The sequence below is a fragment of the Cajanus cajan genome, chromosome 4 (genome assembly GCF_000230855.2).
Source record: "Cajanus cajan strain Asha chromosome 4, NIPB_CcT2T_4, whole genome shotgun sequence".
In the NCBI taxonomy this organism is placed as follows: Eukaryota; Viridiplantae; Streptophyta; class Magnoliopsida; order Fabales; family Fabaceae; genus Cajanus; species Cajanus cajan.
In genome coordinates this window covers 698,957-771,045 of record NC_138520.1, presented here as the reverse complement: position 1 = coordinate 771,045, position 72,089 = coordinate 698,957, and the positions used below count along the sequence as shown (strand labels likewise).

At 30.1% G+C, this 72,089-nt stretch overlaps 6 protein-coding genes across 6 annotated transcripts; 2 read left to right on the top strand and 4 right to left on the bottom strand.

Annotated features, from left to right (window-relative positions):
- Window positions 1–3,847: 3,847 nt before the first annotated feature.
- LOC109817208 (Major facilitator superfamily protein) lies at window positions 3,848–7,093 on the bottom strand. Its single transcript, XM_020382424.3, has 3 exons — window positions 6,631–7,093; window positions 5,764–6,539; window positions 3,848–4,556 (listed from the first exon to the last, which is right to left on the bottom strand). Exons 1-3 carry the CDS (start codon window positions 6,937–6,939, stop codon window positions 4,079–4,081), a joined length of 1,563 nt encoding a protein of 520 aa, XP_020238013.1. The 5' UTR covers window positions 6,940–7,093; the 3' UTR covers window positions 3,848–4,078.
- Window positions 7,094–10,543: 3,450 nt separating this feature from the next.
- LOC109817193 (protein EXORDIUM-like 2) lies at window positions 10,544–11,614 on the bottom strand. Its single transcript, XM_020382407.3, has one exon. The coding sequence runs from the start codon at window positions 11,555–11,557 to the stop codon at window positions 10,697–10,699; it is 861 nt and encodes a 286-aa protein (XP_020237996.1). The 5' UTR covers window positions 11,558–11,614; the 3' UTR covers window positions 10,544–10,696.
- An 11,338-nt stretch (window positions 11,615–22,952) lies between these two features.
- LOC109796297 (protein FAR1-RELATED SEQUENCE 5) lies at window positions 22,953–27,841 on the bottom strand. Its single transcript, XM_083073228.1, has 2 exons — window positions 25,738–27,841; window positions 22,953–23,083 (listed from the first exon to the last, which is right to left on the bottom strand). The coding sequence occupies exons 1-2, from the start codon at window positions 27,839–27,841 to the stop codon at window positions 22,953–22,955; spliced, it is 2,235 nt and encodes a 744-aa protein (XP_082929354.1).
- Window positions 27,842–35,041: 7,200 nt separating this feature from the next.
- LOC109817187 (peptidyl-prolyl cis-trans isomerase CYP21-1) lies at window positions 35,042–39,661 on the top strand. The gene is made up of 8 exons (XM_083073862.1): window positions 35,042–35,160; window positions 35,291–35,493; window positions 37,864–37,942; window positions 38,080–38,127; window positions 38,416–38,439; window positions 38,522–38,704; window positions 38,799–38,874; window positions 39,227–39,661. The coding sequence occupies exons 2-8, from the start codon at window positions 35,395–35,397 to the stop codon at window positions 39,387–39,389; spliced, it is 672 nt and encodes a 223-aa protein (XP_082929988.1). The 5' UTR covers window positions 35,042–35,160; window positions 35,291–35,394; the 3' UTR covers window positions 39,390–39,661.
- Window positions 39,662–40,816: 1,155 nt separating this feature from the next.
- Window positions 40,817–41,759, top strand: LOC109817202 (actin-depolymerizing factor 5). The gene is made up of 3 exons (XM_020382420.3): window positions 40,817–40,960; window positions 41,050–41,309; window positions 41,381–41,759. Exons 1-3 carry the CDS (start codon window positions 40,940–40,942, stop codon window positions 41,529–41,531), a joined length of 432 nt encoding a protein of 143 aa, XP_020238009.1. The 5' UTR covers window positions 40,817–40,939; the 3' UTR covers window positions 41,532–41,759.
- A 24,275-nt stretch (window positions 41,760–66,034) lies between these two features.
- On the bottom strand, window positions 66,035–67,181 carry LOC109817191 (myb-related protein 308). The gene is made up of 2 exons (XM_020382406.3): window positions 66,748–67,181; window positions 66,035–66,638 (listed from the first exon to the last, which is right to left on the bottom strand). The coding sequence occupies exons 1-2, from the start codon at window positions 67,008–67,010 to the stop codon at window positions 66,182–66,184; spliced, it is 720 nt and encodes a 239-aa protein (XP_020237995.1). The 5' UTR covers window positions 67,011–67,181; the 3' UTR covers window positions 66,035–66,181.
- Window positions 67,182–72,089: the final 4,908 nt, after the last annotated feature.

Here is a 72,089-nt window from a genome sequence, read left to right as displayed (position 1 = left end):
ATGTTTTTAATCTTTCGAGCCCCGCGCTCACTTTTATGTTTCGGGTCCCCGCGCCCATGTTTTGAGCCCCCACGCTCATTCTTTTATGATTCGAGCCCCCGTGCTCACTCTTTCATGTTTCAGGTCCCCGCGCCCATGTTTTTAATCTTTCGAGCCCCTGCGCTCACTTTTACATTTCGGGTTACTACACCCATCACATTTTACAATATGAGTTCCAACACTCATCACATTTCACATTTTTGGGTTATGAATACTTATTCACGATTAGTGTCTTCATGCACATGATATTTATGTCAGGGATCTTCTGCATTTGGATTTTGCATCCAATGTTTCCATTAGGTTCACGTCAATTGTTTTTTATCTTTGTGTTTCATATAAACTCCTTTCTTGACTTCTGTGGTAATTATCTTCCTCTTCATGCTAAAGTTTAAAGTACACGCTCTAAAAATTTTATCTTATAAATAAATAAAGGATTAAGTGGATGCGACATCGTCTTAATCATAGTAAGGGAGACACCAGTTGTGACAATTTGATGTCTTAAAAGTCTTTTCTAAATCAAACCTACTCTTGGGACAAAATTGGAGTTTATGTCTTTACTTACACTTTAATACGATAATATGAAAATTGTATTTTCATATTTTCTATTAAATTTAAGTAAAGAGGTACTCACTCTTTTAATGTTTCACGCCTCTATGCTCACTCATCGTTCTTTTGAGTCCCCGTGCTCACTCTATCAATCTTTCGAGCCCCCGTGCTCACTCTCTTATGTTTCGAGCCCCCGTACTCATTCTTTTATGTTTCAAGCCTCTATGTTCACTCTATCAATCTTTTGAGCCCCCGTGCTCACTCTTTTAATGTTTCGAGTCCTCGTGCTCACTCTTTTAATTTTTAAACCTCTATCCATCTTTCGAGCCCCGTGCTCACTCTTTTAATTTTCAAGCCTCTATGCTCACTCTATCAATGCTTCGAGCCCCCGTGCTCACTCTTTTAATGTTTCGAGCCCCACACTCATGTTTTTTAATGTTTCGAGCCCATGTGCTCATATCTCTAAACTTTAGACGAAATTGGTATTTTCTTTACTTATATTTTACTACGATAATATGCAACAAGAGTTGTTTATATTATCTAGTAAAATTAAGTAAAGAGGGGCAACTGTAGTAACCCAATTTCGTCCGGGAAATATTAATTTTTTTCTTAAAAAATAGCAAAATAGGTATATACAAAAAAGAATAAAAAAAGACAAAATTTCAAGCCCGGAACGGGCCGTTCCAAAACCAGAACGGGCCGTTCCAACTTTCCAAAAGGTACTAAGATTGCAAGCCCGGAACGGGACGTTCCCAATCTGGAACGGGCTGTTCCAGCTTTCCTAAAAGCCCTAAAATTTCTAGCCCGGAACGGGCCCTTCTGGATTCAGAACGGGCCGTTCCAACCTTCCAAAAAAGGCTAAATTTCTAGCCCGGAACGGGCCGTTCCAAAACTGGAACGGGCCGTTCCAACCTTCCAAAATACCTCTAATTTTTGGCCCAGAACGGGCCGTTCCCACAACTGGAACGGGCTGTTCCAATTTTTAAAAAAGACCTATAGTTTTTAGACCAGAACGGCCGTTTTGGAACCACCAAAATACCTAATTTTTTTAGCCCGGAACGGGCCGTTCCCAAAATGGAACGGTTGTTCCGAAAGTGGCCGTTGTGAGTAAAATTGCCACTCCGGAACGGGCCGTTCCGGATTCATAACGGGCCGTTCCGGTCCCTACAGAAAGTCTATAAATAGCGCCCTTCCCCTTCCCAACACACACATATCTCCACCCTTACCTTCCCAAAGGACACCCACACACACCCTTCCCACACACATCTCCACCTTGGACCAGAGGGAACCCAGAGAAAGAGACCCACTTCTGTAGCGAAGAATTGTGAGTATATTAAATTCATTTCTTTTTATTTATTTATTTATTTTTTTATATTAGTAATATCTGCTATTAGTTCTTATTTATATTCAAAATGCGATTAAATATCAAAATATAGTGTTACAATATTTAATGTAAATATCTGAAATTATTGTATCAAAAATTTTATTGGAGGAATGGTTAATTAGATGTGACATCTTTTTAACCTTTGAATTTAAAGTACAAGTTGTGACAGCTTATCTTTAAGTTTTTCCTCCAAAAACAAAAATGTTCAACCAAGAAATTTTTTTAGATCATAACATCTCTAGCAATAATTATAATTAAAATTTTATTGAATTGACTTTGGTGTACACCTTAGTCAATTTTATATTTTTAAGTGAATGAGCTGAGACAGTTCAAGAATCCTATATTTAACAAAAATAAAATTTAATTAAAAATATGAACACACAAATATTTTCTACCATAGAACTACGTGACTCTGATTCTTCATTACACATGAAGATACGTAGGAGCAAGAACTAAATCTTGTCGAGCCAAAAAATAAAAAAATATATTATCCTCCTTTTTATATAAGGATAATAATTTTAACCTTTTTTTTAATGCATAATTTAAATTAGTTAAATAAAATATATTTGATAATTTTAGTGAGATAAATATTTTATAAATTATAAATAATTAGTTTAATTAATTAAAGGTAATCGTCTTAGGACAAACGTTGTGAGGTGCTAATACCTTCCTCAGACGTAATCGATTCCCGAACTCAAAAATTTGATTTTTGTAGACTATTTTCTATTTTATGATTTTTCTAATGTTTTTCCATAAAAAATAACATTGGTGGCGACTCCCTCTTTTTCATTTTATTTTTTGCCGTCCCATCGCGACCGAGGTTGCTACAATTTTAATTTTAAATAATCAACCATTTAACAGAAGGTGTGGCGGGGTTTATCGTAAAATTTATTATGTCACATCTCAGCATGAGAGGAAGGCATGGGTGGGGCAATAGCTTGATGTTACATAAAGCCCAGAAAATTCTTTTGATATTGACATGGTGAAAGTCGTGATTTTTTTATTTCTTGTTCGAGGAATTGTATGCGTATATGGATGGATGATACATGCTTCTGAACGCAAAATCCAAGATTATGAAATGAAAATACTAATTGTTCTGGAGACGTTTAAAAAGAATTGTATTTTTTCTGATAAAAAATATTATTTGTTGACTAAGACCAAAACAATGAATGTATTAATTATTTCTCAACCCATCACGAACGATCAGAGTTTCCCCAGATTTTTATTCAAGTATACCATCATTTTACTCTTACTCTCTCAAAATATATAACGTTATAACATTAGTTTCTTAAATTATTATTTTTAAAATAACTTTCTAAAAATGCAATCTATTGATCACGTGACTTAAAAATTTAAAAAAAAAACTTAAATTAAATGATAATATTAACAAAATTTAAGAATTAAAATATTAATAAATAGTTAAATTAGAAACTTAAATGAAACAACTAAAAATATCGATTTTTTTTTACAGAAATTTATAATTTTAGGGACGGCATGCTATAATATCATGGAGCAAATGGCAATTTACTCTTTTAGCCACTCGTTTGGCAAGATAATGACACCCTGCTTTTCTGATACTACTACTTGGCTTCAAACCGCATAATTGATTTGTTTTTTAGCTTCTTTTGGAATTTGTCTGAATTGTCTCCACTTAAACAAAGCACCAGAAGTTTTTTTTTTTTATTTCTTTGCCTAAATTCGGCTTTAGATTTCTTTTCTGAAATGATGTAATTTAGTAAAGACCATAGGAAATTCATTGCTTCCAAGTAGATATTCTCACATCAATTTACCTTTCCTTGAGAAAAATAAGTAAAAAGCAGGCATGAAATGTGTAAAGTCTGTGCAACACTTTTGACACCTAAATAGCAGAAGATCAGATTAACACGGAACAAAATTGCAAAACATTTCCAAATTGTTGCAATTAGAATCGTGCATGCTTGAAAACTGAAAACATGCCCTTTTACAACTATTGCTACAACAGAGACCGTAGGCTGATTATGCTTTAGAGCACTCAAAATGGATGTACAAATAAACTAACCCGCCTTTATTACTAAAAAGAGAAAAAGGTTAATCACCAGTGAAATAGGTTCTTACAGTGGCCCTTTTGAATCATCGACTACTTGAGGTCACAGACTTTTTCTTGGAGTTTTTGCCCAAAGATATCTTAGTGTAAACCTTCTTAGTTCTGATTGACAATAGAATGTCTAAGAAGAAGCCAAGAATGCAAGCTGCAGTCATGATTATGAAGGTTAGTCTGTAACAATGAGCTCCAACACAAGTGTTGCCTCCTCCAGCGGTGGTAGTTGCCTCCATATCATAGAGAATGCCAGCAAGCAGACCAGAAAAAAGGAAAGAACCAAGGGGAAGGTTAAGGATGAGAATGTTGTAAATGAGACCATAGTATTTGAGGCCAAATAACTCTGAGGCTGTTGGCACAGTGATGGCGAGCCGCACTCCGTAGCATATGCCAACTATAATGGACCCTATGTAAAGGGAACCTGGCATAGCCATGGCCAGAAGTATGTATCCCACCGCCATCAGTATTTGAGAGGCTGCATTCCAAAGAGGTCTAGGAGTTGCAGCTTTCCTGAAACCAAGCCAAATTGGAAAACACAACATGCTAGTCAAAATTTAGAACCAACCATGTCGCACACAAATTTTATTTCATAAATCAAGCTTGGTCAAAGGAACATTTAATTCTAATGTACGGTATTTTCATAAATCATTGAGCAACTACACCTATTCTATTCCCTTGCACTTGTATTTGAGTTTATCTAATAACATGCTATTTGCTACCAAGTCCTCCTTGCAAGAATTGCAAGGACCAATATGTGTCTATTTTTTTAAAACTTATACATCTATACAGTTAAATTTGATAATAATGAATGAAAGAAACATCTTCTTACCAATTAGAATTTTCGATCTAATAATGAATGAAATGAGTTCTTGTTTATAAATTATGATTGATATTTTCATGTCACGTACAATTTTTAATCAAAATCTGATATCAATTATATTGGCAATAAGAACCAACTATGCAAATACACCTCAATCTACCTTCACCAAAAGTAACATCCCAATAATAATAAAAAATTATTATGGTACCGTTTTAAATTAAAATGTTGTGATATAATCAATTTTTAAAATCAATAAAAATGACTTAAAATATATTTTTTCACTTTCACTTTTTTTTCTTCTCTAAACCAAGTACTGTGTTATTGAAAAACAAATAATTTAAATAATTAACTTACTCTTTTTTCTCACTAAATACTATTCTGAATATTTTAAATCATTTTGTAAAAATTAAAATAATTTTAAATTTTAATCCTTAATAAAAAATATCCTTAAGAATTTTAAGAAAATAATAAATGTAATCAAATCATTCTAAAATATCAAATGTTTACATATTTTTTCAAAAAAAATCAAAACAATTTCAAGATCCTTTAAATTTTTAAGGATGTTATAGAATTTCTCAAAAATGGGAATGGAAGAAAAATATCCACAAAAAAAAAAAAATGAAGGCAAATTCCAAGAAATTTCTCCTAGCCCTGGGAGCGAGATCACAATTAGACTAATAGAGAAAGAAAGTCAAGTCCACATCCATGACATTAGATGAGAGATGCAAAGCATGACTTCTCAAATCTCAAGTGGCCCTAAAGGAGGTAGAATAAAGGTAGTTTTCTAGAGACTTGAATTGATCAGGATCATCAATCTAGGTTCCAAGATATTTAAATAAATTTGTTATTCCTTTCACACGTGAGAAGGTGAAGGAAGGGGTTATTAGAGAATCTTACTTGATGAAGTGCTCCGAAACCGAACCCGAGATGATCCGACCGAAAAAGCCCCAAATACTGGTCAAGGACACAAAGAGGGAGACATCCGAATAACCCAACGCCAACCCAATCTGGCCCATATTGTTCATAACCGCCAAACCCGTTCCCACCCCACAAAGAAACGACACAAACAATATCCAAAAATCCACGGTTTTCAGAGCCTCCCATATCGTGTGCTCCTCCCCCACCACCACCGCTGACACGTTCAATCTCTCCCCCTTCACGTTTTCGCCAAGCAACGCTTCCTCCACATCCACACCCGCTTTCAACCCTCGCGATTTCAAGTAAGAGTGGACCGGAATTCCCAACGGCGCCGCCAACAGAACAACCAAAACCACGGCGAACGCCCCAGACGCCAGAGCGCTGGGGTTGGGCAGGAACCCGAAAGCCAAGAGGTAAAGGGCGACGACCACGGCGACTGCGTTGAAAACCCCGAAGTAGGATGAGTCTTGGTCGTCCTGGTGAGCGGCGGCGGGAGGAATCTCGCGGAGGAAAAAGATTCCGGAGAGGCAAACGGCGAATGGAAGGAGAGCGAGCATGAGTAGAAAGGAGGCAGGGTCGTCGGCGAAGAGAGCAGAACAGAGGTCGGTGAATATGGCGGTGCTCAAGCCGACATAGCCTTTGAGAATGCCGGAAACGGGGCCTCGGTTGCGGCGGAAGTTGCGGATGCAGGTGACTAGAACCGCCGTGTTCATCCAAGTTGTGCTGTTGCCCCCCATGCAGAGAAATAGACACATCTGCATTTGGGGAAGTAAAGTAAAAGGAAATGTTGTTGTTAATTAATAGTAGGTAATTAGTAAGTAGCAGCATCAGTAGTAGTACTAGTACCTGCCAGTAGGGGAGGGGTTGGATTCTGTGGCTCACCACCAGCCACTGGACCCCGTACCCGATGAGGCCTTCCATGGAGCCGATCAGGAGAATGGCCCATGTTGGAAATTTGTCAGAGGCCAGCCCAGCCACAAGCCCAAAGGCCTTCCCCACGTCTTTGGCCACCGACAGATTGTTCAGTTCGATTTGTGTTAGCTGCATCAGGGATTTCAGGGCGTCCGAGTAATTCGAGAATGTGTAATTGTTCCCCGAGATTGCTTGAATCCACACCGCCGCCACCAATCCCACCCATTTGCTACCGCTCACCATTTTTCTTTTTCTTTTTCTTTTTTATTTCAACCGCCCACCGTTCCCTACTTATACGCTACAGATCTGATTCTACTTGAAAGGGACGCTCCACGCCATACTTTGCTCTTTATATTTTCTCTCTCTAATTTTCCTATCTCTCTCCATTAACTTTAAAACATAGGATTACATCTCTTCTCCATCATATAAGCTACCCCAACATTTTTATTTATTAATTTCTATATAATTTTATTTATATAAGCCCAACATGCCAGTAGGGGAGTACACATTAGCTAAGAGAGTTCCTTATAAAAAGATTTTAAAAAAAATTAATTTAATTATAAAATAAATAATTTAAATTAGATTTATAAAATAAAAAATAAGATAAAATTGTAGAAATTAAAATTATAAAATTTCAAGATGTTATAAAATATTTATAAAAAAAAAAGAATTAATAAATAGTAGAAATAAAAAATTATTAAAATTATAATATAAAAATTTAAAATTTAAGAAAAAAGATAAAAATATACTTAAAAGTAATTCAAATTAAAATATAGAAATTTAAATATTTTAAATGAAAAGATAAAAGTATATTTAAAAAATTATTAAAATTAAACTATATAAATATATAATATTAATACAAAAAAATTAGAATATATAATAAAAATAAATAAATAAATAATTAAAAAATTTAAAAATAAAATATCATAAATATTATTTAAATAAATTATTAAAAATATAAAATACAAAATAAAATTATAATTATAATTACAAGTATACACCGGTACTCTCTCAAATAATGTGACTATCATAGAATTTATCTTTTTATAATTATTTATTTGACAAAATAAATAAATATAGAGAGATTATACAATTAATATAAAAGATATTTTATGTTACAAAAATATATAATAATTTTATCAAATTTAATTAAAATATTAATTATAGTTTCTATACAAATCTTAAACATCAAAATAAAATCTGTCAATATCTTAAACAGGAAAAAATAAACAAAAGAAAGAAAATACATCTGGTTATAAGAAATTAACTTTATATATTAAACACATTCAATTCAACGTGGCAATACTTAAAAAAATATATATATACTTTAAGAAATAAAATTTCTGATCTTTTTGCGTTAGTGTTTTTTTGAAAATATTTCAAAGAAAAAGCTCTTAAATTTTTTTCTAATCTCATATTTAATTTAATTTTTATTTATTATAATTATTTATGAATTAAATTTTAATATTTATAAAATAAATATCAATAAAAAAAATTTCAATATAAATTATTTATCATAAATATAAAATATAATTTATATATTTAAAAATATTTATTTATATAAATTTTAAATATAATTTATATATTTCAACATAATATTTATTTGTATATATGATTTTTATAAATTTTATTTATCTATAATATATATAAAGATGATAATTTAATCTAATATATATTATATATAATTTTATCTTTAAATTTTTACATGATAAAAATAATATTGAAAATGACTACTCTTATAAAAACAAAATTCAAACTCAAAATTTTGAAGTTTAAACATCAAATACATCATCCATTCATTTAATAAATATTAATAATTTTTAAATATTTTTATTAAATAAAATATAAAAAAATATATATATCTTAATTTCATTAATATATATAACAAACATTACACATATTAAAATATTAGCGTCTCACTCTCGCAGTGACTTTGTTTAAGGTTTTTATAGATAATTTCAAAAATTATTATTTTTAATATAATTTTATTAAAATAATCTTATTTTTATTTTGTCAATGTATAAAAGAATAAATTAAATATAATTGATATTATTTAAAATATTTCATATTAAATCTGTAATTAATTTGTAAGAAATAAAATATTAAGGACAAAAGGAATTATCATATATGAAATATATATAGTAATCTTGGTTGCAAGTTGTGGCAAGTGGCAACATTGCGAAAGAAAAAAGCAAGTTGTGGCATCAATGACGTCAACCAAAGATCAAATGACTATATATTTGTCTTAAGCGAAGTATTGTGTTAATTTTAAATAATAAGAATTTTGATTATTTGCACTTTAACTTTTTTATTTTATCACCTTGTGCAAGTAACTAGCCCACGTGTCATGTATTCAACAGTAAAATTTGATATTTTAATAAATTTATTATAAAATAATTATTTAATAAATTAATATTTTAATTATTCGAAATGATTTCGGATATTGATTATTCTGTGTAGCAGGATCAGAGCCTGGCTGGTGGTTGATTGTGCGTATATTCAATAGTATTCACTATTCAGCAGCCCGTCCACAGATAAGCAGTGTGCTGACACTTTTGAAGTGATAAGATAAGATAAGATGCCATGCATATACATTCACCATCATCCTAAGTCGCTTCGTTCGTTTCAACTTATATTTTTTATTTTAAACCACTCCTTCAATATTTTCTTTTTATACTTAGTTTAAATTTATTATTTATAAATCGAAATTATTATTTAATAAATTTTACTCATAATTTTAAGCTTTCTATATATTTAAATTATTAAAAAGCGTTAAATCTTGGAGTTCGAATCCTGTCTTGTGTATGCAGCCGCGTTAAATCTTGGGGCCAGTTATCCCACCCTTTGAGGTGCTTCCAACGTAGCGAGGAGATTAGTCACTGCTGTTGGCGGTGGATACTCCAGGGACGAATAAAAAAAAAATTTATTAAAAAGCGTGTTGCTTCAACAGTTGAAGTTATTCACTAAATCAATCGTATATATTTTGATAGTTTTAATGTGAAACATTACAGAATAATTTTTTATTTGGTTCAGGATCATTTATATTTTCTACCAAAGGTAATTCTATTTAAATTATAAGATCATTATATAAAAGATAAATTAACTTTATTGAGTACATATTTAATACAATTACATTCATAAGAACTGATTAATTTTAGATATAAAATCACGATTAAAAATATATTTTATTTTTATAAAGATTCATTTATAAAAAAGATTTATACTATTTTATAAAAAAAATTGAGATAAGTTATATCTCATTCAAGTTGATCTATGTATTCATTTGGACGATTGGTTATATATATATATTATTTAATGCTTTGTTAAACAAAATCAATATCATATATAAAATATTTAAAAAATATAAATAAATATCAACCGTAAGACTACCAAATTATAAACATTTAATTTATTTAAAACTTAATGTTTATAATCATTAATGTGATATTTAAATATTTAACAAATAGATTATTGAAATTGAATTATAAAAACAGTTGTTGAAAATTTTGGATTTTCCATGGATATTTTATTTTTTTGTGTTATAAATAATTTGAGTAAAAATATTGCAAAATTGTCCTGTCTTATTCATTTGGTTAAAATATATTATGATATAAGTGTAATTATATTTATTAATTTGGATAAAAAAATATTAAAAGAAAAGGTATCTGATTATGGGTATTAATTAGTGTGAACTAGAGTAGAGTACCCTGGTAAAGTTCTATTGACTGTCGGCTTCTTCCGATGGCAACTATCATTCCAGCTGCGTTACGGGTGCAACCGGTTTTAGACCAGCCGTTCAACGAATCAATTCAAATGACTTTTACAATAGTTATTATTAAAATCAATGAATTTATCATCCTATATATTATTGAATGTTAATATATTAATATATTTTTATTAAATATGTAATAAGAATACAAAAATGGTGAGATTTGATTATATATAAAAAAAAAAAAAAAAAAGAAAGGATGGGTTTGAATAAAGGAAATAGAATTAACAATTACAAGGGAGTCCAGCAGGTAGAAGTCTTAGGGTTCCAAATAGGAGGGAGCAAGAACTTGATACCGTCGTCCCCAACAGCGTTATAGGATCCACCATTTTGGGAATCGACGAGTAGTTTCCCAGAGGAGAAAATGTCAGGGCAGGTGCTGGTGGCTTCCAACAAGTGGTCTCCATGTCCAGTGGCGTAGAAGGCATCGCCGAATGGGTTAGTGACCGCTCCGGCCAAACCACCAGCCAACAACTTGACCATGGAATCGGCTCCGACGTTCCCGCTTGGTGGCAGCAGCGTCTTTCCCACCTTCCCATGGCTGGCCAAGAAGGGCCATGCACATTCAGGGCACTCCTCCTCCGGGTCCCCCACCGCTACGTAATACTGAGCATCGATAAGACCATGCTGAGCGCATGATCCGGCGCACATGTCCTGCACGGTTACTCCCTTGGAGGCAATGATGACCGCCAAGGTGTGTGGATTGCCGCCGGTTGCCTTGGGGAGGAGGGGCTTGATGAAGTCCTTGATCAGGACTTTTCCGTACGAGTAATTTTCATCCGACACTTGGTTCACCACTTTCACCGCTAGCTTCGTTGCTCCCTTTTGATAGCTAGCCACAATGTTCCACCATGATGAGACGTGCGGTTCTTTCCCCCCCGCCGAATCTGGGCCGTTCAGAGACCTGAAGAAGGACAAAATGGCTTTCCTTTGGGCCCTTGGAATTGGGCCGTACCATAAGATGCCCACGTTCAGGTTCCCCGTCAGGAGCCTTCCCCCGTGGTTGGTTAAGGCTGTTACACTATCCGAATGGGCAACCGGAAGGAGTAGCAGCAAGGACAAGGAGACTAGACTTCTTCCACAACAACTCATCTTCTCTTTCTTTCTTTCTTCTTCTTATTACTATTCCCTCTTCCCTCTTCCCATGCCTCCTATTTATAAGTCCCCCGCATTTCTTTTCCTTTTCTATCAATAGTCGCTTCAAAATAGAGGGAAGAGAGTGAAGACAGGGCCCAACAATCGAAACACAACATGCGCTAAACGTTTTTCCCCTCACACACCTTACTATTATTATTCCTTCACTACTCTATTTTTCATATCTTCATTTCTACCACATTCTCTAATCGCTTTTTTATTATATCAAAATAATTACATTTTCTTACAACATTTTATCTTATATTCCCAATGATATCCGTTAACAAAGTATAAACACTACACATATTTATAAATATTAAAATATTAATTTTATAAATAATTGTAAATATTTATGAATATTTGTGATCTTTTAAAAAATTAAAATAATGTTAATTAAAATTAATTATATTGAAATATTAATAATAAATAATTAACTTTAATTTTTAATTTTTGAATTTGTAGTTAATATCAATTTTGTTGAAATATTAAAAATAAAAATAAAAAGCAAACTCAATAACTTATATATATATATATATATATATATATATTAAACATAAACCGCTAATTTACGAAATTAGTTTTAAGGACTTTTTTTAACAATAAAATTTATAGAAGTCTTTTTTAATTTCTTATCTAATTTGATTTTTATTTCTTATAATTATTTAAGTATTAAATATTAATATTTAAAATAAATTATTAATAAATAAATATAATTTTGTATTATAATATAAATTATTTATCATAAATCTAAAATATAATTTATATGTATAAATATATCTATAAATTATTATAAAATTTAATTATATATAATAAACATACTTGTGCATTGCATAAATTAAAGTAATAGTATATATTAAACATGAATTATTATCTTGTGTGAGGAACTTTTTTCAGTGAGAAAAATTATAAAAATATTTTTAACTTCTTATATAATTCAATTTTTTTTATTATAATTACTAGTACTTTAGCATGTGTAATATACAAACATATGTATTATATATAATTAAAATTTATGATAAATTATATATATAAATAAATATTATATTTTTGGATTTAATAGTCTTTTTTGCAAATGTATTGGGAAAAACTCAAGTCCCACATCGACTAGAGATTAGGCAATTAAATACTATATAAGTGGAAAGCAACCCTCACCATACAAGCCGGTTTTGTAGGGTTGAGTTAGGCTTAATCCACTATTCTAATATGGTATCAGAGTTATCCTAGATTCTTAAAAATGGGCCACCCACCATTCATTGATACATGCACCATGGGCATGAGGGGGTGTATTTCAAGTCCCGTCAATTAGAAAAGGGCCACCTACCATTCATTGATACATGCACCATGGACATGAGGGGGTGTATTTCAAGTCCCGCCAATCCTAGATCATTGAAAAAGGGCCACCTACCATTTATCCACGTACCAAGCCTAATAGTGCTGGACGTGAGGGGGGTGTATTGGGAAAAACTCAAGTCCCACATCGACTAGAGATTAGGCAATTAAATACTATATAAGTGGAAAGCAACCATCACCATACAAGCCGGTTTTGTAGGGTTGAGTTAGGCTTAATCCACTATTCTAAGAAAATGGCTTAAATTCATTCTTCATTCAACTATGCTATCTTTTGGATAGAAGGGTGCATTAAGGAGACTCTCTTTCTCCTCTAGTATTTCTTGTTGAAGACATGCTCAGTTGTGGGATATCTTTATTAGTTGATTAGGAGTTGTGGCCACCTATGCTAAGAAAATGGCTTAAATTCATTCTTCATTCAACTATGCTATCTTTTGGATAGAAGGGTGCATTAAGGAGACTCTCTTTCTCCTCTAGTATTTCTTGTTGAAGACATGCTCAGTTGTGGGATATCTTTATTAGTTGATTAGGAGTTGTGGCCACCTATGGGAAGTTCATGGGGATTTTATCACTACAATAAAATAAATTTTTAGTGATATTTAATATGATTTTTTGTGATAATAAAAATTATTCCAAAATTTTTTACCAGTATTTTTACATTAGTCATTATATCTCGTGTTGTTAAAACATTTACCGATAATTATTCTGCATGCTAGTAAAGACTCTTACAATGATAAAAAAAAGTGTATAAGTTTTTTGTGGCATTTAATATTTTTTGCTATTGCCACTAAAAGTTTAAGAAATGATTCATAATTCTCTTTAATTATCTTATCTCTAGTCGATGTGAAACTTGTAAAATAAGGGTTGTTATCTACTTATATATTCTTTAATTTCCTTACTTTTTTAATTGTTTTATTTCCTAATTGATTATTTTATCTATAGTCGATGTGTAACTTTAATATTTTCCTTCATAATACTCTTTAATTATCTTATCTCTAGTCGATGTAGGACTTGTAAGGTGAGAGTTATTTTCTACTAACATACTCTTTAATTATTTTATTAATAGTCGATGTGAGACTAGAATTTTTTTTATATTTTTTTAATTGTCTTATCTCCTAAGAAATGTGGGACTTACAAGGTGAGAGTTGTTCTCTACTTACATACTCTTTAATTATTTTATCTATAATCGATGTAAGACTTAAGTTTTTTTTAATAAATAATTATTATTAATAATAAATTTTGGTATGATATAAATATATTTTTAGTGACTATTATATATTAGTTATTAATATTTTTTATTAAATAATAAAATAAAGATAATTAATTTATTATTATTAAATAATTATCAATAATAATAAATTTTGTTGTAGTAACATATGCTAACTCGTACTTTTTATGCCGACCTGTACTTTTTATGTCGATGTGTTAGGTCTACTCGAAAATCCTAAGAATCGAACCGGTGTTACTCGAGAGAATATTAAAATGAACACCTGTTGGGAACGTACAAGGGGTCTGTTTGAGTGTTTTTCGAGTCACGATCGAAAAGTTGAAGTCATACATATTGATCAACATCTGCCAACAATAGCTAATTCGAATTCAAAGACAATTATTGGTTGAGAAGTTAATATACACGAGGAGCGGTTGTGAGAAGTTACACTTTAGAAGCCACATAATGAGCATAGTGGGCAACGGTTATCTCATAGTGGTCTACGTGCAGAAGCTCCGAGTGAGTTAACCGCCATTGATTCACTCTATAAATTCCAGAAACCTGCATTGTCACAAGGTCAGAAAACTCATACTTGAACCAAATTCTGAAGCATTCTCTGCCTGCACACATGGCTTCCATGCGAGGAATTATCTTTGGGTATGACTACTTCTCGGCCACTTTTATTTTCTCTTTTTAGGAGTAGAATTATTACCTTAGTTCCCTCAGTTATTTCTTTTAATCACTTAGTTACATCACTTTGATATTGTAATTCTGGAACATTATGTAAGTTGAACAATGATTTGTATTGCAAATATTTCAATTATCCATTATGTTCATCTAAGCATTTATATGTATGGATCCCATTGCTTGTTAATTATTGAAGAATCTTTGGAAACAAGTAATTACTAAAGTCTCTTACTACTCTGTGTCTCGTTCTATATACCTAAATTGAAACATTTTCGTGCTAGTCTAAATAAAAAAGAATCTGCAAATTCCACCGTAAACAAATTGGCACGCCTAGTGGGACAGTTTGAATTAAACATAATTGGACTAGTTTTGGGTATGTGTGTTGCATGAGACTTAGGAGTGGAAGAACAATGTCTACATCTAATAGAGAAACAGGCACGGACAATAATAATCACGTAGATGTAGAGCAAGCAAATTCCAATCCCGAGAATGTGACTAACGTGACCAGGGGGGCAACGTCTTCATCCCCTGTGTTACTCGAAAACACAGCTAGGCAAACAAATGTTACTCAAGAACTAGCGAATGTCACTAGGGAATATCCCTGGGGTATGCCACAGAATTGGCGGAATACCCAACCTGTGCATGTCGAAATGTCAATACCGTTAATAGGACCTAATCCACAAATGCATGTGTCCCCACAGGGATATAATCCTGGGCCGAATGGCATGAGTTTTGTTATGCATGACCCATATCAACATGTAGTAACAAGTCAGGATGGTTCTCTGATTCGACCAGGTAGTTATGTACCTACGGGTATTAGTAACCAAGCCATGATGGCTCTTCGACAGCAAATGGACCATAGTAATCATGACATGTGGTTAATTTGTTGTCAACTCAAATGCATAATATTATGACTCCTCTGTTCGAACTGATAAATAAAATAGGAGATAAATTAGGTGATGGGACACCTTCGAGAGCCATGAGCGCGAATGAGATGGAAAATCCTGGGGGGAATGAGAATTTTCATCAGAACGTAGTTCGACCTAATAGAAATCCACAGGATAACTTAGATCAAATGGTAGAAAGAATACTGAATAGACATGGATTCGATGTGGGTCGAAATGAAGGTCCCTACTTTGTGTCAGCCTTCCCAGATTATATAACTCAGGTAGAACTACCCCGAGGAGTAAAAGTACCAAAGTTTTCGAAATTTGCGGGAGAATTAACCGAGTCTACAGTCGAACATATAGCTAGATATGTAGTCGAATGTGGGGATTTAGCGAACAATGAATATTTAAAAATGAAATATTTTCCAAGTTCATTGACTAAGCATGCTTTTACATGGTTCACGACCTTACCCCCTAATTCGATACACACTTAGGTTCAATTGGAAGGTAGTTTTCATGAACACTTTTTCAGAGAAGAGACGAAAGTGAGTATAGTCGATTTAATGAACATTAAGAGAGAAAGCCATGAAACTTTAGATGATTATTTAAATAGGTTCAGGCAGTTAAAATCTCGATGTTATACTAATATACCTGAACATGAATTAGTTAAGATTGCAGCAACAGGGTTAGATTTCTCGATACGCAAAAAATTAGTAAATGAACAGTTGAGAGATATGGCCCAGTTAGCCGTAAAGGTAAGAAGAATCGAACAAATCAAGCTAGAAAAAGAAAGATTAAGAAAATTTGATAAATTTGTTCGAAAAGAAAAAGTGGCTTATTTAGAAAATTCTGAATTCAGCGATGATTCTAACTATGAGATTTCGACTGAAGATTTTGAGGTCAACTTAGCAGAATTGCATCCTGGTCCTACGTATCGGTGTCAAATGTTAAAACCGGGAGATAGTGTAGAAGGGAATTCGACTAAGAGATATAGTTTTGACGTGAGTAAGGCAGAAAAGATATTTGATATCTTACTGAAAGATAAACAAATTATACTCCCAGAAAATCATAAAATTCCACCATTCGAGCAAAGAAAAGGAAAGAAACTTTGCAAATATCATAATATGTATGGACATTGGACTAATAATTGTGTGCGTTTCAGGAATTTCACCGAGAGGGCGATTACTGATGGTCGCCTTGCTTTTGAAGAGAAATACATGAAGGTGGATGTTGATCCATTTGCTGCTCATACTGGTTATGTAGAACCAGTTTCCATGCCCATTAACATGGTGGATGTTGTTGTCGAAGACGATGAGAACATCGAACCCATTTCTGATGAGAAGCTCGAGGAATTAATGGAGGATTTTGCTAAGGAACAGGAACCTATCTACCCAAAAGAAGGGGATGGTCTGGTTGAGTTCTTATCGAAGAAGAAAGAAGCTGATAAAGAGGTTATGTTGTGTCCTCGATGCAGTGCTGTTTTCGATAGGGCTGCGGCTAAAGCTTTTGAGGAGTCAGAAATGATGAAAAGCTACAAAGCTGAAAAGCTGCATGAGAAAGCTAGACCCAATGCTCGGTCGAATGCTGGGTTGACCATGAGGCAAGTTCATATGCCTCAATATAATGCCCTAGTAGGGAGAATGGAGATGTATAACTCGTCAAGATTCGGCAATACTTTTGTGCCGAATGCGAATGTACCCATAGGAAAATGGAATGCATCACCAAGGCCTGCAATGGGTCGAAGGAAGCAGGTAATAACTGGCGTCGGGAACCCAGTACATGGAAATTCTGGAAAATTCTCGAACTTGACTATAGGGCCTGTTAGAGTTTCGACTGGGGGATATGGACGTGGCTTTCGACAGCCTTTCAATAATTTAACCAAAACCCAGTGGAGGAGACAGCAAAGGATGCGAAAAGCTACCTTTGAAGGTTTGGGAGGAAATCGTTTTTCGATTCCGGTTCCTCAGAAAGGGGAATCATCTCGGAAGTTCATTGAAGACGATGAAGACATGATAACAGACTGCTTCGAGAGTGGCTTCGAGGACTCCCTGGAGGATATTTGTTGGGTAGTCTCCATTTTACCCTCCGAGTATGCTGGGGCCATGGAGTCTGTGAATGAACAAGAGGACATCCATAGGGAAGACTTCTTCGATGACCCCAACTATGAGTCCAAAATCATATGGGTCAATCAAATCTCGAGGGTCATCCCCAAGTTCAATTCTGCTGTGTTCGACTCTCCCACGGAGCAAATGAAAGGACACCTTAAACCCCTATTGTTGACGTTGATGATCGAGGGGCAAGAGGTGAATAAGGTTTTGGTTGATGGAGGCGCAGCTGTGAACATCCTGCCCAAGACAATGCTAAAGAGGTTTGGGAAATCTTTGACTGATTTAAAGCCTCACAATATAATGATCTCTGACTACACAGGAAAGTCCTCACACCCTGAAGGCATGATTTTGCTCGATGTGCAAATTGGGAGTGTAAAAAGGACTACTATGTTTATAGTGACGCCATCTAAGGCAAATTTTAATGTTCTGCTAGGTCGAGAGTGGATTCATGGGGTAGGTGTTGTTCCTTCCACGGTGCACCAGAAGATTTTCTTCTAGAATGATGACGAAGGGTTGGAGGTTCTCGAGGCCGACCAGAAGACATATGAAGTTGGCATGTATTTTGCTGATCAACAATTGACAGCATTTGCCAAGACCAAACCGTTCGATGCTTACAATTCTGGGGTGATGGATGAAGAAGAAGGGGTCAAGAAAACTTTCTGCTGGGACATGAAGAGAGGATTTGTGATTCGAGCCGAAAAGGAATCGGCTCCACTTGAGGAATGAAGGATGAAAATCCTTACTCGAGCTTTTTAGCTCGAATATCGGCTTACGTGGCCGATCGAACGGCCAACATGGCCGAAGAAGTTCAAAGTAAAGGAACATACTTGGAAGAAATGGATGGAAAAAGTACGGCCACTTTTGCCGAAGAAAAACAAAAAATAGAAAATCAAAGAGACCAAGGACTCTCGAGTAAAAAAGAAAAACAAAAAACAGAAAATCAAAGAGACCAAGGGGTCTCAGACAAAAAAGAAAATCAAAGAGACCAAGGGGTCTCAGACAAAAAAGAAAATCAAAAAGAAAAAACAGACTCAGAGGTCGAAAAGACAAAAGAGTGCAAAGAGCAAGAGCTAGAACTCAAGTTGGATTGTATCTTCGATGATTCACCACTGGGGTTTGAAAGAGCAACAAAGGAAGAATATAAATTGGAATCCCAAGATCCACTCGAGGAAATCAACTTGGGAACAGTCGAGAACAGAAGAGTGACTTATGTTAGCAAGTTCTTGCAAGGGAAGTTAAAGGAGGAAATAATTCGAGTTTTGCATGAATACAAAGATTTCTTTGCATGGGATTATGATGAAATGCCAGGATTAGATCGAGAGTTGGTAGAGCATAGGCTACCCATGATCCCAGGAAAGAAACCTGTGAAGCAAAGTCCTCGAAGATTTGCTCCTGAAGTAGTTGAAAAAATCAAAGGAGAAATCGAGAGATTATTGAAAGCGAAGTTCATCAGAACTTCAAGATATCCCGAGTGGATCTCGAATATAGTGCCAGTTATGAAGAAAAACGGGAAACTCAGAGTATGTATTGATTTTCGAGATCTTAACATGGCAACTCCCAAAGATGAGTATCTTATGCCCATAACTGAAACTATGATAGACGCCGCTGCAGGTAATGAAATTATGACTTTACTCGATGGTTATTCTGGATATAACCAAATTTATATTGCAGCTAATGATGTATCGAAAACTGCTTTTCGATGTCCAGGTGCTCTAGGCGTCTATGAATGGGTGATGATGCCGTTTGGATTAAAAAACGCAGGTGCGACTTATCAAAGGGCAATGAATTTGATATTCCATGATTTAATTGGTAAGTTTGTACAAGTATATATCGATGATATAATTATTGGGTCAAAGCAAAAAGAGGACCACCTACACCATTTAAAATTATCTTTTGAGAGAATGAGAAAACATGGTTTGAAAATGAATCCTCTAAAATGTGCTTTCGGTGTTACAGCAGGAGAATTTCTGGGGTTTGTCATACACCAGAAAGGAATTGAAGTTAATCGAAATAAGACGAAAGCTATCATGGAGACTAAACCTCCATCGAACAAGAAGGAACTTCAATCTCTTTTAGGTAAAGTAAATTTTTTTAGAAGATTTATCTCGAATTTGTCTGGTAAAACTAAAGTGTTCTCTCCTTTGTTACGTTTAAAAAAGGAGCAAGAATTTCGATGGAATGAAGAGCACCAGAAAGCGTTCGAGGAAACTAAAGTTTACCTGGCTCATCCTCCAGTGCTTGCACCACTCTCTAAAGGGAAGCAACTGAAGTTGTATATTTCAGCTAGTGATTCGACTATTGCGGGTATGCTGGCGCAAGATGATGATAATGACATCAAAAGAGCAATTTCTTATTTAAGTCGAATGTTAGTAGGAGCAGAAACTAGATATACCCCTTTAGAGAAATTATGTTTAAGTCTTTATGTTGCTTGTACTAAGTTGAAGTACTATATTAGGACTCATGATGTTGTAATACTTTGTCGAAGTAATGTGATAAAATATATGTTGTGTAAACCTGTGTTACATTCTCGAGTCGGCAAATGGGCACTCACGTTAACTGAATACTCATTAACTTTCGAGCCGCTAAAAGCAACTAAAGGACAAATAATTGAAGATTTTCTTGCAGATCATTCGAATGAAACTGAAGAAGTTAATTACCTAACCACCAAGCCTTGGCAATTATATTTCGATGGCTCGAAACACGAGTTAGGCGCTGGAATAGGGATTTTAATCGTATCCTCAGAAGGGTTCCCGACGAAATTATCCTGTAAAATGAACAAGAGGTACTCGAACAATGAAACTGAGTATCAAGCATTAATAACGAGACTCGAAATGCTCGTAGAATTGGGTGCTCGAAATGTATTAATTCGGGGAGATTCACAATTAGTCATCAAACAATTAACACAAGAGTATAAATGTTTAAATGAAAAGTTAATTGAATTTAAAACTCGAGTTGTACAATTGCTTAATATTTTTGATGAAGTTGAATTACAACATATTCCTCGAGGCTCAAATGCCATTGCAAATAAGTTAGCCCAAACAGCCTCAAGGTATAAAGTAAGTAAAGAATGTTTGGAGCGTCTATTACATATAGAAAGCGGGTTGACAGATCATCGAGAAATTCTGAATATTGGTTCTTCGAGTCAACGAGACTGGAAAAGCGAACTGATTGAATACTTGCAAAATCCCAATATAAAGGTTGAAAGAAAGATCAAACTCCAAGCTCTCAATTATGTATTGCTGAACAATGAATTATATAAAAGAGGTTTCGATGGAATCCTATTCAGGTGCCTTGGAAGTCATGAAATTATAGCTATGGCAGAGATACATGAAGGCATTTGTGGAGCACATCAGGCTGGAAAGAAGATGGAATGGGTTTTATCGAGAAAAGGTTTGTATTAGCCAACTATGATTAAGGATTGTATCGAATTCGCAAAAAGTTGTGAAGAGTGTCAAAAACATGGACCAATACAAAAGGTACCAGCAAGTGAGTTACATTCGATCATCAAACCTTGGCCATTTCGAGGTTGGGCAATGGATTTAATCGGACAAATACACCCACCTTCCTCGAAAAATCACAAATATATTTTGGTTGCTATAGATTACTTTACAAAATGGGTTGAAGCCATTCCTTTAAAAGAAGTCGAGCAAAAAGACATAATTGATTTCGTCGAAGATCACATTATTACAAGGTTTGGGATTCCTCAAACAATTACCACTGACCAAGGTACCGTCTTTACAGGTCGAAAATTTGCTCAATATGCCCAATCGAGAGGGATTAAGTTAACAACCTCAACACCATATTATGCACAAGTAAATGGTCAAGTGGAAGCTGCTAATAAAGTAGTGATTGGCTTAGTCAAGAAACATATCTCGAACAGGCCCCGAAACTGGCATGAGACTCTTGTTCAAATACTATGGGCTTACAGAAATTCTCCGAAAGACGCTACAAAAACTACCCCGTATAAGCTGGTGTATGGGCATGAGGCTATTCTTCCTATAGATATTAATTTGCAATCAATTCATATACAGAAACAAAACGAGTTACCTACAGAGGATTATTGGAATTTAATGTATGATGAATTGGCTTCTTTAGAGGAAGAAAGATTAATTGCATTAGAAAACCTTGTTCAACAAAAGGAAAGAGTCGAGAAATCATACAATAAGAGAGTCAAAGCACGTAGTTTTCGAGTTGGTGACTTGGTGTTAAAAGTGATTCTTCCCATGGATCAAAAATCTCGACACTTTGGAAAGTGGTCTCCTAATTGGGAAGGTCCCTTTATAATCGAGCAAATATATTCGAAAAACGCATACGTGATTAAAGAAATCGATTCAAATGTGAACAAAGTTATAAATGGAAAATATTTGAAACACTTTCATGAGAGAGCAGAATGTTAAATAGTTGTTCATTACAAGTCAAAGAGAAATTCAAGAAAAATCAAGAATCAAGCAATGGAGGGACAGAAAAACACTAACTTGGGCAAGAAGGAAGCAAAAGAGTAAAATGGTGAAAATAGTTTCACTCTAGGGTAAAAAACAAATTTTTAACGCATCATTGGGCCTGGAGTGGAATGGGCTTCTAAATTAATTCAAATTTTAATTGAAAGTTTAAAAGCAGCCGCCAAAATATTTTGAGAACAGTAAAAACGGAAACACACGCCGTATTTTCCATCATTGTTGTATCAAACGGTCATATGGGTTAATTGCAAATCAAAAAGTACAGATCAGAATAGGGTTTCATCGAAAGATGTAGACTCCGACTAAGTAATTGGAGTAAAGCTTGATAGGAATTCGAATCTCTCTGGCCAGCATGCACATCAAGATCGAATTCCTAGGGGGGCATTTGTTAGGTCTACTCGAAAGTCCTAAGAATCGAACCGGTGTTACTCGAGAGAATATTAAAATGAACACCTATTGGGAACGTACAAGGGGTCTGTTTGAGTGTTTTTCGAGTCACGATTGAAAAGTTGAAGTCATACATATTGATCAACATCTGCCAACAATAGCTAATTCGAATTCGAAGACAATTATTGGTTGAGAAGTTAATATACACGAGGAGCGGTTGTGAGAAGTTACACTTTAGAAGCCACATAATGAGCATAGTGGGCAGCGATTATCTCATAGTGGTCTACGTGCAGAAGCATCCGAGTGAGTTAATCGCCATTGATTCACTCTATAAATTCCAGAAACCTGCATTGTCACAAGGTCGGAAAACTCATACTTGAACCAAATTCTGAAGCATTCTCTACCTGCACACATGGCTTCCATGCGAGGAATTATCTTTGGGTATGACTACTTCTCGGCCACTTTTATTTTCTCTTTTTAGGAGTAGAATTATTACCTTAGTTCCCTCAGTTATTTCTTTTAATCACTTAGTTACATCACTTTGATATTGTAATTCTGGAACATTATGTAAGTTGAACAATGATTTGTATTGCAAATATTTCAATTATCCATTTTGTTCATCTAAGCATTTATATGTATGGATCCCATTGCTTGTTAATTATTGAAGAATCTTTAGAAACAAGTAATTACTAAAGTCTCTTACTACTCTGTGTCTCGTTCTATATACCTAAATTGAAACATTTTCGTGCTAGTCTAAATAAAAAGAATCTGCAAATTCCATCGTAAACACGATGATATCTCAATATTTTGTAGGGGATCTACAACAAATTTAAAGAACCTAATAATGTCACTTATTGGACAATAGGGTGAAGCTTCATGTTAACTTATATTAGTCCAAAGAAATGCAAAATTTACTATGGTTCATTGTCTTCAGCTAAAGTTGCTCGGATATACGGGCCATTTTGGGTTTTTTTTTTACATTCACTTGTTTAGGAGTCCTCATATTCGGATCAAAATCTTCTGTCTCCAATCCCTGTCTCCAATTCCTGTCCCTCCAATCACAAAATGTCATCTCAACCACATTATTACTTTTAATTTTAATTTTAATTTTTAAAAAGTGGAACCCATCATCCGTTACAGAACCTCCGTTACAGTTTTTTTTATTCTCCTAACTTTTTCTTCACAGAATGTGTTACGTTTTTTTTTTAACTTTTTCCATAACCGATTTGTTTGTTTGTTTTTTTTTTAATATTTTTCTCCTATTCATAAAACCAACGTAGAAAAACCCTGCACCTTCCCCGCTCGCATTTTCACTTCGTGCCGTTTGCAATTTTGGTATTGTTTCAGTTTATTCAACATTGATAGACTAAAAAATATACCGTACATAATAAAAATCTAAATTATCAAATTCATATATACTTAAGTTATAGTTATTTAATTTAATATATACTTAAGTTATAGTTATTTAATTTAACTCTAGTATTAAACAGATAAATTCAGGAAATTTAAAATTGTTTATCATAAAATATAAGAAATTTACAAAATTAGAATTAAAAAACATGTAATTGAGTAATGAAAAAAAAATTTTAAACTTTTTCTATAACCGATTCCCTTATGCTTATTTGTTTGTTTTTTCTTTTATATTTTGATTCTCCTAACTTTTTACTTAACTGATTGTATTAAGTTTTTTTCTTATATTTTGATTTTCCTAACTTTTTTTCCTAATTTATTGTATCTACCAGGTCAAAACTATTATTTTGTCAAATAATTATATAATTTTTTTCAGATATATTTTATTTCTAAGAAAATATCTATTTTTATTTTGTAATTTTAGGAATACGATTCACATAAATATTATAAATAGGAAAATTATTTTTAGATATATTTTTTTAAAAAAATATTATATTTAAATATTTTTAAATTAAAAATAATTTACATAAAATAAATAAAAATAAAAGGCCTAAGAGAATATGTAATAGATATTGTTCATCGGCATATTTTCAATAAATAAAAAATAATTTTCCTATTTATAATAATTTTTTCCCTAGCATTCTTTTTTTATATTGATATTCTAATAACTTACACACATATTATAAGATCTAATATTGTGAAGGTTAGTGATACCAAAGCCAACAGGTTTTTAATTTATTGATCACACCAATGGTTCCTCTACCAAATACAAAGCTTCACCAAGACTACAAACACACAAGGATGCATCAGTGAATGCATTAGATTCTGAATTTCAACTATATGTGATTGTTGAAGACTAAAATACATTTTGACTTTTGATATGTAAAGATTGCAAACTATTCAATTGTAATTAAACTTCAAATATGAGCTAGTAAAATTGTACTGATGTATTATAAATTCATTAATAATAAAAAGATCAAAGGTTATTTTATTGCTATAACTTTTATTTTGCATTAACCATAACATCAAATGAATTTCTTGTTTGATCATAATAAGATTATCTAATAAAGTGAGAAATTTTATTTTTACAATACAAGGCTAATAAAAATATCTAAATTGCAATAGTGTATTTGCAAAGTTTGAAAAATACATAAATCCAAAATTTTAAAGTAAAATCATTGAAACATCTTGATGTTTATAAAAACTCTATATGACCAAATTGCTTCACATATCATTTTGTCCTTTGCTTTGAGAATTTGTAACATCATCTGTTCCATGTTCAATGCTAGATAGTTGTGCTTGTACATATACATATACCCCATTTTACAAACGTAATTTAAAAGAAATATTAAATTAACAAAAATAGAAGGCACTATAATTTATCACCTGTAACAACTCTGTCATGCTCATGTTACTACTTGACTCCATGAATGTATTGTTGGCAACATATGTGGGAAACTAAATAATACAATTTTAATAACAATTACAAATTATCATATAGATTATAAATTAGCATGAAAAACAAAAAGTAAAATAAATTAGAAAATACCTGACTAAATTGATATGAAGGCAATTCATTATCTAAGTTATTCATGGAAGGTTCATCTTGTTGCATAGTTTTCTTTTTTTTTTCTTCTTTCAAGAATACCTTTTGGCCTAGTAGATGATCCTCGAAATCTTTCTTTGGTCTTTATTCCTTTCACATTATCCTTATTCCCACTACACCAACCTTTTTCAATATTTATAAGTGAACCATCACTAGTACTAGTTTCCTTGTCTCTACCTTCAAGACAAACATCTATATCATTCATGGCCTTGGTTAAATGACTAATAGCTATATTATATGTTTCTTCAGTTATCGCTCCTTTAGTTGCTAACTGAACTTGCATCCTACATATGTCTTTATAACGCATACCTATTTTTGTTTTAGGGTCCTCATGGATTATAGAATGGTTAGTTGGCATACCATTTCCCATTTTTGCATGTTTTGTCCATCTCTTTAATACATACATAGCAGGAATTTTCATAACATTTCTTGAAGAGAGAACTTTGAGAGCATGTGAGCATAAAATCCCTGCAAACTCAAACCTTTTACAACTACACTTCACTGAACCAATAGAGGAGTCATAATGGACAATATGTTGAAATAACTTCTTATATGAGGTAACTTTATATTCAGTAACTTCCCCATTTTGAGAGGAAATATACATACTACAATCATAACCACTTGATACCTCGTGTTGGATCATCTTAAATATTGCAGGAGTATAAATTGTTGCCGCATGCCGTAGAATTTCCACATCAAATGACATAATTAAACTTCTTTGGGTTGCTTTAAAATCTGCCTTTGATTCCTCATATCGACGATCCTCTACCATTCTCTGAAAATGATGAAAAAATCTTAGTAAATCATGTTGATAACTCACATATTTTTTAATTACATTATTCATACTCTCATTTCGTTGTGTGGTAGTCATGTCTGCACAAAAGTTCTCTCGACCATAAACTAATGCCCATTTCTCCTTTAAAGCAAAAGTCTGTTTCAACCAACTATTGTCTTTAAGATCATATTTCTCAAGCATATTGTTCCAAGCTATTATAAACTCTTCTTCCTCTTCATATTCATATATGCATTTATTAAAATCCTTACTGAAGTCTTGAAACTTCCCAAACACTATACTCAGTTTCTTTAATGCATTTTGATACAAATGCCAAATACAGAGGCGGTGGCATGTTTCTGGCCATACCAAAGCTAATGCCTTTGCCATTGCTGCATCTTGGTCAGTAAGAATAGTCTTTGGTTTCTTTTCTGACATAGCTTTAGCAAAAGTATTGAACAACCAAATAAAACTTTCTGTCGTTTCATCATATAATAATGCTGCTCCAAAAATAATGGTAAGTTTATGATGATTGACTCCAACAAACATTGCAAATGGACGACCTTCTTTATTTTTTCTATAAGTAGTATCAAAACAAACAACGTCACCAAAATATGAATAATCAATCATCATCTTCACATCAGCCCAAAAGATATTAGTAATTAAGTCATCCTCATCGACTTGTATTGCATAAAAGAAATTAGAATCTTCTAATTGCATTTTTTGCAAGTACTCTAGCACACCACCTGTATCTCCTGACTTCATTTGCATTGTTCTCTTGGAACGTAAATAATTTCTATAGTCTTCAGGAATGAATCCAAGATTTTCATGACCACCAGCTCGCCTAGCCATTAACTCACAACTTGCTTTTGGAGTAATTCCAGAATCATCAGCTAAATGAACCTCGACTAGTTGAGGAATAGTCATTGTCCTTTGAGATCTAAGCAAATGACTCTTACTAGGAGTTGTAGTCTCATGTGCATGCTCGGCAATAAATTCAGTTACACGATACTTTCCCGTTAAACGACTATTAACTTTCATCTTTGCCAAAAAACCAAATCTTGATTGTGGTCGAGGATTTTTGACATTATCTTCTCGCTTATCTTTCCCACGATATCCTTCGCATGAACAACAAAATACTCTATTGACAATCTTCCCATATTTATCTTTATGCCCTTTGCTAATCCTCACACTGAAACCCACTCTATAAGCATAATCATTGTAAAAATTATATGTTGCATCTTCAGTCTCAAACTCCATCCCAACTTTTGGTATAAATTGACTAGGAATTGTATCATGTATCATATCAATTTTTTTCCCTTCAATTTCATCCACATTATCAATGCCTATTTCTTGATGTTCTTCTTCAGCCATAACACAATGCTCTAAGCAAGTGACAAAGAATCAGATACGTGTGAAATAAAGAACGAACTTGTGTAACAATCTAACAAAATTAGAGTCAAACAAAACAAAACAAACAAAATATTTAAAGAGATCAAATAAATCTTAAATCAAGAAGAAAACCACAAATTATGTAATGTGAAACGAGAAAAAGAATAGGAGTAGGAGAAACCAAAAGCTAATGAGAAACATGAGAATGACTTACGTGAGACCCTGTCAATAAAGTCTTTAACGTATTTTTAGATCTGTTCGTCAAAAGAGAGACAAAACAACAAGAGTGATGAGTGGAGGCACAAGTGTTGCCAAAAAGCTTGGAATTAATAAATTAAGGTATAAATATATTTGGGAACTATTGAATTAACTATATATAATTTTTAATATTAAATAAAAATTAGAAAGAATTTACATGAAAAGAATTAGTCAAATCAATTTTTAACAGTTCTTATTATCATCTAAATTAAAATTTTTCATTACTCTATTACATGCTTTTTAATTCTATAATTTTGTAAATTTCTTATATTTTATGATAAACAATTTTAAATTTCCTGAATTTATCTGTTTAATACTAGAGTTAAATTAAATAAATATAACTTAAGTATATATTAAATTAAATAACTATAACTTAAGTATATATGAATTTGATAATTTAGATTTTTATTATGTACGGTATATTTTTTAGTCTATCAATGTTGAATAAACTGAAACAATACCAAAATCGCAAACGGCATGAAGTGAAAATGCAAGCGGGGAAGGTGCAGGGTTTTTCTACGTTGGTTTTATGAATAGGAGAAAAATATAAAAAACAAAAAACAAACAAACAAACAAATCGGTTATGGAAAAAGTTAAAAAAAAACGTAACACTTTCCGTGAAGAAAAAGTTATGAGAATAAAAAAAAAACTGTAACGGAGGTTCTGTAACGGATGATGGGTTCCACTTTTTAAAAATTAAAATTAAAATTAAAAGTAATAATGTGGTTGAGATGGCATTTTGTGATTAGAGGGACAGGAATTGGAGACAGGGATTGGAGACAGAAGATTTTAATCCCTCATATTCGGGGGTAAGCCAGGGGCAAAATTTTAGAAATTTTATTTCTAATAATTATTGTAAGTTACATATATCATTTGTAGTATTTATATTAGTTATTTACATTTAATTGAGCTTAATAAAAGTTATCTAATTTTAGTGAAACTTTAAACTCCCAACAGAAAAAATTGATATGGGTCTAAATAAGTGGAAACCAGATTTGACCCGTTAGAGTTTAATGAAACCTTAATAGGTTTAAAATCGTAAAGATAGTTATGGTCCCCAATATGCCAAATTAGAAATACACGTCTCTCTGTCTCTCCATCAGAAGAGTAACATCTAGTCCCATCAAGGAATTCAGTGATTTGGCTAAGGAGGATTATTGTACCAATAGACAATTCTGCTGCAACTTTTTGATCAACGTCAATAGATACAGGTACGTGTTATTAATATTAACCCTGTAATCTGAGACAACGGTTCTTAATACTAATTAATGGATAATTTCTATTTGACTTAAGAAATTTATCCCAACACAAAACAAATGCAAGGAATGTTGAACAAAATCAAGGAAAAATTGGCATTCCAAAAGGGTGTGTTACTCTCTATGATTATGAGACGAGTTCAACTGGTTAATGCAGTCGTCTCAGGAATTCTATATATATTGTATAGTTTCCATATCTATTCTTGGCCTAAAATGTTTGTGAAACAAGTGGAGAGGCTTATCAGAAATTTTATATGGTCAAGAGATGCACACTCGTCGTGGTTACAGTTGCATGGAAATTAGTTTGCAGACCTTATTGTGACTGAAGGAGGTCTAGCTACGTGTAACTTTTTATTTTTACACTCAACGAGGCAACCACGTTGAAGCTGGCTTGGAATTTTATGCATTCTAATGAGCAATAGACAACATTTATGAGGGTAAGTGCCTTTGGTGGGTTACGAATCATCTTCTGGTCATCTATTTTACGTAATTTGCAAGATATTAAGATGAATACGACTGGTTAATTGAGGACGGTAGGCATATTAATTTTTGAAATGATGCTTGGTGTTTTGATATGTAATTGCATAAATTATGGTCTACAAACTAGAGTTCAATGTAAGCTTAGTGTCAATATTGGTTGTTTTGTGGGTAATGGCTCTTGGTATGCATACCCTGCATTGTTGCTACGTAAACTTCTTAGCCTGCATGCAACTGTTTTCATGTTGATATACCTTGGGGTCTGGAGCCAGATCAACTTGTTTGAAGGCCATCCAACAATGGTGAGCTTTCAACCAAGACAACCTTTCAACATATTAAGAATCCAGCGCAACATTGTGCTTGGGCGAAGGTCGTCTAGGCCAATTTCTTCCCACCTGCGTGTTCCTGCATTATGCGGAGGATGCTACATCATAAACTACCCATAGATGAAAACCTAAGTGCTAAGGGTTTGATGATGGTGTCCATGCGTAGTCTTTGCGGGATAGCTATCGAATCTTCCCAGCATCTATTTCTCAAGTGTACTTTTGCACAATCTTTACGGTTGTGGCTCTAGAATATTATTCAGCAGCCTATTGATTTATCATTTATGCATAGTTTGTTGGGTTTTCTGGATTGTAATTGGAGTACGCAAGTTAGAGAGGCTCTAATTTCGGTATTGATGCATGTCATTTGATTGATTTGACTTCAAAGAAACGGTGTAAGAATTAGAAATAAAGACTTCAGCTTTCAACACTATATCAATGATAATCTCTGAGGTGGCGTTATCTAACTCATTTATCAAAGGGCATATTTCACACTCTTGGAGTGATGTATGTATACTAAAAGAATTTCTAGTCACTATTCGCCCTCCAAAACCCCTCATTGTCAAGCTGGTAGATTGACACCCTTTAGCTTGCGGCCTTTTTTGTGATCACACTAGAGCTTTTTTTGGGGGTTTTTATAACTTTTCTTGGTACTAATGATGCATTCTATGCTGAACTCATAACAATCACATGGGCAATCGAATATGCATATGATAGAGTGGCATAATTTTTTGCCAGAATGTGATTTGAACCTGGTTCTAGCAACTTTTAAGAATGTTCTAATTATTCTTTGGATTATTTGCAATAGATGGCAATGATGCCTCCAATTATGTTCACATATGAACTTCTTTTCATCTCATATATATATAGGAAGGACAATAATTAGACCGACAAATTAGTGTTTTATAGGTTAGGATAATAACTTAATATTAACAATAATAGCTTGGTGATGTCGATAACAATGACATAAATATTACTATTATTATTATTTATATTGTTGTCATTGCTACAATCAAATTTTTTTTAATATTTTTTTTTTTATCTTATTAAGTTATTTATTTTTTGTCCTCACCTTACTTTGACAAAAATAAAATATTAAAAATAATTTCGAAGAGAATTCCAAAGTAAATAATATTTATTAATTAAAATAATTGTGATCAATACATTTCTTTTCTTGAATAAATTATACTCATACTCTTTATATTTTACTATTTACACTAACCTCCCTTATACTAGTTATAGTATAGTATTTTTTAAAAAATAATTAAGGACGTGTATACTATATATAAAAAAAATAATTAAAATAAAGGGATATCAACTTTACATGATTAGTTAATTATACATAATATTTTTTATGCACAACGGCTGTAAATAAAGTGACATGGATTAAATTTGAAGATCTTGAATGACTATATATGTTAAGCAACTGACTCCAAGATTTTTGAATCCCAAACTCCTTCATTTTCCATATGGGTAAGTGGATTTTATTGTGATCATGGAGAAAAAGACTGAAACAATCTTCCAGAATCCCAAAACATAGATTGTGATAAAAGTTGTATTTATATGTTATGAAGTAAAAATCATGTATGTGGACTCCATCAAGACGAGGAGGCAGTAAGAATTGTGTGTATATCTTGGTACGAAGATGAAGTGAAAGAAGCACAAAATCTCTAAAGTAAAGGTATGGAGTATGGGGAAGTTGTAAGGCTAGCCAACTAAAAGCGTTATACTCCTCGAATTTCGAACTTGCACTGGAAGGGATACTTTGAATGTCTCTCCAGCCATTATATGCTTATGTTGTAAACTAAAGATTTCAGTGAATCATCATTGTTAGAAAGGAGTGTTACCACCTTATAAGTATCCCTCCAGTTATCATAGCCAAACCCAAAAGATAATGGACGATAGCTTTGAGAAAGGACAAAACCAAATGATCCTCGCGAAACTTAGATCGGAGATGAAAGATTGAAACGACTGGCTCACTCACCTGCCATGATCAACACACAGGATTGCTGCAGGTGCCACGATGAGAGGATACCATTATATGCCAAATTCTCAATCACTGCTTTATAACCTAATAGGAATTATATCATATGATTTATTATTTTATTTAGAGAAATATAGGATATTATCATAGATAATCGGGTGTATCTCGGAGATTCCTGTATCACCGATTTTAAACTTTAAAGGGTCGGTTGAATTGATTTTTTTTTAAACCAATACGAATAGATTTAGTTTTAGTAAATTTTTCAAAAATATTTTACAGGCTAATTCTAATATTTCTCATCTAATTGTTTATTATATATAATTAAATATTATATAAATAATATAATATATTTAAAATTTGTATAAATGAATAGTTTTAAATCATAAATTACATTTGATTTAAGATAATTCAATTATTGATAATTTTTTACAAAAATAATAAATTTTAATTCATAAATAAATAAATTTTTAAAAAAAAATTATATATCCTCCCGCCTTAGAAATTGATTCAATCTTATTATTATTAAATATTAATTACCATGTAACTTAATATTAAATAAATAAATATTTTATAAGAAGACAGATATGGTAGATTCTATAAAATTAGAAGTTTAATTATAAAATTAAAAATTAAAAAACCAAAATTAAGAAATAAATATTTAAAAAAAATCAAAAGTACAATTTTGTGTGTATATATAAAAAATTTTTGACGTAAGTATATCACACAACCATAAGACATCACTACATTCATTTTTTTCTTAAATATAACTAGATTTTTATTTTATTAAAATATATAAAAGTTATACAGTCTTTTGTGTAGACTGTTCTACATGGCGTTTTTATCCATGAAACTATCCTTAAATTTTGCACTTTCCATTATATATAAATCACCCAATATTTTGTAACTTTTTATTTCTGTGAAAATGAAGCACCATAGTCCATACAGATTGAGATGGGTTCAAATAACTTCTTCTTTAAAAATAAATAAACAAATAAAAGCACACAGTCACAAAATATCTCGCTAGTATTTATAATTATTTTAATCTACACGACTCATTATGACTATTTTATTATTTATTTATCAAATTAATTATACAAAAAATTATTTCGAAGTAAGTAATATAATAACTTGTATTTATTATTTTTAATAAATAAATAAAGATAAAATTGTTTCACAACTCTGCAATTGTTTATAACTCCATCGTTTTGATCTTCACGTCTCTATATTTATTTTTAAAAATATTTTTCTAAAAAAAAGTGGAAAAACAAAATTATTTAGAGAATAATAATGATTGATTAGGTAAATTATATGATTTCTATTTAATGAAATATAATAGTGAGAAAAAGATGATATGTAAGAATAGGGTAAAAATGTTAAAAAAAAAATAAAGATGAAAGGTAATTATCAAAATATTTATTATCTTATATACTAGAATATGACATGGGATGGAAATTTAGGAAATTAACATTATTTATTTGAGATTAACATTGTTTGTGAAATAATATTGTTTTTAGACTTTAAAAATTATAAGATTATATATTTAACATCTAAAATTACTTTAGAATAAGACTAAACAATATTACATCATATAATTTGATACATCTTTGCAATTATAAACCAACATAGTTCAAATGTATTTTTAAGATAAATACATCATTCAAATTTAGTTTCGTCTTACAACAACACATTTATAATTAATTGTTTATTAGAAGAAAAAAAACTCAAAAGTTAGGTCAATGCATTCATTTTCAAGGATGATATATATTGTACTCACAGATTGACTTAATACATTCTTAAATCTAAAGAAAATTCTAAATTGTAGTTTTTTTAAAATTAATAATAATATCTTCAGGAAAAAATATAAATGTTTTCAATATGAGTCTTCACTACAAGAAAACGGTGAATAAGCGGCAAAAAATAAGCGTCGGCTAATAGCTGACGTAAATAGTGTCGGAAGAGCTGACGCTATTTTAAAATGTAGTGTCAGTTTTCCCGACGCTAAACTTAAAATAAATTTAAATTAAATATTTTAAGTTTAACGTTGGAAAAGCTGACGTTATATTTAAAGAATATACGTACTTCGAAAGAGATAAAGATAATTTTTTCAATGTTATATACGCATAATGTATTCTAGTACACTTGGTTATCAAGTTTACTTAAGACCTCAAAGTTCATGGATCGAGTCCCATGAATGTTAAAAATACGAACGAATAAAATTAAAATAAATAAATTTGTTAGTAACGGCTTAGCTAACACAAAAAAAAATTGTGTTGACTTACAGTATTACGTCGGCTTTTGGTCAATTCTAAATTAAAACATTCTTGTATTGTTGAAAAAAAAATTATATCTTTTAAAGTGAGTTTTTAAGAATAAAAAAAAGTGACTTTTGATTTATAGATATTGAAAAAATTAAATAAATATTAATGCAAAATAATTTTTAGGATTGTTTACCTTTTTTTCTTTTATATATTTCAAAAACTTCACGGTTTATTTAACTGTTTTTTTATTTTTATTTTTAATAATTTTTTTTTGGAACAGATACATGTGATAATAATTAACCATGACCTTTTTTGTTAAAAAGAATCACTGCTTTTATAGTAATAAAAAATCATGATTCTATTTTTATATAAAAATAAATAATAAACTAATATAACTACAAATAAATATTGCTACAACATGATGGAAATATTATACGAGAATTTTCAAACATGAATAAACAATTTAATTAAAAAAAAACTATTATTTTTTATGCACAAATAGAATTCGTGATTTTTTTTTTATTGCAATAAAAGTTGTTGATTGTTTTGACATAAAATGTCATGATTATATGTATGTGTCTTTTTATCAAACATAAGTCAAGTTAAATAAATTTCTGAAAGTTTTATAAATGAATTAAAAAAATCATTACATACAGATACAGGTCCACTCCTGACCCTTTGTTTCATATATTAGAATTTATTTGCCGTTAAAGCAAACCTCGGCATGAATGCATGCATGATGATGGTATGTGATGATGGAAACATAAAATATTAGCTTTGTTCGTCAAACTGCATCCTCATTGTGCTCTGATTTGATTTTAAATTCGAATCATTTTTATTATTTTATTTGGTTTGCACATTTATGCTTTTTGCAGCGCCTATACTGCAACTGCGCACTGTTGCCATCTTTTGTCTCTGCGATGGAGGATCACAGACTTCCCATTTTTTCCTGATTTGATGCATTGTCACTATTGAAGCAATGCGTAGAGCGATCTCCTTTCTCGTTCAACCGCGATGCCTCCTTCTCTTCCTTGTTCTCTCAATTTTCTTGATTTTCGCAATATCTGGTTCCAAATGGGTATGCCCCTTTTCTTTGTTTATTATTTGCATTGTGAATTTCATTCGGATAACTGAACCGGGTTTCGAACAAATTGTTTGATCTGTCAAGTCATTGAATCTGGCACTGTAAGTCTAATGGGGTTGCATTTGGATTTCATTTCACTGATTGAATGCTCGGTTCCAATAGTTTTAGGAGCAAGTCAATTTCTTTCTTTACTTTTACTTTCTGATAGGAAGCAAATGCAATCAGATGTATGGCGCTCTGATCAAATTTTATCATGTTGTGGTAATTGCCGTAATTCTTTTACTGCTTGACGGGCACATGTATTCTTATTCTGTGATGATTTAGCTTGAGCCTTGATACTGCAGATTGTGTTGTTGCCTGCCTTTCCATAGTAATCCATCCCTTTCTTTATGTGGTAGATTGTTTAGCTAGCTTGGGGAACGGGGATGAGTCTTCAGATTGATAAATTGCGATGAGTGCAGATAGTAGAAGAAAATGTTAACATAGCAAACAATACTCACACAAAGGCATGCATTTAGATAAGCATAAAAGGAAATGGACTTTGGGAAGTTTTGAATTTGGTTTGCTTAAATTTGTAGTCAAGTTTGCCATTAAGAAAGAAAAAACAAATTATACTTGGGGGTAAACCAATGTTGCAAGCCTGGATGTGAAACTTGCGAGTCAACTTGCTAACTCGGATGAGTTTACATTTCCGCCCAAGAAAAACAACTTGAATTGCATAAATCTTTATGGTGAGCAGACTTGGGTGGAACAAGATATACATATATTAGATTGCCTAAACTTGTGAGTCCCTGGGTGAGTTTGAGAACCTTCTGGGTCACATTATTTTTTCCCATAGTGCAGCATTTTTGAGCCAGAAACTAGTATTATGAAACTCGGGCTGGACTATTTGGTCCAACCAATGAGCTAACCAGGTAAACAATTTGAGTAGCATATTTGATTGACTATGTAATTAAACTTGTGTGACCCAATTTGAATTGGTTTTAAGTTGAGTTGAACCATGTTAAATTGGTACCCTATTATAAGTCGAAACAATTTTAAATAGGTGGTTTAAACACTATTTTTATATTAGGTAAACTCTTGATAGCTTATGAGTTGACTCTGCAAAGTCTCAATGAATTTATATAAACTCTTTGGTATGACAACCTTGGTTATAGGAGTTATCTATATCCTTTCAAAATTTGATCCAGAGAAAGATGTCAGAATTAATCCCTTGTGTTTGTTTACTATTCAATCTTTTTATGATCACTTCTTACTCCTTTGTGTGTCCCAAATAAATCTGTCTGTTGTAATCAGAAGCTAATACTAGATAAAGATCTTGTCAGAGTCATACTAAAGACATCCGCAAGGATTTAACTAACAGCTTAAGTTTTTAAGAATGTTGGTTATTGATATCGTATTAGAGCCCATTTCAGACTTTGATCACCTGATCATGAGTTTGACTCTTGCAGCTCTCATTTTTCTAATAGAAAAGATTCATTTTAGTATGAGAGCAAGTAGGCTCTGTGTGTTGTTTACGCTTCAAACCATAGGACTATTGTGAAAGGGGGTGTGTTATAATAAAGTCATCATGAGCCATAACTTATCTTAAGCTTTTAGGATAGGTGTTAGGGAGTTTGTCATTGATATGGTATCAGAGACCAAATGTTAAGTTTGATATTTTCTTCCCTCTTTCTTCTAATGGAGAAAATGTTGAATTTCAGCTAAAAGTACAGTGGAAATGTGCTTGTCTATGCTTCAAGTTTGGAGGACTTGTTGATGAAGCATTAAGAGATATAGTAAAGCCATTCAACCTTAAAACATAAGCTTTAAGCAGAGTTGGTTCTTGAATCTTAATAGATTGAAACTTCGAAATACAAAGCAAGTTCTTCCCACCACCATACTATAGTAACTATACATACGCAGTAAGGGACTTAGAAATTTTGAGTAATGTAGACGATGAAGAAAGGAGTTAGAAATCTGAGGAATTGTTTTGATGAATGCTCTCATGGGACAAATGGTGTTGGATTTCTGATTGACTTTTTATCTATCCTTTAGTTGGAAAAAGTTAGTGGCATCAAAGTAAAGTAACTCAATAAACTTCTTTTGTGAGGAAAAAGTTTAAACAGTGTTGCAGAAAAACTAGTAAAACAGTAATATTGGTCAAGCCCCATTTCTGCTTTCTTCATAACCTGGTTTCATCGTTTTATGGCTGTACACTTTTATTAAAAAACTAGCTATAACCCTCACAATTTATAGGTGTTTTTGTAACAATCTATTTGAAAATTGTCGGTTAATTCATTTGTAAACTTTTTTCAGTTACAATTTCCATCTTTATTGATTGTTGTATTTTGTCAATATTAAAATTTACCTTTACTGATGTAGCTTGAAGAGAAAGAAGAAGAAAATCCTGAAATTACACACAGAGTATTCTTGGAGGTTGATATTGATGGACAACGATTAGGTTTGGAGCAAATTTTAGAAATTTTAACCAATTGTTCTCATCTGAACCAAATTGATTTACTAAATATTTTGGTTAGAAGGAGGATGTAGGCAGATAACATTAACAACTTATCATCTGCAATACACTAATTTCTGCAGGTAGGATTGTCATTGGATTGTATGGCCAAGTTGTACCAAAAACTGTGGGTATGTCATTGATTTCCTAATCCAATTCTTAAGTCTGTAACTTAGTTGCATTAAGTAGGAACTCAAAGTTCCCTTTCACGTGAATCAAGGGTGAGCAAACCCCTTAGTAGAAATTGTAAAGTTTGTGAGCTATCCTTTATGTCTAGAATTCAACCTTTTCAGTAAATTTAACACTTAAATCTGCCTGATGAAGCAACCTCGTTGGATATGATGTCATTTTTCGTAAGTTATGCTTATACTATCCTTGTGCATTGCAATTTTAATTGATTGAAATTCTTTTGCCTGCAGAAAACTTTAGAGCTTTGTGCACAGGTACTTGGAGTCTTCATATTTTGTTAATTTAACCCGCATCTTGTTTACGTACTGATTATGAGTGTTGCATGTTATTGTGTAGGGGAGAAAGGAAAGAGTGCCAGTGGTGTAAAACTTCATTACAAAGGAATACCATTTCATAGGATAATATCTGGTTTCGTAATTCAGGGTGGAGATATTGTTCATCATGATGGAAGAGGATATGAATCCGTTTATGGCAGCACCTTTCCTGATGAGACTTTCAAGACAAAACATTCACATGCTGGTCTGTAACAGATATACTTGGATGCAAGCATTTTTCTTCATTATTGAGGTGTACGTTTAAGTTGTGTGCATGTAAATCTACTTCACGGTTGCAGGTGTTGTCTCCATGGTGAATTCGGGTCCTGATTCCAACGGCTCACAGTTTTTTATCACTACAGTGAAGGCCAGCTGGTAAGTTATTCCGCCGTGCATGCAAATATGTTCAGTTAATGGTATAGTTTATTTTCAGTATCACTTCGGACCATCTATGTCAGAAGCTAGGTTGTTACAATTTGTGGTGAACAGTTTGCTTTTTTTAATATTTTTGTGTGTGGAAGCCATGCTACTTTCCTTCAGTAGAATTTGGCCAAATGTTATTTTATAATGTTGCATGCAAAAACTAGACAATTTACTACAAGTTATAGATTCTCTATTTTTTAATCCATAAGAATTACAATAACAGTAAAAAGTTTCAAACCTAGGACCTAGTTATAGAGTCTGTAGTTATGATAAATTGATGTCAATTGGCTAGCAAACTTTGCAGGTTAGATGGAGAACATGTTGTGTTTGGCAAGGTTGTCCAAGGCATGGATACTGTATTTGCAATTGAAGGGGGTGCTGGAACCTACAATGGGAAACCCAGAAAGAAGGTAGTGATTGCAGACTCTGGAGAGATACCCAAGAGCCAGTGGGATGAGGAAACATGAGCTCCCTGGTTGAAGCGCTAATAAATTATTCGACAGTTGAAAAAATGGATTACATGTTTTATATTAAATTTCCACCGTAAAATGTTTAGGAAATCTCACGGGTCAGTTTCCCCCACCCCCATGAAACAGTTTTATGCACTTTATTTTTTCTTTCCAGATCCAGTTCATTACTTTCCTTAGCTTTGCTTATTGTATTTCACATATTAGATTAAATGTGTAAAGTTGATTTTTAAAATTTTTGTTATTATACATATAATTTTGATAGTTTAAAATTTCTATTTTACAAATACTTTTTTGATAAATTAATAGACTTGCAATAAAAAAAATTAAAAGATGAATAGTAAACTTAAATATTATTTGCTAGTATTTTATTTTATGCAGGGGTGGATGTCTAATGAAGGTGGAAGGGATGATGAATAAGAATGTTATTTTTCCGACAAATTAACTGAACATACCAATGGCCTTTTAGGCAATTTTGTGATTTTTACCGGTTAATTAAAAAGTCAATTTTATTGTAACTGTATATTTGTTTTTATGTGAAGATGCAATTTATCTATAATAATATTAAAACTAGTTTACTTTTTGTTAAAAAAAACTAGTTTACTTTTGCATTGTGGTTTTTAATCACATCAATCTACAGTTAAAAAGTGCATCATCGTAAGTATGATATGTCTGATACAAATTAATTTACAAGTAATAAATTTAGAGTTAAAAAATTAGAAGCTTATAAATTAACTAATTGAATCGAGAATTTTTAGTAAGATTAGTTGATAAATTAGGTAATAAATATAAAATAACATGAAAGAATGATGAGATAGATAAAATAATTTTTAAATTAAAAAATATCATAAATAAATTAATTAATGAAGATTAAAACAAGAAAGAAAAAATTAAGAATATATAAACTACAAATTATTTCAATTAGCTTATAAAAATTAATTATAAACTCTTCAAATAAGTTTATATGAAGATACCAAAAGTTTGTTTTGATTTTAAAAAAAAAAAAAAGAGAGTTTATTTTAGTAAAGCTAGAGAACTTATAAACATCTGAAATGTATAACTAAATACACTCTTAAATTGTCACAATTAAATATCATAAATATGTCTCGATTATAGGAATTCAAGTACTTGTAAACAAAATTGGTGGCGTTTTGTAAATATGTGGAAGTAAAATTTCTAAAAGTACGATTAAGTCAAATTAAAAATATTTTTAGAATAAAATAATAAAAAAATTGAATCTATGTATCATTTATAACAATATATAAAAATGACGGGATGTGTTTTTTGACATAAATTTAGACTCTTTTTTTTCATAACTAGTCTTTTATTATCTCTTTTGTATTATCCATTTTATTTAATTTGTCCAGTACAGAAAATAAATAAAGAAGTGGAGAGAGTAAAAAAGTATAAGATAAGGAGGACAAGAGTGTAAATAGGAGGGAAGATGAATGGCATTTGAGGAGGTAAAGTTTATATATAGCCTATAGGTAATTCGTCCAGCTGGTGGTCTGGTCTCCATTTACAGTTTGAATTAGTAGGAGTAGGAGAAAATGGCGATGGCCTTCAAGATGGTAATATTATGTTGTGTTAGCTTTGTTTGTCTTTTATATATCTTGTGAATTATATATATATAGTTCTTGATTTGTGTTTGCTTGTTAAGGCGACCACCGGAATGTGGGTGACGGATGAGTGCAAGAGCTCCTTCATGGACATGAAGTGGAAGAAGGAGCACCGATACATTGTCTTCAAGATCGACGAAGGATCAAGGCTCGTCACCGTCGATAAACTCGGCGGCCCCACTGAGGGCTACGATGATCTCACGGCCTCCTTGCCCTCCGATGACTGCCGTTACGCTGTCTTCGACTTCGACTTCGTCACCGTTGATAACTGCCGCAAGAGCAAGATCTTCTTCATTGCATGGTAGTGCTACCCTTTTATATAGCATACAATACAAACTAATTATGACTTATGTCTTATAATTAATTCATCAGGTCTCCAACCGCATCAAGGATTAGAGCAAAGATTCTATACGCAACCTCAAAGGATGGGCTGAGAAGAGCGCTTGATGGAATCAGCTATGAACTCCAGGCCACCGATCCCACCGAGATGGGCTTCGATGTAATTAGAGACATAGCCAAATAGTTTATACTTTATACTTAATTTTTTCTTCACATCTGTTTCCGTTTTAACTTTTAATTCAGCAGCTCCCATCGCATATCTTCTCTTTCCTCGTTTTCTAAAATAGCTTTATCGTCTACTTCACTGGCTGTGGCTGGCATATTCAATATTCAATGTCATGTGTATGTAAGTGGGACATGTAACCTTAAAATCTTAATAATATACAATATCTACTGTCGTTACCCCACCCCATGTATGTCCCTGTGTATCAACTATCAAATACTAGTTCAAACCCCAAAAGGTAACTACAAACCTACCTTTTGGTTGTAATCCCACGACTATGAAAATGAGTAAGTAAATCTTGGCTAGACATAATACTCAACACGTACGTACGTCACTTTTGGATCATGTTTATTATTATAATTAAGGTAATCATGATCCAGAGTTTAACAGTGGAATTTTTTAATTAAAAAATTGTTATCAATTTATTTTTATAAGACATTTCTAACAATCTTTTTTTCTAATAATTTATTTTTCAATCCTTTAATTAAGGAAATGAGTAACAAAATCATTATTGTTGATTTTGTCGTTATTGGTGTGTAATGTGTTACCTAATTTTGACATAAAAATTTGGACAAAATGCATAAACATATGCTCTAAGATATATTTAACAAATTACACACAATACTTTTCTCATTTTTAACATTACACAAATTTTCCTCAATCTGAAAATTGAGTAGATCATCTAGATCCTAATAATTGAAGTATATGAAGGGTTGTCATGTCAGTGATTCACAATCGTGGGTCACACCTTCACGTACTATATACAGTTTGCAATGGGGGAGACGATAAACCCCTCTAATGTGTTACCTAGATATAGATCTTTTCTGGTTTCAACCTCTAATTAAGGCCAAGGTACGTGTGAGTGTGTAGAGATCTTACACCATTTAGTGGTCAGCATTGAGTTCACTCAATTAATTCGACCTGACCCTAGTTACAATTACAAATATTGAATGTAATGGGTTGGGTTAATGAATTGGATTCATTTAAAAATGGCTGAACCAGAAACAATTAATATATTTATTTGTTTTAATTTTTTATTTTATTTATTTCGTATCACTTTAATATATTTTAAATAAATACAAAATGGCATTGATGAAATTAAATAAGGATAATTTTTTTTTGTGTTGGTAAATCAAACCTTCTAAATTTCTAATTAATTAAAAAAGTAATATTTTAGTTTGTGAGTTACACAAGATAAATGTTTATTTATATATGACTAAAATTCATAATAAAGAAATTGAATTCACAATAAAAAAATATATATTTTCTTCCTATCTTATGAACTTTAACGTAGATGACATGTCATTTCCTAGCTTATATTTCAATTTTTGTATCTTGATAGAGTTGTGGGTGTAGTGTGTAAAATGCATATATAAAGAATATAAGTTGAGAATATCCAATTGAGTGAGAATTTAGAGCATCACTCTCTTTATTCTCTCACTAATTAAAAAAATATAATATTAATATATATATATAAGTAAAAAATAATAATTATAACATTCAATTGAAAATAAATTAAAATGAAAAAGACACATAAATCAGAGGAGTGAAAGAATCATAGATAATGAAACTCACGTCTCAAATAAAAGTATATTTATATAGAGATTAAAAAAAATAGATAGATAGATAATAGTGATCAATTTGAAATAGTAAAGAAAGTGAATGACTAAATCTTTAAGTTATAAATAGGGAATAAATTTTACTTTAAGATTTTTACAGTTTTAAACTGGTTTTTATATTTTAAGAAACATTTTTAGAATTAAATAAATCACTCTAATGATCGATTCCCGATCTAATCTACCTACCTTATCTGGTATACTTTTTTTTTATCCATGCTTATCTTGTATATATGAAAACATAAGAATCCAGCTGAAGGGAACAACCTATTCATTCAATTTGGGCTAGAGTAGTCTTAACGAGGATATACTACAATAAGCATTTTCCAACCCACTAAAGGCTATCACAGTTTTGTATCTAAAATGAAATACTTTATTTCATTTTTATTTTGGAGCTACACCTAGGCATGGCAACGGGGCGGGGCAGGGCGGGTTTTACGTTCCCCGCCCCCGTCCCCGTTCCCGATACCCGCCGGAGATAAAATCTGGGTCTCTATCCCCGCTCCCGGCGGGGTTCAGGTTTCCCTGCCTTGCTCCCGTCCTCGTTTCTATTTTTTTTCTTCTTTTTTCTTTTAAATAAATATGAACAATTTTAAAAAAATAAAAGAAAAGTAAAATAATATAAATATTTACATATAAATATTTCTATTTTTGATTTATATATATATATAAATAATTTTTTAATTATATTATTAAGTGGGGCGGTGGCGGGGGCGAGTATGGGGGCGGGGGCGGGGTGGGTACGTTAATACCCACCCCGCCCCCAATTTTATCCATCGGAAAAAACCCGAACTTGATAAACATAGATTTTTCTCATCCAAATCGAAACAGGTTTGAGCCGCAGAAACAGGTTAGATTACCATGCCTAGCTACACCTTTTATGTCAATTGGGTCTTTTGATAAATACTCACATCATGGTGCCTAAAAAAACCTTACTTTTTTAGACACTAGCATCTACGACACGGTGGGGAAAAAAAAAAAAAGAAAAAAAAAACCCTCACATTTTTAAACACTGACATGTGGTTGATTCAAATAAAATAAGGTTTAGATATAATTTAAATAACATAAGATTGAGTCTTGTAAATAAAATAAAATGCAATTGAAAAAGAATATTTTATTAAAGTAATCAATCAGGTCTCTTGGTTAATCATTAATAAAATTGATAAATAATTCACATTTGTGACATGATGACAAAAATAGCTTCATTTTTAATAAATTTGTTATGATAAAAGAAGTATTATGATTATAAGGTAAGAGACCGAAAAAAAAAATATTAAAGAGTCCATATGATTTATTTCAAAATTTCAAATGTTAGTTTGATCTGAAAAGGAAAAAATAATTTATTCACTTACGGTGTAAAAAAATTTACACTACCGTAAAAATACAATTTGATATGCATAGATGATAAGTTTGTTTTTTTTTTATAATAACTAAAAATTATATAAATTATAATTTATAATTAGTTAACGGTATAAATTATTTTATTTTGACAATCTTAAAAATTAAATTAATCTCAAATTATGTCATTGATATAATAATAATAATAATATATCTTTGTTACATAAAAAATAAAAATAATTAGCTATTTTTATTAATTATACAAAAAAAAATTATGAGAGTTTTTTTTGAAGAATTTTATCTTAAATTATAAAATTAATTTATAATATTTTTATGAGTTATTTTTAAGCTTAATTTTAAACAATATCATTTAGATATTAACTAAAAACCTATTTTATATCCTAAAGGCGAGATTTGACCTCATATCATATCCTATTACAATGTGAATTAAAATTCACTTGTAATTATGAAGATTTTGATGATATCTAATGAATAATACGTAAGTACTTCAATAATTATTTTTGGAATTTTGTCATGAAACTAAATTCCTAGTGCACTTTGAAATCTAACTCATCTAAGCTTCATAATAAAATAAAATAAATAAATAAAACTTACTTGATAAAGTTTTAATATATTAATATCAATAAAAGTAAGCATATATAAAATAAAATATGATTTTATAATGACAATATAGTATTTATATTTGACTCACTTCGTAAATTAACTCAAATTTGACATATATATTTTTTTTCTTAATTTGAATTCAATTTGGTTCAAGTTTAGTAGTAATTCAGTTCAATTCATTAATTCAAATTACATGAATCAAGATTTAATTTTTTTTTTGATATTTACATATTTCAAAATTTTAATTTAATAATAAATTTTAGATAAAATAATTATTTAATTTAAAAAAAAATAAAATATAACTTATTCTATTAACTTTTATAAGGTTTCAATATAAGACATGACTCCAAAAAATATATAATTACAATGAAAATCTTTATAAATAATGTCACCTTATGTAAAATAATAATAATGAATAAATAAAAACTCAATGCATTACCATAAAATTTTAAAATATTTATTTACTTATTATTATTATTATTAATTTGTAATTAAGTTTTAAAGATTTTTTTAAAAATTTTAATAAGTTAAACTTAAATAAAAAGATAACTATATAAATTATATTTTTATATATTAAACCGAATTACAAACTGAACAAATTAAATTTATTTAATTTATAAAATAAATTTAAGAAATGAATTATGAAATAAAATTTAAAAGTATTTTGGAATTGTTTGAATCGATTTCCATGTCTACTCCAGGAAGAATAATTGAGAAATGTTGATCTGAGTGAACTTGTGTTGTGTGGCGTCAAATCGTACCTATGAAACTACGGACAACATGAACTTTCCAGCACAGATAAACAGAACAAAATTGAAGGATGACGTCATCATTGAACCAGCAGTTACGGGGCAGGACCCGCAATTGGCCGTTACAGAACAACACCCGCCGTGATCAACGTGCCTGTCTAATCTTCAATCTGCATCGTCCATCTCCGCACATCATGCTTCACTTTCTCTAACTAAATTATGATTCCACCTCCTTAAACAATTTCCCAACCGTCCGATCGTTTAATTATGCATCTCCTACGTTTAACTCAAATAAATTCTATATTCCAGTACAACCAAGTTTATATATCGCTTTCTCTTTTTCTGTATTTTTCTCGGGCGTTTAAATTGTTATTTAAAAATAACATTTTTAAAAAATATGATTTTTTAAATAATCTTATTTTAGTTTATCAAATTACTTCTATAAGAGGTGAGAAATAAATATTTCTAAATTAAGAATAAAATTTTATTTATTTAATGCAGTAATAATTTTTAAATAATAATTATAAATATTCTTTTATGATTAATTAAACAAATTTTGATCATTCTTAAAAATTATAATTTTCAAAATTTATGTTTTTCATAATCATAATTTCCTTTTTTTTAAAAATTCGTGTAACAAACAGTCTTGTAAGGTTATTTATCTAATTAGATAAGAGTTGAACATTACGTGACCAAACTTTATTGCAATATGGCAATAAAAGTATAAAACATTATTAGGCGAGGCTACAAATTCTCATAGACAGAAACAAAGTGCGTGAAGTCCTTACATTGCCTCCGTCAGATAACTCATAATAATTTCATGATACGATATGCGGTTTCACCATAGAGTTGCTGGTCAAATTTAAATAAACTTATTATCTAATTTAATTAAAATTTAATGAGTTGAGTCGAATAAAATTTATTTTTTTATAAAAGAAATTAACCTAACTCTATTTGAATATGATAAGATGAAATTAAGTTGAATTAATTGAATCAAAATAATTAATTTTATTTATTTTTTGCTAAAATTTAAATATTTTATAATAAATATAAATTATTTGATATTTTGTTATAAATATAATCTTATCAACCTACAAAATAAATAATAAATACAAATTAAATTTTAAAAATAATTTCTTAATTTGTGACATTGTTATCAACTCAAATGACCAACATTAATATAAATAAAATTTAAAATAATGCAATTAACTAAAAAAACTTAAAATATGTTATTAAACAAAAGAGATAAAAATTATTATCTAGAATAAGTAATCATCTAAACACTAACCTATTAATATTATTATATATTTTTTATTATATATAATCAAGTTGGATCAGGTCATGAGTCAAAAACACAAAACTTATTATTCAACCAATATAATGACAGATTTAATTTGATTGAGTTGAATTTGATCCGAACATAAAAAAATTTCGATCCAAACTCATTAACTTGATTTGGATTAATTTGGGTTAGTAGATTATTCATCCTCACTTACAACCCCTAATTTCACTGAACAAAATCAATAATTTAAGATAAAATAATGAATATATTTTCTTATGTAATTAAGATAGAAATTTACACATTTTTAATTAGTGATGGTTTGAGAATAAGTTGGTTTGCGTTTTACACCACTTAATTTGTATAGAAAGAATCACAACACATTTAAATTAAAATTAAAAATATTTCATAGATTATATATATATATATATATAAAGTGAAATGTATATAAATAAAAATATGTTACAGAAGGTCAACTTTATTGTAAGTTTGTTTTTAAGTAATAAATTATATAAAATGAAAGCTTTCGGAACTTAAAATTAAAAAAATATAAAAGTTAAATTCATTGATAGAGTATTATTTGTAATGATAATTTATAAATATGTTGTCAATATTTGGATATTAACTGAAAATTAGAGAAAGAAAAAGTTTGACTTTATTAAACAATTGGTAAACTTGGAGCCTATTTATACCTTGTGATGAGAAGTAATAAGGGGAGAGTGAAAATGAGTTGAGTGATTAAGTTGATCAAAAATAAAAAGTCAAAAATAAAAATTCTAAAATAAAAAAAGGTGTTGACTCCACCTACCTTTTATTTTGACACAAAATTGAATGAAAATATATGATTGGCTATTAATGAAAAACTTTCACATTTTTTAATTTTTAATTTTATTATTTTACTAAATATTGGCGACTTCTTGACCTCACAATCATAAAAATAACTTTTAACAAACTAAATTACATAAGAATTATTTTATAGTAGAAGTGATTATAATATTATTTATTTATTTATCTCTTTTTTATTTTTTTTAAATCAAACAACTAAAATTTTTACTCATTTATTTTTCTCTAATCTAATTTTCTTTTTGCCTTTTTATCATACACACTCAAGGTGACAGCAACTCGCAAGTTTTTTAATTTCAATGTTGATTAATTATGCCTAAATTTAATTAAAAATAAAATAAAAATTATATGTCAAAATAACATGATAATTTTATTATAAATAAATTAGATGAAACATCTATCTAAATTTTATCCAAAATTAAGCCTTTCAATAAACTATAATGAAACAATTAAAACCACTACTACAATTTGAATAATCTAAGTTGCTTAATATAAGACAGTTTACTAAAAAATGATGTAGAATAAGACGCCATGACATTTTTGTGAATAAAAGGAACTTAATCTACCACGGTTTAGACAATAATCGTAGTAGAATAGCTTAAACACACATATCAACGACGGTTTAGTGTAAAACCAACTTAAATGATAAGTGATCTACCATAGTCAATATTTTATTGTAAAACAAGACAGATTCATAATAAATAGATCAATTATGGACTCATCAACTCAAATAGGTTGTCCATGGATATAAGCAGGTTCAAAAAGATACCTGTATATTTCATTTATATATATATATAAAGTGAAAACTATTGAAAAATAAAAAATAAAATTAGATACACATAATTAATAAAATTAATGGTATTAAAAAAGAGAGAAATAAAAGAAAAGTCAAGGATGTAATAAAATAAATGATAGAGTAATAGAAAGTGAAAGAAAAGAAGCATCCAACATAAAAGGAAGGGGAGATATATTTTTGTTATTTTATTTTGTTATGTAGTATATTTATGATTTATGATTTTTGAGTCGTCACTCACACTCAGCAGTGAGCACTGCTAATGCAATGGCTAAAATTATGGTGAACGCTACTTTCCTGCACCTTCCTATTCACCATCTTTAGTTTTCTCCATCAAATCAGGCGTCAAAAACATTCATCTTGAGGATTGATTCCGAATCCAAACCGTCCGTTTTGTCGTCATCGAATCCTACGGCCACTGCTGATTTCAAAGACTGTGGTTGGAACTTGGAAGGAAACAAACCGGCACCCATGTTGATTCCGGAGGCGGTTAAGAAGTGAAACTTTCGGTCGCATAGGATCACAAAGATGATGCCTTACTATAGTTCTTCATTATTTATGCACAACCTAGCTAAAAGGGTATTGGATTCCATTAATCATCATAATGGCCGTTCTGATTCATTTATAATATTACTTTGTAGCATGTCTGAAGCAACTTTTTTAAGGGAAAAAATCGTGATGATCGAAGGGTTCCTGTGGTATCAACCACGCGTACTGTATATACTTTCTAGAATTTGTCCGAGAGAATATGACAGTGGAAAAAGTCGAGCCAATATGTGTGCCCTCGCAAGCAGCATGTCATTAGTCATTTTTGAACTGCACCATATCAATGAGGTAACTTAGGTAAGCAACAAATATACTAAGAAAATAAGAATGGAAGCAGATGCTGCAGAAAGAGCTGAGATAGGAAACGAATGAGAAGATAATCTCTCCATCTTATTCTAAGGATTATATTGAGGAGATGGAATTAAATGGTCCATTTATAGTACCAGGTTGAGCCAAGAATATTTGAGATTTTCATTATAACAGAACTATCTACAAGATGGTCACGAAGCAAATTTATGTGGAAAGAATTTCTGCGAGAATGGTCCCACTGCAGTTTCTGAAAATAATTTGTCTACAGTGCATGACATTTAGTAATCAATTATACAATAAGATAAATATAAATATAATATATAATATATACGGTTAGAATGTCCAGAATTAATTTAACCACTCATCAAATTTAAAATATTTAAAAGTGTAATTTGTTTCGCGTGTCTCATTAGAGTATTTATAGTTAATTATTTATAAATTTATAAGTTCTCAAGAATTTTAGAATTTAATAAAATAATTTAAGTATCATATCTTTACATGTTATTTTAATTATTAAAAATAAGAGTTGATCCAAATTATTTAGAATTGAAATAATAAATCCGATAACCTTTGCCTATTCTAATAGATTCATCTTAATGTATTCATCTCAAATTATATCTAAAATGATAGTTGATATATTGTTTGGATGAGAAAATTTAAGATATGGCAGTTATATGATTTTGATTTCAAATAATTGTATCAATTAGGTTTTTCATATTTTCTCTCGTGACAAATTGGTCTGACATAACACTAAGTAAATACAATCTACATTTTAAAAAATACAAAATATTTAAACTATGATGACTTGAGAAGTACGTAATTGTATTGACTTAATTCACGATACTTGTCGGTAAATTATTGTTTTTATGTCAACAATGAACAGAAAAAAGGTAATGTCTTTTCATTTCGAGTAAATTAATGACTTAAATAAGTGAGGATGGGGTGAGGGAAGATGGAGAAGAGAACTATTTCAATGGGAAAATGACCAATTGAAAGAAATTGAAGCAATTATTCAAAGATTAAGTTTTAGAGATGAAGAGGAGCATAAGTGGTTGTGGAGAGCTGATAAATCGGGAGAGTACCCTGTGAGTTCTGCATACATGGTTCTTACGTCAAAGTGTAAGGGTATTCCAACTGAATTTTTCAGAAAGATGTGGATCAAATTGGTTCCTTCAAAAGTGCAACTGTTTGTTTGGAAGCTAACCTTGGATTGTGTACCATCTCTTTAGAGCCTAATACGTAGGAATATAATGGATCCAATTGTGTACCTTGAATTTGTAAAGGTTGTGACAGAGAAATTGAAACTTCAATTCACCAGCTTTTTGAATGTGAAAGGACAGTAAAAATATGGGATGCTTGCTTGAAATGGTGGGGAATTATTTCTGTCAGGCATAATGAATTCAAACAACATGGTTTGCAGCAATTTGGTGAGTATAGTTGGGGAGATTTCTCTGACCGGTGTTTGCGATGAGGACAAAATAATTGATACAATTAAGATACAATCTTGGCATGGAATAAGGTGATAGCTGGGTTCTGTTATCCTCTGAATTTGTGGCTGAATACTCCAAGACTGTGTGTGAGGTTAAATTGACATTTTTATGCAAATTTTGTGGAAGATATTGTTACGGTTGGTTATTAGGGGCTCAAAAACCATATACGATGGTTTATCTTTGATTCCAGAACGATTTGCAGTAGCTGAAATTGAATAGGTGCATTTTAATTCTGTCTGTATTTGGGTGGCTGTTGTTTTTCTTCTATGGTTTTGGTGGAAAATGGGACAAGACTTCCTACATGGATAGTTATTGACTCATGCTATATACACTTTTTTTTTTTTTTATAAATACACTTCCTTTATTTTTTTTATAAAAAAATTATAAAATATTGTAATTTTTTTTTTAATTTTTTAATTTTATACCTGCAATTTTTAATTTACTACTTTCTTCTTTTTTTCACACATTTTTTTTTTAATTTTCACATGCTACCAAAATAGGTGTGGTGAAGGAAAGGTAAGGGGATGCATGTAAAAATTATAAAAAATAAAAATAAAAAAAAAAAAGAGGAAAGATGCGTGAAAAAAACTACTAAATTAAATATTATATATGTAAAATTAAAAATTAAAAACAAAAAATAAAAAAATTAAGAATATTTTAAATATTTAATTATTTTTTCTAAAAAAAAGGTGTACTTATAAAAAAAAATAAAAAAAAAGAGGTGTATCTATCATGAACCTAGTTATTTTGTCTGTGAATTACAGGCCACAGAAAGCCCATTCCTAACTTAATAAGCCCAATTCTTGGCTGTTATTTACAATAGCCAAGGTTTGGTTTGGGATTAACTCGTCTCAAAAGGCTCCAGCAAATTAAAATTAGAAGGCCCAATTATAGTTTGGGTCCTTTCCAAATTCCCATATTAACAGACTATTGAATCCAAAAGTTATGAACCCAAAAATAAATCCACAATTAATTGAATCACTATGGTCACTATGATGGTGTCGCACTCGATGAGGATACTCGAATTGAGACTTTAAAGAGAAAAAAATAAAAAAAATATTTTTTTATAAACTCAAATTAGATTATGTATAAATAAATTTAAAGAATTTTTTATATTAATTTTTTAAAATTTGTTTTTAACTTATAGATAAGTTAATTTAGCATATGAAATTTTCATTTATTTTTTTTTTGCAAAAATTTATCTAAAGATGTTATAAATTATTCCAGTTTTGTCCAGCTTAGTGACTGAGAGATATTATGAACTTGGAACTTCAGTTCCCCAAACATCATTTTCTTCATAAACCACACCATTCCACACGGAATTGACAAAATTAAGGAAAAAGTTAAATGAAAAGTTGTTAGTTCGTCTGTAGAATACTTGATGTTTTGCGACATCACATGGACATCTAATGGCGACGGTAATGATGCCAAAATCGATTGATTGTGCTAGTTGGTAGAAGGCTAACATTATTTTTTATTTCTCAAACTCAATCCTAGCAAATCACTTATCTTGCTTCCCAAGCTGAATGCATGTGAAGTAGAGTACAAATAGGTTACACTATATATTTAAATATAGGCTATGTTTATTTTATACAATTAAAATTTAAGTATGTTTTATTATTTATTATAGTTTTTTTTTTAAATCTAACTTCACCTTTTTAAAATTTTTACATGATTTATTATTCTATTTAAAAATTTATTTTAGAATTAGTCTAATAAATTTAATTTTAAATATATCAACAATATATTTTTTAATACACGTGTAAATTTTTGTTTAATGTATATGATAAAAAATTAAAAACTAATTAAGAAACAATACATGTATGCTCATATATTTAAGTAGATACTATAATGAAGAAGATAATCTTATTAGGAAATGTTGTAAATATTTTTTTTGTTGTATTTGAATTATTTTAAATAATCAATTATAAAAATAAAGAAAGGTTCAGTTCTTATATTAGTGTGTACGTGTGACCGGTTTCAGAGATGCGTGAAAGTGAAGAAACTGAGAGCACAAATCCAATAATTGTAACTTACCGTTTAAAATGTCATTATCATTTTTAATCTCATCGTTGGTATGTCTCTGAACTTTTAGTTTAATTGTAGGATAAAGGGCCCAACAGCATGTGATGACAATGTCATGTCTAAAGGATCATTTACCAAACTTCCAATCATAGCCGATATTATATTTCGAAGATTTCAGAAGTTAATTTAGAAATCTTGGTATTTTTCTAAATGGATGTTTGGTAAAATGTTCGCAGCAAAATTCATCCTTGTTACTTATGTATCCTGCAGTTATCATTCTCTAGAAAAGCACTAGCAGAAATACCAACAAAAAAAAAACCATGGAATAGCTTCCAAGTATTTAATCCAAAAACCACTAAATTAAAAGTGGTCTGTTCTAGCCTAGGAGGAATTGAAATTACTATTTTATTTTGCCTTTTTTTTTTCTAAAATATTTTTTCATATAGTATGCCTCTTGGTTATAGTGATTGTTTGATCCGGTACTGTCAGTCAAAATCACTAGAAAATATGTGAATGTGAAGTCAACCTGTCATGAAACTAAAAGTTTCCCTCTCTTAAAATGATGACTAAATTATTCATTTGAATTTTTATTTCATTTTAATCTCATTATTTTTTAATGAGTTAATTTAATTTCACTTTTTATTTAATTAATGTTAATATTTAATTTCTGTTAGATTAAATTAAACGGTATTATAAGACATATGTACATGATTTTACGATGTATTAATTTGATTACATGATTATCATTTTAGAGTTCATTTATTTTTTAAGAAGCATATTCTTCCCTAAATATGAAATTTTAAGATTTACGGTATTGAAATTATAGTGTTTAAACATGAAAAACACCATCCCATTTTGAAGAAAAAATAAAAAAAGCTAATCCAAATAACCACGGCCTAAAACAATACTGTCTTCAATTTTTCAACTATCAACTCTTTTATACTAAAGCACCAAAATTTTCAAACATGTAACGTGTAAGACCTCGTTAAATCTTCACGAAATAGAAAGAAATTGACATGAACAACCCAATTTCGTACAACATCTGAAATAATGGAGAAAATTCATGGTTTTCACGACAAGTATTATAAATTTTGTGGTACAATCAAAGAGACATGACTTGTAACCCTGTAATCGTAAATCTAAGCTTGCATATAACATCTTCCAAAGCCCAATTCAACTCATTCCTTATTTCATAAAAGTATGTAACCCTTAAAGAAAATTCAGTCTTTTTTCAACTAAAAAGAGAAAATTGGAAATTTTGCAAAAACACAAAAACTTGACCAAATGGATGTGCAAGATTTAGGGAGATCCATTGCATGTGCTAAGTGATTGATGTGAGTGAAGAAATTGCTGATATGTTGAGACAACTGCGTGAGAATTAGTTTCTTGAAGAATTTCAAAGAACTTAGATTCAATGATGTAAGTCTTAGAATTTCAAATTTGGGAAAGAACATGCTTAAAGAAAAAATGAACCTTAAAGAGATGATCATCAAGTTAAATCAGCAGATCATAAAATCACATTGACATGTTTTATAATGTCATTTAACTTAATCTAATCAAACATTAACATTAATTAAATAAAAATTAGACTAAATTGATTCATTTAAAAATAATGAGATTAAATTGAAATAAAAAAATTAAATAAAAGGACCACATGAATAATGTAGCCTAAAATAATAATATTTACATTTTTGTATAGTTATTTTTTTCTTAATTTTTTTTATAAAAAGTTACCAAATAAAGGAAGTTAGTTATAGAGAATTCAAGTTTATAGGAGTTTAAAAATTTGCTTCATTACATAAGTAGAATAATGTGCAGTGGCTGACAACAATGTAACAAGTGCCCTTCAATGCTTGCTACCCCTAACAACTACACTGCTTGCGAATCAAAATAATGGAGTAACAATAATAATAATGTCTTCCGGTGAAGGTATCATAATTAGTCTCGTAATGCCATTGAAGTCTCAATTAAGAATGTTTGGTAAAGCACATGGAAAGCAAATTCAAGTCATGCATGTAATAAAATAGAATTGTAAACTCATCGCCCAACCTTTTATAACAAATAATAAAAATAAAAACGTGGCTGCATGCTCACAACTTCACCCAAATCAATCATCTCTTTATGTCTTCATTTTATAAAACTGCCTATTCATTTCTTACCTTCTCAGTACATTTTATCTCCCAATTGGGAAAAAAAGAGAAGTGCTTTCATAAAAGAAAAAGTTATTTCAGATCACATGGCACGATGTAACTCAAATCTAGCCTAAACTAATATGAGCAAACCAAATAGTAGGAGTATATTGAGTAGGTTGAGTTAAATTAGTGTGTAAAAGAAGTATCAAATTTAAAAGTACCTCGATTGGGCCACTTTACAACATAAAATAAGTTGTATGTGTGGATGATTTACGCTCCGTTTGGTACAACATAAATAGAGTAGGAATATCATAAAGAGCAAAGAAATAAGGAAGAGAAATAAGTTTTGTTGTTTGTTTCGTAAGAAAATATCAGACAAGAAATAAAAAAGGTAAGTCCCACCTATTTTTTATTTCTTCATAGTTTTGTGGAAAAATAGATGATAAATGTGTTACCAATTGTTTAGATGTTTATTCGAATGAAAACTCAATCTATTCGAACGTGACTGTTTCTATTTGAATGAAATTATTTCATTCTAATATTTTCATTCAAATAAAACATTGCTAATAAATGGGTGTAAGGAAACTTATTCGAATGTGACTTTTTGTATTTAAAGGTGACTGTTTGTATACTAATATCATTTCAATAATATTAAAATAAAAAAAATAATTTTAAAATAGTTTTTTATTTTATATTTATTTATTTATCTCTTATCTTTTTATTTACTTTATTTTTCACACATTTCCTTTCATCATATTGAACATATATAATATAATCTCTGACATAATTTTTTAAACTAAATAATTAAATTTTAATTCTATTTTTTCTCATTTATTTTTCTTTAATTTAATTTAATTTAATTTTTCATATATTTCTTTCCCCTTTATTAAACACGCCCTTAAGATCAAATCCATGCTTAATAATAAGGTTGATACTATATGGTGGTGGGTGAGGGTTGTGAACTAAAATAGAGACAAGATGAGGTTTAGGTTAGTAAGAAGGCAGAGAGAGAGGATACAATAATTATAATTAAAAAAAGAAAAAGAGAAAAGAGATTTATGGGTTCCGTTTGTTGAAAGGGATGGATAGTTGACTGATAAGGAATTACATGGGATTGATGGGATGATGACTTTGGATGACACTCTCACACACACACCAATCACTATCAACCAATTAACCACTACCTAACAATATGGGAATCCATACCTATCTGCTGCACACTATTCTGCTCATATCCTTTCCTTTAGGCCTTATATTTTAATATATTTTTTATTTTTTAATTTTTTTTTAATTCTTTAAATTAAATTTTATTTTTAATTTCTATAATTTATTAAATTTTATTTTAATTTTTATACTCAAATTTTATCAAAAAAATTAATTAAATATTATTACATAAAATTTATTTACAAAATTCTTATCAAAATGTGTTTCATAGATGAATCTAACTCACCATAGATCTGAGTAAAGAAAAAAAGATGATGCATTGGTTTTAACTGAATTTCAACTTGATTCAGTTAACTCATACATCAAATAAATTTGAACCTAAATGAGTTAGATTGACCTATTTAATCCACTACAATTAAAAAATAAAAACATATATATATATATATATATATATATATATATATATATGTGTATGTTTTATGTACTTATCATTTAAAATTTTGATTGATTTTTTTTTGTGCATTTATATTTGAACCAATGATTTAATTTCTTGATAGAAAAATTATAACTCTTTATTTTATTCATTAAAAATTGGAGCATATAATTAATTTTGTATTTTTTATTTTAAAAAATTTGGTGAGTCAACCCACTTAATCCACTAATTTGTAGTGGATTGAATCGGTCATAATTTTTCTAACTTATCGAAAAGTGAGTGAGATTAAGTTAACTAATTTAAATCACCAACTCGTGTGAGTCAAATTTACTCACTTTAACATCTTTATTTCTTGTTAACGAAAATATCACAATAAATTTAATTGATGATACATAAATATTTTAATTTACCACTTTCATATATATTATTAGTGAATTTAAGGATTAAAATATAATAATTTTAAATTTTAAAAATAAAAAAAATCTTAAATTTAAGATAATAAAAACATATCTAAGCATTTAATATAAATAGCATTTTATGAATATTTATTAGTTTTTTTAATAATATTATATCATTGGTGATCTTTTTAGTCTCTTCTAAGTGTCAATTAACATGGTAATATAGATGCATCATTTTCCTTATATTCCCGTAGCTTAATTATCTAAATCTCCTTCTCATGATTTTAGTGACAGACATGTCACCAAACTTTGTCAACTTTTGCTACCAGCTATGTTTTTGCTATCTTGCGCCAAGTGCCAATATAACCCTGTCATTGTCATAATTTGGTAGATGGCGGCCCATCTGTGGCCCAAGTGATTTGTAGAGTTCCTCTAGCAAGACCCATAGTACTAAATAAACCTTTCAAATCATCACCACAACCACAAATTAACTCATCCAACTGTAATTATATCTATACTAATATATAGAGATATACTTTTTTGATAACCACCTTACTCTCTACCTTTTGTAACTATTATATTTTTTTATTTTAAAAAATTAAAAAAAATATATTTATTAATCAAATTTAAGAACTTAAAATTAATAAATTTATATTAATATATAAGAGATACTAATTTCAATAATTATTTTTTATCTTTATTTTTACATGGATCATTTTATTTTTTATTTATTTTTAATAATTGTTACATTTTTTATGAATAACTTTTCATTTTTTTTAATACAATACAAGCACGGAGTGTCTTTATCTTTTTCCTGCTAGTAATTATAATAATAGTAAACTAACATAAAACTTAAGTTTTTTTTATAAATAAAATATATTTCAAATGACTATACCTGCAAACGTTGATGAAGTTTTTGACAATTTTTAATTACATTTTAAATTAAAAAAATTGTAATTGGGTCTTTTTAAGTTTCCATAATTCTTACGATTGGGTTTAAATAAGGTCATCGCAAATTGTTATTATTTTGCGATTTCAAACCACTATAAATTAATTTCTAGGACTTAATTACAAAAATTGTAGAAGGATTCAATTATAATTTTTTAAATTTGAAAAACCTGATTAAAAATTTATAAAAACTTGATACCTACTTATGTAATAAATGATACGCTTAGGAGAACAAATTAAGTAAATAAAATGAATTGAATTAATTGTACAAGTTAAAATCTATTCACTTTATTTTTTATAGAAAATATTTTCATTTAATTTCTCTAACTTCTAAAAACAGTCGTATCTTCGTATCATAATATATATATATATATATATATATATATATATATATATATATATATATATATATGTATATTCTCGTATTACATTACATATTATATCAAATACATGTATTGTACATGTTCGTCATAAATTAATGAGCATAAGTTAATTGTAAGTCATGAAAAAGTTAAATATAGTTTTCATTTTTATTTTGAAAAATCTTCTGAATATTGAAATTCAAATTGTTATTTATGATCTAGAAGAACAAAGTTGTAAAATAATTCCAAAGAAAAACTTGGTGCATTTAATATATGAATCAGGCACGGAAGGGTTGGGATGTTCCTTTCGGTCCCTAAAAAGTGGTCACGTTTGGCAACTAACTATTTGTTCATTACATCATATATTTTGATAGTTTTGAGTTCATTGTTGAAGCCGGGAAAAAGCAACTGAAATAAAACCCAAAGCTGATATTTATTGATATGATGATGGACATGGTTATCCAATTTCCCCAACTCATCCTAGCCCCGTCCCATATTGTACAAATATTTGGTAGCAATACAAATCTATTATCTATACACTTCCCAAACTTGCAATTTTATTTGTCTTTTCCCCCCAATTTCTCTCTCGGGGTGAAATGTTATCACTCATTCATTGGTTATGTAATCATTATCTTCTAGACCTTAAGTTTTTTTTTTTTTTTCTTCATCAAATTGCGTCATTCTGCGAATTTACGAGTTTTTATCCAACTCTATCTATAAATTAAGGGTTGATTTGGCTTTGTAGTTGGCTAGTCTAACAAGAAAAAACAAAGAATGCGTTGAGTCGTGAATGGAGAACTTTATTTATTGAAGAATTGAGAGCTTTATAAACCAAAAAAAATTCAACCCAATTTATATATTATTTTATTTGTTTAAATCGTGTTTCCCTGTCCTTTGGGTGGCCAATTAATATATTTAAATGCCATCATTATAGTATTTTGACAATGTGATGAAAATTAATGAAATATATTGGGGACATTGTCATGATTAATATGAAATAGATAGATCAATTAGATGATGAAAAAAAAATATTTATAATAAATTGAGTTTAATTAGTTTATATGACATTATTTATGTGTGTCTCATTTTAAGCTAATTTAAAATTATGCTATTTACTTTTGTATTTAGTTCAACTTAATTAAAGAAAAATATTCTTCCTACTTAATTCATCCTGATAAAGTGTGTGTTTGTATAATTGGTAATAGGTATTAAAGACATTTTGTGTTGGTGTTGATGGAGTGAGGGCCTGGAAGTGAAGAGGAAAGGAGCGAGGAGAAGTGAAGAGCATGTGATGTTGGTGGAGGTTGAACCAATTAAAGAATTGAGAAAAGTAGCAAGTAAAGAAGAAACAATGAGTAGCTTGGTTGACGGGGAAAGAAAGCAATGAATTCAAATCACAAAACTCTCCCAACCCACTCTCTGCCTCATCTGTTTATCAAATTATATGTAGAAAATCTTGCAACTTGAGAGCCGTAATTTTTGTTTAAAGGAAACATATAAATATCTGGTGGAAGCTTCTAATGTCTCTACCTAACACATTTGAAAATGAAAAAGTGTGGTCATGATGGTTCAAAAGTGACGCTCCCCATCGTTTTACGGATCTGGCACCACCCCTTTTCTCCTTTCTCTACATATCTATCTATTTCTTTTAACAAATCTTATTTTATACAGTTCCACAAATTACCACTTTTACTTTTATAGCTCAAAATTCAATTATGCGCCAGTATCATATTAATTATACATGATTCAAAAAAAATTTCTCATCTTTTATTTACGCAAAATGATGAGTGAAAACAAAAATGTCATAAAATTTTTTAAAAAAATCATACAAAATTATTTCCACTTCCACACATATATAAAAGATATTTATTGTTTCAAATATATTTTATATATTTATGAAAATCTTGTTTCAAATTTTATGAATGAAATTTAAAAATCCTTTTTCATAAATTTTCCAAATGAAATTCAAAACTTTTAACATAATTTTTTTTGGTGAAACTTGATAAATTCTGTAGGTCAAGTGATTATTTTTATTTTAAAAATGTTTATTTATTGACCTAACATTATAATATTAAAGAATAAAAAAATTAAATAAAATAAAATATTTTAATTTTAAATAATATTTTAAAATAAATCATATTTTTGTATATATCTTACAAAATTTTAAAAATTTGAAATTGAAAATTTGATTTTTTTTTTTATACATATACTAGGTGGAGTAAATATGGCAATGAGTCCAAATCATATCCAACCGCTTCTAAGTGAATGGCTATGATCCCCAATGCTGAGTCCAATCAAATTAGTCACTGATCCCATAATGACATGACCCTAAATTAATGTGGCAGATCAAATTTGGATGGTTGGTTAGGTTTGGTAGGATCATTTCACTACCCGTTATATTTTAGTTGCTACCAACTTTTAATTAATTTGATTTGTGTCACTTACTTGTTTCAACAGTTCCTTATATATCATCAATACGCAACTAGCCTGAGAAATACTAGCAGCAAGCAAGCCCGGTGAATAAGAAATAACTTAAAGCCATTTCTACAGCTACCAATATTATATATGTTAGACAAATGTCCAAGTTAGCACAAAACATTCTTTAAATACCAAAACCATATCAATCGAAGGCTACTTAGTGAATGCAACTACTCAGTGTTGTTGGATTTGATTAACTTAATGAAAAACAAGCATCATATTCAAATATAAATTGCCAACCTTTTTCAGATCCATATTATTTCTTTCTAACACATTTACTTGTTCTGCAACCCACCTCGATCAAACTAGCAGGAAAACTTGCTCCTACCTGGGAGGGCCCTTTCCATATCATTGAAAACATGCAAAACAAAACATATCGGCTTAAAGAACTAGAAGGCAAACCACTCCAAAAAAACATGGAACATCACTCACCTGAAACACTACTTCAACTAAAGCTATTATAATCAGGATATGTACTCATTTTCTTACGGTAGCCTTTCTTTCCATCAAAAGGGTTTTTGATTAACGAGGTTATAACAAGGCATCTTGAGACCGTGTAAGACATTCAAATGACTCATCAATACAATCATATAAACATATTTTCAAAGAATATATAAGCGTTCCTAGCACAACATTCCTCAAATTTTTACATGCGATTTTTAAGCAGATAAACTCTTGCATCTTCAAATTTTTACACATGATTTCTGAGCAGACAAGTTCTCGCATCTCTTAATTTTTTACACATGATGTTTAAGCAAACGAACTCTTGTGTCTTACAAATTTCTCATACGCAATTTTTATGCGAACAAGCTATCGCATCTTCAAATTCTTACACACGATTTCTGAGTGGACGAGTATCCATGTATTTAATTTATTTATACATAATGTCCAAGTGAATGAGCTCTCACAGCTTATGCATTTCTTATACACAATTTCTAAGTAAACGAGCTCTCACATCTTCAAATTTTTGTACGCGATTTTTGACCAAATGAGTTATCATGCCTTTAAATTATTTACACATGATGTTTGAGCGAACAAGCTCTCGCATCTTAAACATTTCTCATATGCAAGTTCTGAACAAACGAGTTCTTGCATCTTCAAATTTTTACACATGATTTCTAAGTGGACGAGCTCTTACATCTTTAAATTTTTTAAATGCGATATCTGAGTGAATAAGCTCTTGCATTTTACATATTTCTCACACACAATTTGTGAGTGAAGAAGCTTTTGCACCTTCAAATTTTTACATGTGATTTTTGAGTGAATGAGCATTCGCGTCTTCAAAATTCCTTTTTACATGTGATGTCTAAGTGAACAAGCTCTCATGTCTTACACATTTTCATATGCAATTTCTGAATGAACAAGTTCTCATGTCTTACACATTTTCATATGCAATTTCTAAGCGAACGAGCTCTCGTGTCTTCTAATGTTTTACATTTCTAAGCGAGCGACAAATCACCTCTTCTCCAGAAAGTGTCCTTCATATAGGTCAAACGCCCCATCTCGACCTCCAAGCGTGCACAAGCTACCACCAATGCCTCCTACCCCGAATTATTGTTTTCCAGTTCCACCTGAAGACTACTAACCTCCACTTTCAAGGCATCAACCCCCCTCCCAACAAACCAAACCATCTCTCATGTTAACATCATTCGCACTAATCCCAAAATAAACCATTGAGCATCAATACATGCACCAAACAACAACTCAAGAAGTTGTCAAAAGTGGTGACCACCAACAAGAGCGTCGCCACACGAAAACATACCCCATGATCACAAATTGCAAGAAACAATCCACTAATCCAAGAATGCCACCAAACTATGAAAAGAAATGGAAATGTGGTCCTATTTAACATACAATCAACAAGTATAAATTTTGACGCATCGCATTTATTGCCCATAAATGCACACAAAAAAATCAACAATCATGGATTAATTACAATGCAAACAACCAAAACTACACAAAGGTCTCTTGCCCAATGCAAGCTTGGAGCTCGAAAGGCCCTTATACCGCCTATAACAATCAACTTGAACAACATACAACGACTTCCACTTCATCTTCTCACCACCAGTAAAGGAAGATCCAAAGGCAACCTCCCTTCTAACTCCTTCACCCTAATGGACTTGGAGCTTAGGGGGCTTATGTGCTACCCACCACGGTCAAGCTGAGCTAACTCCCTCCAACTCATCCGCGTTGGGCCTCTCACCCAATCGTCATGTAATAAAATCTTAAGCAGTTAATTAATCTCTAATGACTAGCAAGATACCTTAACATGAATATCTTTCATAAATATCATATTATGACCCGTTATGATCACCTAACAGAATATCTTCATTTATCTGGAACAATATCTTTACTATTAATAACAATATTCCTACACAATCACAAGGAGATATCTTCAAGATATCATACAATATTATCTCTAAACCTATAGACAACATCAATTACATATACGGGATACTAGACATCATTCTAATATAATTCTTAACCTAAACTCCATCATTCTAATATAATTCTTAACCTTAACTCCCTTCTAATTTGAGCGTCAAAATATTTTTATAGGTGTCCTCCTCCCCATCCCAAACATTAGATTAACAAAAATATTATCCGGTCATTGAAGCACATGCAAGATTCTGATAAGAATATTTTTCTTTTTTAATTTAATTACTATAATATATATGCATATTTTGAAGTTCTGCCCAACCAAAAAGTGTCACCAAATTCAGTAGAGCAAAACAACATACAGTGTATTTACTAGGGAAAAAAATAATTGCAACCAACTCAGCCAGTAAAGTCGTTGTCCATGTAATTGTAAAATTCTAAAATTGTCAAATTCCAATGAATTTCTAAAATGTAATTTGTATGTGTCGTTGGTCCGTATTATTTAGGTGACGTAAAGGAGTTATATATTAATTGGAATATAAAGGATTCTAAAAATCCAAAAGAAAAGTAGAAGAAAAAAATAAATAATGGCAGAACCTAAGTAGGTACATATCATGTATACCGATGCATACCAAAGTTATGAAGTTTGTTGACTCGTGACCTAAATAATTAAATGTTAGGAGGATGGTAGAATATATGATGGATAAGTTATTTCATCCACGCAATTTTAAGTAGCCTAATAATTATTAAGCATATATATCAGTATATGTAAAATGCAATGATTATTGAATCAATTTAAACATTGATTTAAAAGTTTAATAATTCAACCATAATTAAAGTATAATTAAATTAATATTAATAAATTATTATTATTTTTATTAATATAAAATTAATATTAAATAAATATAATATTATAATTTTATAATAATAAAAAAATCAAAATAAAACGTTGATTTTTAATATTTAATTTTAAATTTTAATAAAATATTATAATATATATTTAGAATAAAAAATATCAAATTAATATAATGTAAAATATAAGAAATAATGATATTAAAAATTACAAATTAATATAAATGATTAAATTATATTTATGAAAAAAGTATTAAAAATAAGTTATTATAATTTATTATTAAATATTAACTTTATTAAATAAAATAAAATAAAAATATTTTTTTAATTAGACCGATTTAAATCAATTTAATCATTTTTTCTATCGACTTTACAAATTTCTCACCAATTTGATGCAGAACGATTCAACCTAATTTTCAAAACTATGGTAAAATGTATTGAGCGTGCCAGCGATCGAGGGAAAACATAGAAGATAAATTTAATTGGGTTATTATTGTCTATTACCCTTTCATCTTAATTTTTTTCTCCTTTTAACAGCTTAACATTCACTATTTTTTTATATATATTTTTCTTTGTTAATGGATATAACCAACACAATATCTCAAAATTCACAATCAATAATTAATTTAGATTTACAAAACATAACTTCTACTAATTAAATATTATTTTTTTAAAAAAAATTCTACAAACATCATATCTGCCCTGCTAGCAAGCGCAATTGGTCTCATATATGAAGAACTATTGGTATCATAATTCTTTTCCCCTTTATCTTCATAAAAGACAACTCCAAAAGCATCAAAAGTACAAAGAATCTGAATAGTTTTTAGTCTTCTTGATCCATACTCATAGTTCATCAAAATAAGCAAAAAAACAAAATTACTAAGAAAGAGAATTGGCATGATTGCATTTTTTTTTATCTTTTATATTTTATTAGCCCATGCTGGGATAATTAATCCTCAATCTTCAATAAGTTGCTATATAGGTTTTTTCATGATTTATATTCTGATGGAGTTTATTTTAGTTTTTTTTTTGTAGAGTTTCATTTTAGGTTTGGATATTGCCTAATTATATTATAATAAATAATTAAATTGCAATTGAGTTAATATGTATTTTGGCAAAAACAAATTAAAAAATTATTATGTACCATTAATTATCAAAGAAAAATCTACAAAAATAATCAAATAATTATAAGTTTAAAAATATCATATCACATGAAATTAGATTAAAATGACTAAAAAGTATCCCAATCGTATAAAAAAAAAAAAAAACAATGAATCTCATTTACAGAATCTAAACTAATGGGAGTTGATGCCAATCAGAATCCAAATCTGAATCAAAGCCATACGTGTCCAAAACTGTAGCAAATAGTCGACAAGAACTAAAGTCCCAGGATGTAATTCTCTCAATCAGATAATGCAGAGAAGATTAAAAATGATGCAATAATTCTCTTGATCATGGAAATGGTGAATTGAAGAAATAACAAAGACAGTTGTCATTCTACTTGGAAGATCTAGCAGTATAAACAACAAATTTTGTAGTCTTACTACGACCTCCAAGCACCTTTCATTTTTTTTATTTAAATGGTATGGTATTGGTTAATATCATTTTTTTGTGGCGTAGAAACAGTGAACCAATATTAGACTTTATCCACATTTACAAATTAAGAAAAAACGCGGAAGGAGGGTAGGGGAAGAAGTACATGATGATAGCAATAAAAGGATGAGAAAATTGAAACATTGGACAAGGCAAGAATGTTCAACTGTACCCTTTGCATCAACAACTAATTAATTAATTAATTAATTATACAAATTAGAGAATAAAAGAAAGTAAGAAAGAAGCTCAAAATGAAAAACTCAGCTTCTGTAATCCAAAACAGTGGTTTTCAAGCCCAAGAAATCATAACCAGTGGCAGTACTTGTGTTACCATTGTCCCCACAGCTGCAATCTTTGCTATTCTGCAAACCCAAACTACAGGCAAAGCAAAGGCCTCTCCCAACACTAGTCTTCAGCGCCTCTTGAGCCTGATGAGGAGGACTTATAGTTAGCTCAAGGTTCAAGTCAGGGCAGCGTTCCGATGTGGGACTCTTGGAATCCTTAACCTCCTGAAACACCTCCTCTTCTTGTTTGGGAGCAAAAGACATGGTGGGTGCAGGTTCTTGAACTTGATTATGATGAGAAGAGTCGTTGAGAGGGCGGTGCGTTGCAGGGTCAATTCCTCTGCTCAAAAGCTTCCTTCTTATGTGAGTGTTCCAGTAGTTCTTGATCTCATTGTCTGTTCTCCCCGGTAACCTTCCCGCTATTAGAGACCACCTATCACATAGATGTCATGAATAAATATTAAATATTAAATATTAAATATTAAATATTAAATAATAAAAAGAATAAATTTCATTTGTTAAAATGAAATTGGGTTGCGTACTTGTTGCCAAGGAGGCTATGGAGTTTGATGATGAGTTCATCTTCTTCTTCGGTGAAATTGCCACGTTTGAGGTCAGGGCGGAGATAGTTGATCCAGCGGAGGCGGCAACTCTTGCCGCAGCGGAGGAGTCCGGCGGCTTTGGGGAGAGAGCGCCAGCAGCCTTCACCGTGAGCTCTAATGTAAGCTATGAGGCGATCATCTTCTTCTTTGGTCCATGCACCTTTGTTTGTGTGTGCTTTCTCGCAACAAGGGGACCTTCCCATGAATGATGCTCCAATCCAACAATAAGGCCTGCCCTTCTACCTCATTTTTATAGCCTTTTGACCCAAACTAAAGTGTGACCCTTATTGCTTCTAGACGTGAGTTGGTGAGATAGGTTAGAGGAGTGGCTGCTACCTATACCTCTCTCTTTCTTACCATTAGCTAATACCTATGCCTTACGAACCATATATTTAACCATGCCCAACCCAACACAACAACATCTCATCTCTCCCCCTTTTCCTTAAACAATCACTTTATTATTTTTTATCTATATCATATCTATTTTTTAATTACAAACACTTCCAACACCAAATATTTGTTTTCACTAAAAGGTATCATACACATACATTGGTAACATATTATCCGCTTTGAACACAGCTCTTACAGTTTTGCTTTTAGATATCACTTAAAAGGTCCCTCAATTAATGGAAACAACTGTATGTATATAAATTCATGTCCATTTTCTCTACCGTTAAGAAGACTTTCAGCACAAGGGATCACAAACTTTAACCCACTTGCAAACTCCATCATACAAATCGAGTTGGTCACCTGATCAAACCATCGATACCACTTATTGTGCACTAAAGATTATCACATACATACACATGTCTCCACGTTGATAAGATATTATCTCTTTGTACCCAATGCTACCGGTTAAGAAATCATAATTTTATTTTTGAAAAGACATCTCAATAAATTAAAAAAAAATTGTATTTATAAACATATTTTAACCTCAAAGTTTAAGTGATACGAAACTTTCATGCATACCCAACCCAAACATCAACAATCATACTCTACTGGAAAATATTGTTAATATCTTTTTCTCAATATTTAACACATCTGAGCTTAAATTTCAGACCTATGTAAGCTAAAATATTCTTTTACGAGTTAATGTATGCCTTTGGTGATAATTAAGTTATTTTATGTATCTCAATATAAGACTGCTCCTCCGCTAAATCGAAAACAAATCAGTCAGTCACTTATCAATTCTTTTTCAATAATTGCTCCTAAACATGTGAACCTGTTGCTGTTTCCGTAAGGACTATGCCACTTCTCCATTTAATCACTTTAAATTATAGGTACAACTACGCTATACATGTGTAATAGGAGGCCTTTTTAATTTTATTATAAAATATTTAAAGAGAATTAGTGAAAGATATAATATTGTTTTATTAAAATTATTGGAAAAAAAATTCTAAAATATTTTGAAAAGATACTCAAATCATATTTCTTTTTTGTTTTTAAGTTCATATATCTAGCTTTATAAAATACTTTTGACCATTTTTTTAATTAAAAAGGTATTTTTAGTTAAAAAATAAATATCTCATAGTTATTTAATATACTTAAATATATTTTTCCAATAAAATAGAAAAGTTTTGGTTTTAGTTTTCATAAGAAATTAATCTTCATCCTTCTAAATTTATAACCATTATTTTTATGCTATAAAATGAGTGAATTTTTATTTTTATCATTGTAAAAAAATGTTTTTGATTTTCATCCCAGCAAAATCTAATAACTATTTTTTGTATCTATCATTCTTTTAAGACAAAAAAAATATCCTCTGCTTTTAAGTGTCATGTGCTGACATAATAATGTAAATAGTATTGAGTGTCATATAAGATGATCATTTCCTTTCATTAAACTTATAACCAACTCACAAGAAACACGTGACAATAAGAAAAAATTAATTAACTCATATTTTTTACGGATAGAAATTAAAAATTAGAAAAATAAAAACTAAACCTCACTATTTTTTTATAATTTAAAAACATAATTAATTTAAAATAATATCGATAAAGCAAAAGATTGGAAATTCCCTAACTAACTATTTAAATAGTGTTTGAACTTATAAGATTCTATTTTTTTCTTCATTTTTATCCTTACTATATTATTGAAAATTATTCTTTTTATGTTTAAAAACACATAACATTGTTGCACTTTCATTAATTTTTTTATAATATAAAATTATCGAAAGTATAAATATATTTATATTATCTATTTCACTAAATAAAAATATTTATAAACGAGCATAAAATTTAAAAGATTATTATCCTGGTTTTTAAGATGCTAAATCATTTTTTTAAAATAAATTATAGAAATAAATAATTATATAAAATATATTTAACAAATTTCAAGTTCAAAATAAATAATTAAATATGTTTTTATATCATTTTATATTCATTGATAAATTCAAAAATAATTTTATTAAATATTTTGGTTTAATTAATTAACTTATTGATTTTCACTTTTCACTTTTTAATTTTTAATTTTCATCTAATTTTTAAAGAATTTATATGTTAGTTGTGTTAGATATCCAAATTTTTGGTACATTAAAGGTGATGAGTTAAGTTTTGTAACAAAAATTACTTATCAATAAAATTAATAGATATTTCTCATCAATAATATAATTATCAAAAACATAACAATGTATATAAATAAATACTAGTGGAGACAATGGAAATTTAGCTTAATTAATTAAACAATATACATGCGTTATAGTTTCTTAATATTGAGTTCAACAATAATAATAATTATTATTATTATTGGTAGAGATTAAGTTCATTCGATAGATTTTTTAAAATTTATAATATAAAAAAAAGTGATATTCTTTGAGAAACAATTTTGTTCAAATTAGATATCACTGTCATAAGTGATAAATTATTTTATTTTAAATATTTAAGATAACTATATATTTGGGACTAAAATTAGATATCACTTATTAAAATAAAAGTTGAGACCTTTAGTTAAATACGAATAGAACTCAACTACATGTTCAAAACTTTATTCATTTATTTCATCGTCATCAAGTATTCTCATTATCTTGCACTTCAGAATAGAATGTGTACTATTATCACTTCTCCTTTTTATTACTAGGAATTTAAGACTTTTAAATATAAATCAAAAAATGTAAAAACTTTTTGTGTTTTGTATAAAAGAATTTTGAAGTTTTCTATTATGTAGTGCCTTTTCTATTTTACTCCTTTTCTTTGGTACAGTTCTCCATTGTTTTCGGTATAGTAGTTTACTTCTTATAAATGTATATTAGTTATAAATCTCTAAATTAATTAAAAGTTAGATAGAAAGTAAGAGTATAACTTACAAAAAAATATATTGAACTTTGAAATTAATAAATACTTCTTTTGAACTATAATTTTTTAAGTTTAAAGATTTTGTACACACTTTAAGAAATATTTAATACTAATATATTAAGTTTAAAGTATCCTCATTTAATATTTTAGAATATGTAAAATAAGAATAACTATAATTATGAAGTAAGAATATTAATTGTCAAATAAGGATATACATTAAAAAAAAAAGAGTAAATTAATATCATTTGAATTGTGTAAAATATAAATAAAAAAAAATTGCTGAGAAAAAGGAAAATTTTAAACCCTAAACTCCTCAAGCCACAATTTCATCTAGCCCTTGAACTTCGAGAGATCTTTCTTAGGAGGCAAGCTCACCCAACAACAAAAGTGACATTAGGAGAATCTGAATCCATTTCATCAAAAATAGTGATAATTCGTACCAAATCTTTAACTACTTGTTAGTGTCAATCCATATAGTTAAGTACCAACTTATTATTCAAATAAAAAATATATATTATCTTGATTTCATGAAGTAACCACCAAATATAATAATAATTTGATTTAATACATTTAACGATGTATTATTAATTATTATACTACCCTGCATCCTAAGTATTTAATCTTTTAATATTAATGCACATGAATTAACAAATATTTAATAGCTGTAAATTTGGGTTAAAAGACTCTTATTTAATATTCCTTTCATTCTTTTTTTATTTGTCAGATTTTTAGTAAAATTTTGTTTCTATTTACTTATCATTTTCAAGTTTTAAAATAACATTAATTATTATATTATTAATTATATCTTTATTTCTCACCTAATTTTTAACTAATTATAACAACTAATATACATTAATTATGAAACAAAAATGAAAGAAGGTATAATAGAAAATATCAAAATCATTTTATGAAAAATAAAAAAATTTATTATAATTTTTAATATACGTAAAACAACTTTAAATGACTAGAAATGGGATAGCATTTTATTAAAACAATTCCAATATCTCATTTTTGTAAAAACAAGTGAACAATTGATGAAGAAATACTTATTAAATATGGACATAATTGATAATAAAAAAATATTTATTAGACTTTTAACTCTAAAACGTCAATTGTTTTAGAAAATAAATTAATAGGACTAAATATTTGAGACACGGATAATGTTTAATAAAAATAAATACTGTATGTAATTACTTTCATATTCAATCTTATTTATAAAAGTAGGGCTAATATTGCTATAAATGTTTAATATTTGATTTAACATAATGAAAAAATAGTAAATTTTTTATTTGAATAAGTTGGTACTTAACTATATGGATTGACAAGTAGCTAGTTAAAGATTTGGTACGAATTATCAGTATTTTTAATGAAATGGATTCAGATTCTCGTAATGTGACTTTTGTTGCTAAGTGAGCTTACCTCCTAAGAAAGATCTCTCGAAGTTTAAGGGCTAGGAATTGGATGAAATTGTGGCTTGGGAAGTGTAGTAACCATCCATCTTTGCTTTCCATCGCCACCAACCCCAATATATTATTTGGGTTCTCTCCAAAGATAGATCTAAAAGTTACAAATTCCTTCATTTTCTTTATTAAATATACAAATATTTCAATATAAGATTATTAGAAAAATGTTATTAAGAAATTTCGTGAGACACATAATGAATAATATTGTGAAGTTTCATTAGACTTTAATTACTACATTATAATTAATGTAATACATTATTTGAAGTTCAATATTTAAATAATTAGTATTAAGGTAGAAAAAGAATAGCCTCCTTTATTGAGTATGTGGATCCGTTCCTAGGTGTCTTCATGTTGTATCAATTTTTTCTTATAAAAAGAAGTTGCTACTATAAATTATTTATATCATTAATAGAAGGGGGTTAAAAGGATTTGGTGTTGGAAGTGAGATTTTGGATTTGGTAAAGAAAAAAAAGAAGAAGATATAGTTAGAGTATTTAAGTAAGTTGGTAGTTGTGGGTTTCCGGGAAAG

What these genes read in the sequence shown, in the direction of transcription:
- LOC109817193 (XM_020382407.3), bottom strand. Translation starts at nt 11,557, where the DNA reads ATGAGTTGTTGTGGAAGAAGTCTAGTCTCCTTGTCCTTGCTGCTACTC.
- LOC109817187 (XM_083073862.1), top strand. Translation starts at nt 35,395, where the DNA reads ATGCGTAGAGCGATCTCCTTTCTCGTTCAACCGCGATGCCTCCTTCTC. An exon ending in CTTTAGAGCTTTGTGCACAG is followed by an intron (nt 38,440 to 38,521) that starts GTACTTGGAGTC and finishes GTTATTGTGTAG; the next exon opens with GGGAGAAAGGAAAGAGTGCC. An exon ending in ACTACAGTGAAGGCCAGCTG is followed by an intron (nt 38,875 to 39,226) that starts GTAAGTTATTCC and finishes CAAACTTTGCAG; the next exon opens with GTTAGATGGAGAACATGTTG.
- LOC109817191 (XM_020382406.3), bottom strand. Translation starts at nt 67,010, where the DNA reads ATGGGAAGGTCCCCTTGTTGCGAGAAAGCACACACAAACAAAGGTGCA. An exon ending in CATAGCCTCCTTGGCAACAA is followed by an intron (nt 66,639 to 66,747) that starts GTACGCAACCCA and finishes TCTATGTGATAG; the next exon opens with GTGGTCTCTAATAGCGGGAA.
- LOC109817202 (XM_020382420.3), top strand. Translation starts at nt 40,940, where the DNA reads ATGGCGATGGCCTTCAAGATG. An exon ending in TGGCGATGGCCTTCAAGATG is followed by an intron (nt 40,961 to 41,049) that starts GTAATATTATGT and finishes TTGCTTGTTAAG; the next exon opens with GCGACCACCGGAATGTGGGT. An exon ending in AAGATCTTCTTCATTGCATG is followed by an intron (nt 41,310 to 41,380) that starts GTAGTGCTACCC and finishes TTAATTCATCAG; the next exon opens with GTCTCCAACCGCATCAAGGA.
- LOC109796297 (XM_083073228.1), bottom strand. Translation starts at nt 27,841, where the DNA reads ATGGCTGAAGAAGAACATCAAGAAATAGGCATTGATAATGTGGATGAA. An exon ending in ATCATCTACTAGGCCAAAAG is followed by an intron (nt 23,084 to 25,737) that starts GTATTCTTGAAA and finishes CCATGTGTGCAG; the next exon opens with GTAGAGAATGCTTCAGAATT.
- LOC109817208 (XM_020382424.3), bottom strand. Translation starts at nt 6,939, where the DNA reads ATGGTGAGCGGTAGCAAATGGGTGGGATTGGTGGCGGCGGTGTGGATT. An exon ending in AACCCCTCCCCTACTGGCAG is followed by an intron (nt 6,540 to 6,630) that starts GTACTAGTACTA and finishes CCCCAAATGCAG; the next exon opens with ATGTGTCTATTTCTCTGCAT. An exon ending in GTTTCGGAGCACTTCATCAA is followed by an intron (nt 4,557 to 5,763) that starts GTAAGATTCTCT and finishes GCTTGGTTTCAG; the next exon opens with GAAAGCTGCAACTCCTAGAC.